Raw genomic sequence first — 71271 nt, 5'->3', positions numbered from 1 at the left:
CGGAGCCAGTGTCCCCGTTCATTTGGCAGAGGGACCCCATCACCAGCATCATTTGCAGGGGCTGGCTCCATGTGGATGCTGCACCCATGGGAGGTGTCCATGGCTCCCCATTGCCTCCAGGGTGGTTTTCCCTGCTTAGCAGGGGGTGGTGGCTGCGGCAGAGCTCTCCTCCTCCCGGCAGCTTTGTTCTCACCATTAAACAGCTTAATGCAATTCCCTTTCCAGCCTGGCTCTGCAACAGGTACCGGATCTAATGAGGAAAACCCAAGGGGCCGCATGGGGTGGTTTGTGAGCTCACTGAGCCCTTGTATTCATCCAGCTCCAGTGTGACAGCTTCCCCAGCGAGGTTTGTGCTGGGACTGGGTGTGCTGCTGGCAAGAGAAGAGATCTATGACCCACCTCATACACACGTAACTAGTGGACTTCCACCCTGTCCAACCACAGAGAGGAGCAGGATGAGGCCATTGCTGCTGTGTGGGTGTCCTGAGTGCCTGTCTGTGATCTGTGTGGCCAGCCACGTCCATATGTATATATATACACATCCTGTAACATGTGTGTTTGCCTTCTGAGGGCATGGAGTTGCAAGAGCCTCTCCTCTCTCAGGCTGTTGGATCCAGCAGGGTCTATTTTGCTCCAACAGTCAGGACTATGCCAAGTGCTCAAAAACATATAGTGAGTGCTAGAAATAGTGACAGTGATCTAAGAACTGGGATTCTACATCAACAATTATTTGCTGCTTCATTTCTTTTGCACTGTGGTCATTGAGGCTCTGGGTAGACCAGCTTTCCAGGGCTATTTGGAGGAGGAAGAGAGGATTCTATGCATGATGGTGACAGTCACACAGCTGCTGGAGATGGAGGTTTTGTACAAGTTGATTCATTAATTTCCCAATCAGCTAATGAGAAATAGTGTTGCTAGTGCCCTTTCAAAGCTAGCAGTGTTGGTAACAGCTAGAGCTGGTGGTCGCTCTGATCACAGCCAGGCCTGAGTGATCAGAAGGGCTCAGTCCACATAACTACATCTGGAGTTTCCCTCCTGCTTGAGCACAGGGATGATCTGACAGCATCCCAAAGCACCCAGCCTTTGGATGCTGTGCACCTCTCAAAACTGGCTAAGGCACCCATGGAATGCTCAGAAACCCATCCCTTCAACAGACTGGATTCAACTATACACCTCCAGGAGCACAATGAGCACTGAAGTAGCAAAGTGTGTTATTCTAGCACAGCCAAAACCATCAGGAGTGCCTCTGCTAAGGCTGGAGAGGCAGGTTTAATGCCTCTTTTGATACTCAGCAGAAGCATTAACAGAAAGCAAGGAACATTTATCAAACACCTGAAGTATATGTCTCTGTGGCTGATGTGAGCCAGCTGCAAATGTTTATACTCATGCCTTTGCTGAGGGAGCAGAGAGGGGTTTCCTCTGTGACAAGGAAGTGCTGTGTAAGCTGCAAGTAAGTGTGTTTGGACTGGGGCTGCTGGGCTCTGGCCTGTTACTGGGGCTGGGTGGTGTGATGGGGTCTTACAGCGAGTCAGTGCTGGGCTGTGAATAAATGGCTAAAGGAAGCTCAGAGCAGGCTGATTCCTGAGCCCTGACTGGCAGAGAGCATCTCTCTCCAGGCATTATACCAGGCCAATTCCATCCATCTGGATAGCAAGGGAAATCCCAAACCAAGGATAAATTTGCTGCTTGGGCACATTGCTGTACCTAGCATTCACATGACTTCATCACTCCTTTTCATTTTCCTGCGGGAAATAGCAGAGAAAGCCCCCCTCCTGTGCCATGTGTCACCAGGGAGCCTACAATCTCCCTGTGCAGCTGGGAGCATTGCTGAGCGGTGCCAGGCATCTCATTCCCACAGCATGGCCCTCAGGTACCTGTGCTGCAGTAGACAGGAGAAGCACAGCCCTTGGGAGATGCAGGACCCTTGGGAGCAGCCTCTGGCAGCTGTAGTGGTACCAGCCTGATCCGTGCTGTCAGCTGCATCATCTCCCCAGGCACCTTCACTGTAAGAGGGTGATGAGCAGGGGGATGAGTGCCACAGGGCCAGCAGCACCCATGAGAACTGGGCTGGTCACCACGTCTGTCTTCTTCCTGCTCAGCCAGGCATCAAGTTCCACAGCCGCTCTCTAGATGCAATTTAGAATCCTGTGCGCACATTATTGCCATTCACCAAAAGGTATTTTGACAGGGCTCTGTGATACACTAATTAGAAACAGTCACTTAAAATCCACATCTGAAACACATTGTGGAATTGAGGTTCAAGGAGTGCAGGTTTGCTGCAGACACTGGATTCCTAAAGAACAATTTCCCACACCTAAATAATGATGTTTTCCATCATGTTACATCCATTAGCTATAGCTTGGCAGTTGCATCCATCATAATATGGTATTTCAGGGAAATAAATGAGTGTATTTTTCTCTGTGAGAGCCAAGGCAAAAATATCTCGCTGCTGAAATATTGAGCAGGTTTATACAGCTAGACCAAGTGCAGATTATTGCTCTAATATGTTGATTCAACCATTAACACACAGCATAGACTAGTCTTTCTTAAAGGCTTGTAACTTCAGAACTAGCATTTTCATAGTTAGTACTTATTAAGTTTGCTTTTAAACTATGCAATTAGCCTGCCAGCAATGTTACTAAATGATATCATGACTCCACCAGAACCAGCCTGCCTGTATTTATAGCTGTTCCCAGTAGCTGAGGCACTTTTTAGTCTCCTTGTCTTAGGAGGGTGTCTGCTTTCCCTTTGCTTTTTAAAAGCGTTTCAATTGAATTTCCTAAGTTCTTCCCCACCATAAGGATGTGTCAGCAGGTCCCTGATTTTCTGTTTCCAGAATGGGGACTCAGGTAATGCACTTCAGAGAGAAGAATGTCACAGCTCCAGACACATATGCTTTCCCTGGTCTCTGTGTGCCACTGATGGGAAGAGCACTGACATTCCCGTCGTACTCCGTCAGCATCATTTCTGCTTTCTGTTGGAGCAGGATGAGCTGCTCCGGTGGGATGAGCCAAGGAGGAGGAGCGGAGGAGTGTTGTGCTGTGCTGTGAGTAGCATCCCTCATGTGAGCTCCCTGGGTATCCCTAGTTGCCTGTCCTCTCTCATTTTTCCATCTCTAAACTGAAAATGAATGCAGTTCATCATCCATCTCATGAGGGTTAACAAGTAGCTTGCAGTGCTTGCAGCATGCCAGGTAAAAGCTGCATTTTGCCAGTCTTACCCAGCTACTCTGAGGTTGGTGGCACTCAAAACAGATTTACCAGCCCCCTGGAAGGAGGAGATAGTCCATCTGGGGTTGATTTAAAGTGGGTCCAGGCTGCAGTTTAACTGCATCCATGAGGTTGCTGATGTGAAACTGCTCCTTGCCTGGGAGGAGGAAGAGAGAAGAACCAGTGGCTGCCAGATGTTCCCACATCCCCATGGGTGCTGCTCAGCCCCTCCAAGCCCCCAGCCCTTCAGGAAATGATGCCTCCTCTGTTCAGGTGCAACCGAATTGTGGGTTAGGTGAGCAATACTGAATGGGAATGAGCAATCAGATATACCACTTGTTCCACATTGTTGGCCACAGGGTTTGCCAGCTGGGAATCTTTTTTCCCTGATCTACAGTGGGAAAAAATACATTGTGGATTGTTCTTGTGTATCACTCTGCCTTACTCTTGACACCCAGGTGATGAAACGGAGGATGAAGAATCCTGGGCTGATTGATAAACATCACACAAACAGCAGAGAGTTTGGCAAATGTGCCAGTTAGAGATTTTCAGTGATACAATCGCAGGGTATTTGAAAAGCTTGATTCTCAACAAGCCTAATCAAAGGGAAGTTCCTGAACCTCAGCTACAAAGTGAGACCCCATGCTGTAACAACATGAGTGCTAATCTCAGAGGCTTTAATAGACTACAAGAGCAAAAAGTGCTCCTGGGACAGCAACAGTAGACACCACATGGAGTGAACGAGCAGCAGAGGGAAGCAGGCTCTGCAGTCAGCACCTTCCTTTTGCATGCTGGGAGCTGATACAGAAGGTGGGAAACAGCAGCGGATCTTCTGCTTCCAACAGTGCTGCTCCCATTGATTTCTAAAGCAATAAAACCGGTCTTTAGTCAACCACTGCAAAGTTGCATAAAGCAGATTTGATGGATTGCACCTATCAAAACTTTTAGCAAAGGGAACAGGTACAATTAACAGGCTGCGTACAGGATCTTCTCTGCAATTTTCCCCTGACATCATCAGTAATTACCTGCACTAAACATGCTGCTGCTGCGCGTGGGCTTGTCAATCAGGAGGCAGCTCAGACCCAGAACATCATAAATTCACTGTCATAAACTTTGCTGCCAGATTGAGGAGGAAGTGCTGTCAGAAGGGCTTGTAGCATCCGCAGAGCATCGCATCCCTCCCCGTGCCCTTGTGGCTGAGGACGGGGAAGGAAATTACCACGGAGCTGTGCCACACGCACCAGCTGAAAATGCCGGTACTTCCAGCTCTCCAAAGAGCCATCCCACAATTACCTTATGTGAGCCTGGCAGTTCCCTTCGCTGGAGAGATACAGGGTTATTAAGCAAATATGATTAATGAATAAAAGAACCTCTGGCAAGCTGGAACGAAGCTCCAAGGCCCGTCGGGCTCCGGGAGGATTCATCAGCTTGTGCTTTGGGAACTGTGTCAGGTTTCTGCAGTAATATGATTAACACGCTGTGTAATGGGCTAAATCCGTCCCAAGTGTCCCTCTGGTTAAGCCTCTGTGTGGACACCTGGGATGAATTTGGACCTTTTAAGTGTGGATTCACTTGACAGAGCTGTACTAAGCTGGAAGAAAGGAAGGTACCGAGTTACTGCTACAGCTGGGGAGGAATGGAAAGGATGGATGGGTCTGGGAGGGATCCAGACCAGCCCCTGTCCTTGCCACCCTCCCGAGCATGGGGTGGGCTGTGGGGTCAGAGCAGATGTGTGCTGAGCCTGTGTGCCGGCTCTGCCGTGCCTGCCATCCCCGTGGCTGCCTGCCACACCGCGGCACCTCCCAGCCAAAGCCGTGGGGCTTGGCCACACGCTCCTCTGCCACGCGGCGCTGCTGTCCCCAGCTCCAGAAAACACGGAGCTGCCAGACCTCCCCGGCTGGAGGAACGGGAAGGACGGGGAGCACTGCCTTCCTTATCTGCGGGGACAGATTGCGAGCAGCTGTGGGCAGATAAGGAGCGATGGAGATCGGCTGGAAGAAGGCGTTCGCTTCCCCTGCAGGGCAAACTCTCCCTTTTCCCAGCGCACTCAGGCAGCAGCCAGGCTGCCTTCTGGGCAGGGAATCTTCTCTGCTGCAGGGATAGAAACAAGAGGATGGATGATGTAAGAGCAGGAACTCGAGTGGCTGATTTCAGTTTATTTGCAGATTTCTGCTTTATCTCACCCTGCCGGGGCCACTGCTGCTTCCTACCTCCCCTTGCCTGGGATGGGCATCCCCCTGATGAAAGGCAGCGTGGCCTGGAGCAGCCCAGCACAAGCTGCACTGTGGTGGCCAGGCTCAGCCATGGGTTTTGCTCTGGCATTGCAATGCTCTTTCATAGGTAGGCTCCGTTCTGCTGTAGTGTCCTGTGCAGCATTAATTGCAATATGATATTTCTTACTCTTTCCAATATACTTTCCATTTTGGGTAAGTTCCATGTTTTTGTGCTGTTTTAATCATTCTCAGCAATAGCTTTGTTTTCCAGCCTTGGATAGTTTCATGCACATGTTCATTGCGGTGCCTTACAGTTTGCTTTAGTCTCATAAGTACTGAGTGGTCTGAAGGAATCAAGTCATTTAAAGGAGCTGCCTAAAAAGGAATTAATCGCAACCAGACCTCGTTAAAATCCCGTTGCCACACCAATTCCCCACACTTACAGAACCTGACCACAGGGTGAAAATTGATATTTACACTGAGGAGTGTCAATGCACTGCCTGTGCACCGTTCCCTGCTTTACTGTCCTCTGGGGCTGCTCTGAGATGTTCTGTTTCATTGCCAAGCCCCCAGAATGAAGTAACTGCCCACCTGGGCCCTTTAGCACCAAATGTGATCAGCACATTAATGCTGCCAGATTCTGTGGATGATCAGCCTCCAGCTTGAAGTTGCCTGATTTCTTGCAGTCCGATTCCTGCAAACTTGTTGAACCAGATGAAAACAGTAGCAGAACAACCAGATTTTGCGATAGGGATTAAAAGTCTGCTGCTGGGCTTGATTTAAATTCATTCTTCTTGGCCTGTGGTCTCCCTTCACCCTGCTGACTAATGGGGGACAGCTTCAGTGCGCTGGTGACAGGTTTCCAAGGAGGCCAAAACTGTTGGGGGAAGTATTTTCAGAGGTGAGGTAGCTCCTGGGGTTGTTGGGGACCCATCTCCTCCCTGGGCAGCATGTCCTGAACCTAGTTGAAGACAGCTCCCACCCCAAGGCCTGGGACGAGTTTCAGGGTTTGTTGGGAATGATAAAAATCTCTCTTAGCTACGAGTATTATGACACAACAAAATAGAAGTTTTTGTGATGTTCTCTCCAGTGGAAAAACTCTGTGAAAAAGTGTATGTTGGCTTTGAAAGTCGCTTGCTCCAATACTCTTAACAGATGGACGGCTGCTTGCAGCAATGTGGCTGGTCTGTGCTTGCAACCCTTTAGCTCCCTTGGAGACATAAATGTTGTGTTAGGAAAGAGCAAGTTCTGGCTGAGATCACTCTGGGACATGGGTGGGTGCAGACTGGAGAGAAGGAGCCTGATACCCCACAGCTGGTAGGGCACACCATGCCCAGCCCACATGGTACCCAAGACACCAGCGTCATACTCTGCAGCAATCCCATGGGATGCTGCTAAGGCCTGGCTGGAGCATCTTGCTGAGAGGGATGCTAAGGCACACTCGCCGGAGCAGGGGCAATGGGTACTAAGAGTTGTACTGATTCTGGTTTGACCAATAATGGATCTGTTAAAGTAGACTTTGCAACTAGGAAAGACAGGTTTATTTCTGTGCCTCCCAGAAGACAGGCTGAAGCTATTATAAAGTTACTAAGCTATTATTACACACAGGTATTAAGGCTGAACGAAGGAGTTGAGTGATATGAGGGTGTACAAAAGATAAACCTCAGAGGTGCACAGGAGAATCTAGGGAAAGCAATGGTGAGGCATTTGAAGTGGGAAGGAGCTGCTTTAGCTGTAGGACCAGCCAGAGCTAGAGAAGACAAACCATAAGTGACCTTGCAGCTCTTGACAAGGTGTGTAAACCATTTCCTTCTGCCATATGGCTGATGTGGGAGATTTCCACAGGGAGGTGAGCAAAAGATCCGGCCCCATGCTGAGGACACCTACTCACCAGATCTCTAAATGCTGTTGTGCTCTGCAACTTGAGCAGAGACCAGTCAAGCTTCAAAACTCAGGTAAGAGTCCACCTGAGACTGCACTTATTACGGGCCTCTGCAAAAACTGTGTTGTACTCTGCAAAGCTTCTGTATTTGGTGTGAGCCAGCGTGCAAAGCCTCTAAGGTTTTAATTCAAGTGGCTGGATGGAGAAGGGAAGCTTGGTAAGAAGGGAGGATGCCAAGTGGAGCTGGCATGTGGAGAGGATGCCTCAGTTCCCAGTGTGGGTAGCATCTTGGATCTGCTCAGAGCTTAGAAGCTCTAAACACAGTGGGATACAGCAGCTGGATCTTTTTCCAGTGATCTGAGTATCCACCACAGGGAGCAGAGCCAGGGCTGTGACACTTGAGCACGAAGTGTTAGTCAGAAAGGACAAATGGAATGTGAAAAACCACCAGAAACTCCCAAAGTGGGTCAAACTCCTTGAGAGATCGAACAATAGATGTAGGATGGGAAGGGCAGAATCAGTCTGGTTGCATGCCATCCTGAAATCTGTGGGCCTGACTCCATCGTGGTGCAATTCAAAGCAGGTGGCTGAAATAGTGGAAGCCAGAGGCTCCGGCTGTGCCTCCTCTACCAAGGCCTGCCTGGCATAATATTAGCTTCACGCCTGAGTGAGGAGGACTTAGCCTATTAAACTTGCAAACCTGCCTTGTGCTAGCCCATGGGTATTTAGGACTGCTGGGTCTCTGGGGCAGGATGCTCTAATGCTACTTTTACGCCACATCTACCACAATGAAGCCTCCTTAATTGGCTTGTGGTTCCCACCAGCACTGCAAGCAAAGAACAAGCGATGGAGAAAAATCTGTCCGCATCACAGCTACCGTTCGGTGTTGGTGCATCACTAGTTCACATCATCCCTGTCCCCAGAGACAAACAAGCTGAGTAGCCAAAAAGGTCTGTGGGGAGGATGCACAGCTAAATCCAAGCACAAGAAGTGGGGGGACAGAGGCAGTCCTTGTCCCCAGGGCATCCCCCTGCCCAGTCTGGTTTCTCCTCTCTGCCAAGTCCTGAGTTTTCAGTGTCATGGAGGAACTTGAAGAGAAATATTCTTTCTCTATTTAAAAGAAACAGCCTCCCCCCCCCCCTTCCCTGCTTTAATCACTTTAAAACAACCCTGGAGGAGTGAGAGGAGGGTAAATAAATGTGGGAACCTTGGGAGTTCTTGAACTGTTAAAGAAATCAATATAAATCACAGAGTAACCTTGCCCTGGTATCTTCCTTATCACCTCTGAAGCTCTACCTGCCTTTGTCTAACAACAATCTCAGTTAATTAGATAATTAATCTAATTATCTAATTAGGTGGAATTGCTAATAGCTATTCCACCTAATTAGGCCAGTGGCTGTATGTCAGCAGAGGTGGTTCGCTGTTTCTGGCTAACCCTCCACCTTCTGCCATGCCTGAAACCAGGCTCTGACACAATTCATGGCTCTTTGTTTGCTTTAACCAAAACCACCTGGAAATGGTTTTACAGTCTCACTTGGGCTTTCCTTGACTGAAAGCAAGGTGGCCAGTTGGAAAGTAGAAAAGGAAGCTCTTAGCAGCATGAATGCAGGAAACTTCAATTTTTTAATTCATTCTCCTTGTGTAAGATTAATTTTAGCTCTGAACACAGCAACTGGGTAGGAATGGATTCAAGGGAAGCATACTGCTCCAAGGCTGGGGAAACAATGTAAGTAGCTTCCCCCTGCCCCTTATTTGGACAAGCTTAGCTAAGTTGTGGCTGCCATCCCAAGCACGGTCTCTTCCCCTGCAGAAATGCAGGTTGTTCTCTTACTGCAGCTTTTGCAGTGTGTCCTGTGTGTGATGGCATGAGGGAGCTGGCTACAATTAAGACCAGCCTAAGGCTCGCTGGCAGCAGAGTCCCACTGACAGCAGAGTCCCACTGCTTGTCTCTTCAGGGATGCTGTAGCTGGCATCATGACACTAGTTTTGAACCAGGGATAGCAGCACCGCTGTCCCCTCAGGACCTGTAGATGCCTCTGGGGCTACAAAGCTACCATACGGTACTCAGGTTTTTTCCCCTTAATGCCTAAATTGGATTGAAGGGCTTTTTTGTACATTCCAAAACAAATTGGCAGCTGTCTGCAAAACAAGCAGCCAGACCTGGCCCTGAGGAAAGATTGATGTGCTCATGCATTGTACCCAGAGCTCTGCTTTCTCGGGAAAGCTGGTGCTTATGCACCAGCCTAAGCATAAGAAAAGGCATTCAACATATGAGCAGTCAAGAATTTAGACTCTTCCAGTTCTAGGAATGTTTAATGGCTCATGCCATCGCTGTTTGCTGCCTGAGAACCTTGTCAGGGCCCTTCTGATGCCTACAGCCATAGCAGGCAGCAGTTGGTGCAGTGCTGGGAATGGCGGCATTGGGATCAGAAATCACCACTGTATGTAACAGAGTTCATGGGAACCCTGTCTGGAGTCTGGACGAGGTCAAATGGCCAGGTAGGGTCTAGAAGAGCATTTCTGTGGTAGATCACTTCTCTCTCCTGGAAATGCTTCTTTCCCATAATACTCTCAGGTTAATCTGCTGCAATAGCATCCTGACCTATGATTCTGGCTCTGGGGAGAGAGTCCTCCTCCTGCTTACACACTCCTGTTCAACTGGGAATGATGGGCAACAGATGAAAATGTGGCTTTTCATTTTGCTTTCTCTGTTTTGTTTCAGTTTTTTATATATATGTATATATAACTGTAGCACCATAAAATGACTCCTTGGGGTAGTTTGATTTTTCTTTATAAAAAAACCCCAAAACCAAAAGAAGCTATATATTATATATATATTTGTGAACTGCTTGGAGCAAAGTTGTCTCAGCATTCTCATTTTGAAACCCCATATTGAGGTGTTTATTACAGCATCATGAAAATTCACGTTTAGTTGAAACTTGGCAAATGTCTTTTGGCTTGAAGCAAGTTTTCTTTTGAAGAAGTTTACTATTAAGTGTTTAAGGATATTCTTTCCCTTTCTATTTTTCTTTTCAAAAAGCAACACCTTCCAGAACTGGGCTGAGAAGCAGTAGGCCAGCTCGGCAGCAAGTGTGAAAGCTGCGAGTCAAGCACAGAGCTGCAGCCATTCATGCTTTTTTCTGACATCTGTTAAGGGAATGGGAGGAAGGGAATTCAGCTGTACTCTAGGAAGAAAAGAGGCTTTTTTGTTGTTGTTTTGGTGAGTCCTGAATAGCTGCACTCCCACCAGATGCCAGTGATGCTAATACCAGCTGCATAGAGCACAGCATCTCTGATTGCCTGGAGCTTGTCCCTTCACACAGCCCAGAGCAAGCCAGATTTGCTGTACCTGTAAGCAAATCGAGCGTGTGGCAGACTTGTTGCTGTTCTATGACATAGATGTGTACTGAACAGTGACATTCCTGGCAGGGACTGGGATCATCTTGTTACAGTTCCACTGGAATAAATGCAGTTACTGCCAATCTAGTTTGTGCTATGGCCTCTATAATCATGACACAGTCTATACATGGCTTTATACTGATACGCTTTTCTTCCTTTTCAGGTGTGCAGACCCGTCTTTTTCAGTGTGAGGATGTGTGGGTAGGTAACTAGGTTTATATAACCTGTACCAGCAAACTGCACATCCCACAAAGCCAGGAGCAGGAGTCAGCTATGTGGTCCTCCCTTTAGGCAGCAAGCCTTGCCCTGCCCTGTATGGAGCATTTGCTACAAGGCAGCAGGAGTGTGTGCACAGAGCTCTTGCTGGGATGCTCCTCTATGTCCTGTATTTCTGCATAACACAGTGGATGTGCAAGGAACAGCCCAGGAACTGGCATCTGGCACCAGTGGGAAGTGGCTGTTGCTGAGCAGGGGACCCCAGCAGCACTGCCAGCATCCTCTGCCCCTTTTCAGCCTGTGAGCTGTGAGATGGGTGAGGATGAGGATAGGCAGAGCAGTCAGATCTCAAGCAGCACATCCTCAGTAGGGGCAGCCCCAATGGTTTCCTGACAGGAGACAGTTCCTAACCCTGAACCCAAATGAGATGACTTCTGAGATTCTAAAATGTTGTGAACAGGATTGTTTGGGATTTTTTTGGTTGGTTGTGGGTTTTTTCTGCATCCAGTTTCTAGCAGCAGCCAGAAGTGGAAGTACCAAAGTCTCGAGAGTAAGCCTGCTCCTTCTGACTCTATCTTGAAAACTCAGGAAGTTTGAAGAGGTCTAATAATCATCCTTACCCTTCCTTATTTACTAGCTTAGGCTTCGCTCAAGGGTGTTCCCAGTGCCCTACCTGAGGTGGCTCTGCTCTCATGACCTGGCTGGCTGCCACAGAAGTGCACACTAGAATGGGAAAAAATAGTATCGGTACTTTAGGTCCATTCCTTCTGGTGCTTTTTCTATTTTTGCTCTCCTGTTGAAGTTGGCACAACAGAACTGTGATTGTGCTGTGAAGATACCAACCTATTACCACCATTTTGTATCACAGCCATAATGATTTTCACTGCAGTATTTAAGACACCTTGTTGGAATACCTGCAGTTGGACAAGCGTGGCTTTATCTGTACTGAGGCTTTTCAGCCCCTCCACAATGCATAATTTACTTGGGTGGTTGAATTGCAATGTTGACTTCCTCTTCTCCCCCCTTATGTTATCCTATTCTTTTTGAATTTATTTTATTAGATATTATTTTTTTAACACTGTACTCCCACGTATTATCACTATGCAGATGTTACACAGATCTGTTTATCGCTTTCCACTTGCTGTGTTTCATTACTCTGTTCGGCTACTTTGTGTCTTTCCTTGTTGCTTCAATGTTCTACAATCTGCCTGGAGCTGGAAGATCAAGATCCTGCTTTTTCTTGGTTGCCAGCATCTAGCACAAAAGGGGAGGCAGATTTGGAGATGTTGCTTGTTTCTATGGATAATAATCAATAAGACCCATTAGGGAGACAACTACATACATCACTAAACTTTGACCTCTGTTCTCCAGAGCAGTCCCAAGATGCCTATTCATATGCTGGTGACATCCAGATTGCGCTATTGCAAAAGCCTCTTTGCTTGGGAAGGGATTACAGATTTAAATTGCACAGCCTTTGCTATCTGTAGAATAGAGCATGCAGGATGCTTAGCTAGAGCCTCTAGTTTTTGTTGGCTTTCTTTGCTACTCATCTGAGTTTTATATTTCAGGCTGTTGCACACAGAGTTTTTTTATGCCTCTCTACCTTTTCAGGCTGTTTTCTCTTCCTGTCTGTCTGGCATTTTAAGGGTTTGCAGACCCTGGAGATTCTTGGCACTGGTTATTGCTTGCATACTGCTCCTCATCTTTCACATCCTTTTTCTACTGCGTTGTTCTTCAGCAGGCTGTTCCTGATAGAAAGTTTTTGGCTTGCTGTTTGAAGTTCCTGATAGTCGGCATTTGATCACCTGTTAATTCAGTTCTGAAACTATACTTTCCAAAGAACCCATGAAAGACTACCTATAAATAGATTATATTTAAAAAAAAAAGTTTTAAAAAATACCCTTATTTTGCTGAATAGAGGAAGTTTTAAGTTTTCTGGGAGGAAAAAAAAATCATATACCAAATTTAGAAGTAAATCAGAAACCCCTGGGTGTTTGAGAAACCCATTTCTAGGCACAAAACCTGGAAACAAGTCAGATGAGATTAGTTGGTGTGGGTGAGGAGGGAGAGCCAGGATTCTGATGACAGCAATGGGGTCTTCCCTCAGAAGGATCATAGGGCTGGGAGGGATCGTGTGAGCCACTCTGCTGTGTGATTCTGTCCATAAGTGATCAAGGTCTGTCTTTACATCGAGTGCCTTTGCTCCTCCCATTGCAAAGCTGTTTCTGCTCTTTGCTCCTCTGAAGGTCAGAAACAGATGTCTGGTTTCCAGCCTACATGTCCAGCATGGATCACTTGTGCCCTTCATTCTTGTCTACTAGCTCCTTTATTGCTGTAGTGTGCTGCTTCCTTTCCCCACTGTATTTTCCAGAGTGGTCACATCTCCTCCCAGTCTTTGTTTCCCTAGGCTTAACAAGTTGAGTTTGCAGAGACTTCTCTCATAAAATAGGCTTTCAATTCCCCTGACCATCTAGAATCTCTTCTCCATGCTTCTCCCAGCTTGAATGCAATTTTTGTTTTCAACTGGAGAATTGTCTGGAGAATGATAGCTCCAACAAGATCTCACCTGTACACTGTTCAGTGTCATCATATGCTTCCCTGTCTCTATTCGTTGGTACTTTTTCTGATACCCTTAACACTGACCTTTTCAGGAGCAAAGTCACAATAGCGGTACGCAAATACCTGAGACAGGTCTTCTCCCTCGTGTGTGCCATGCCAATGAGCTTCTGCTCTGAGTCAGAAAGCTTTATTACAGGCACCCAGCTGCCTAAATTGTATTTCATCCTATTTCCATTTTGCTCTCTTTCAAAGTTATTATCTTCTTCCAATGTGACATTCTGCTTCTCATCTTCAGGTTATGAGAACAATCCCTTCTTTTCCTAATGTGGTCACTAAGGAAAATACCAAGTAATGTTCATCCCAAGGCTATTTTTTGAGAAGCTCTACCAGTGATCTTCCAGCTTCACGGTTCTCCTTGCTTCATCCCTTGCCACCTTCACCATGTCTGTGCTCCCAGCACAGCTAAAAGTATCTCACATCTGAGTCTTTATTGATGTCTGGAAAATGGAACACTGTGTGGTAACTCTTCCTTATCTTTCTCTCCCATGGTTATCAGTAAAGTCTCTCAGTGCCCCTGTATTAATCTGAGAAGCTTGCTAATTCAGTACATTCTGCCGAAGCATGCATAAATCTCTGTGGAGCACCAGGGCCATCCATCAGCCAGTTGTGTTTACACAATCCCTAGCACAATGCTTGTCCCAAAAGCTTACAAACAAAGCCAGGGCTGCATTTTCAAAGATGCTATCAAGTGCTAAGTGAGACTTCCAGGAGTAGTTTCTCCCTGACTCCTCTCTGGCAGCAGCATCTGAAGCCCATGGCAGTTAATGCTGTGCTTTAAGAGCAAGAGATGATGCAGTTGGCCACCAGTGTCTCTGGCCAATGCATGTTTTCTGGTTTGGTGTTTTGTTCTGTGGTGAAGACTTTCAGGTTTCCGAGTATATAGGCTCCTGTTTCCATTGCCAAGGATGCGCTTATAGTGTGGCAAGCATTATACTACTTTGCATGAAGTCCACTGGCTTTCACACAGCTCCTTTTTCTTCCACTTCTTGATATTTCTCTTCCTCCTGGGAAGGCCAAACACATTTAATTCCCTTCAGGACACAGTGAAATGAATGCTGGCTTTTAGGTGCTTTAGTGTAGTTGGTTCACCATTTCTATCCTCAATTGCTAATTTCCCTTGCCACCCACTTCAACTAAAAGGTGCTAATTGTGTGGTGATACACAACTTCCCTGCCCCAGAGAGCAGCAGCATCATTTCTGATCCTTTTAGCTCTGGCTAAACTAATAGAGAGACCTGTGTCCTGAGCCCAATTCCAACTCCTATGTAAGAAACTCCTTATTAAATCCACAGAAAAGTCATTTACTAGCGGTTACACTCTGGGCTGTTCAGGGCAGCAGTCACTTCTGAGAAGTTACGCACATCTGATGCAGAATTACAAAAATGCATATTTTACCACAGTGACCAAAGGGGCTGAGGAACTCAAGTTAATATTTATACTTGGCATTGAATTTTATGCACAAATACTGACTTTGGCTGCATTTGTAGCATCCCAGTTTGCTTTTCAATTCATTTATACCGATGGTCTGGGCACAGGGAATTACCTCTGTGCTCTTGGCATGCCAGGTTTCAGAGGTCTCACTGTGCTGAAGAGGCTACTAACAGGGTGCTTTGCTTGGAGTGTGCCTCTGAGCACCCTTGAGCAGCAGCTCTGTGGAGGGTACGGAATGTCAGTTTGGACTGTCTCCTGTTTTCAGGGATGAAGCAAGGAAGCAGGAGCAGCTGTGATGCTTCAAGGGCAAGGGATGGTTTGGGCGAGAGAGATGAGATTCTGAGATGGTACAGAAGGGTAACAGCGCTCCATCCATTTCATCCCACCTTCTCCATACTTGGCATGAAGGACGTACTCATGTACAGCCAAAGCCAAAAAAGCCGTTTGCGCATAAGCTCCCAGCATAGGTTGTGGCAGCTAGGCTGGCCTGAGAGGTTTGTGCCCTGTTCTCCCTGCTGTTGTGAGCATGCCTGTCCCATCACCATGTCTCTTGTCACAGTCTGGAAGCATCTGCAAACAGTGTCTCTTTAGAAGCCTTTTGTCATTTAAAATACACGTGGTGGGGGAAGGAGAGAGGTGTTAACAGGATCCTCTTGCAGTTGAGAGTGCTCTCAAGCAAGGAGTTGCACACAGTTGGCACGGATGAGAAAGTGGCATCTTCTGGAGGCAAGGGTGGGAATTTCTTCAGGGGGATTTACCACCAGCTGAACAGCATTGTGGAGTCCAAAATATTTAGTTGGAATGAGTCTGGTTTGAAAACGTGTGCCACAGATGCAGGTGTGAGCCTAGAAATTGGCTCACTTTTCAAATCCAGACATGTGGAGTTAATGAAAAGAAGTACTAAATGACTTGTCCAAGGCTACCTCCACCTAAAAATCCCTAAATTCTCAGTGGGGTATACTGCCCATGCCACCTCGGTGAATTTTGAGGCCAGCAGAACAGCTCACCGTGCTAACACCACAGTGTGAAAGAAATACCACACCGAGGCATTTGTCATTCAGTTTGACTGTATTTACAGCCCTGATTTCTGCTCATGGTTACTGTCTTGGTGAGTCGGTGGCTGGAGGGCTCAGCAGGGAAGTGCTGCATGCAGAACACAGCATCCCAAAAGCTCCACCTGGATCAATGTGTGAGCCCACCACTGCAGTCCTCCAGGAGCCGTCCATGAAGGCAAAGACACCCAGCTGCAGTTTTGAAGTGTGTTTAACAAACTGGGAATGATCACCTTCCATTGCATGTACGTGATCACATTAAGTCCCACCATACTTAGGTTGCCAAGTGACTTTGAAGGCTTTATTTGCTGAGGAAGGAAGGTCTCCAGGGGAATTGATAATAAAGGATGTAGTAAGATTTTGGAAAGAAAACAATAACTCTGAAACTTTTTTGAGGAGAAAAATCTCTTTCTAAAACGAGCTGTAGCTCCCTAATGTTTCTACAATAACTTACTCTGTGCCTGTGGTGGCTGTTCTGCTGAATGCAGCAACGGGGAGCTGAGAAGGAGATGTGGCAGAAAATAGGAGTCAGACTGTGCCTGGATCTCCCCCCAAGCCAAAATTTCAGCACTTTCTGCCTTTCTGTGCTTCTTCTCAGTTTCTCCGCTGACCTTGTTCCCAAAAACAGCGTTCTTGCTGTACCCATAAGCATCATTGCCATGAAGTTCTGGTAGTGATTGCACAACAGGACTCTGTGCTTACCAGACCCCATGAGCACTTCTGAGCCACGGTTCCCACACAGATTCCTGAAGCAAACGTTACTGCTATAATCTAAAAGAGCAAAAATGTTTGGAAAACAGCAGATGCAATGGGAAAATGACACTTCCTACATGTGATAACTGCACAACCTTAACTCTGTCCTTGGAGTATGGCTGTTTCTCGCTGTATTGTTCGGGAACTTGTGTGGTGTAGCAAAAAGTCATCGAAAGTCTTCGTCTGTGCAAATTGCAGTTAAAGTTGTTGGCGGAGGTGCCAGCAAGGGTTAAATTACCTGTATGGGGATGAGGGGGCTGGATAGAGTGAGTGGATTACATGCAGCTATCAAGTACTGGGAGGTGACTCTGTCAGCATGATTTTACTGTTATGGGCATTGGCAGAAGGGAAAAAACCTCTGTGGGTTGTGAGTGCAGATCACTGAAGATTTAAAGCGCAAGACATGGTTATGCTTGCCTCCTGCTACAGTAGGACTGTATCCTGCCATAAGCCACTTAAATAGGTTTGATGTTTAGGTATTTTTGCCTTATATTCAGCCACTGGTTAACTTGGTTCAGGCTGTCTTCACCCTCACTCTGCAGCCCACTCTCAGGCACAGCCCTTGTGCAGCCCACAGACATCCCTCCTGCCTGTGCTGTTTCTTGCCTTGTGTTGAAGTTTGCTCTTCACTGGTGGGAGCTGTTAGCTTGGCTTAGTTACCAGTGAGAAACTGGGAAAGCATGGTGCAAAAACGTCTGCCCTGCAAGGCTTGTGTTCGTGCAGCTAGGAGTGGTGGAACCGATTTCTTCTGTCTTTACTCATCACTCACTACCCGTCCTTCCTCGGCTGTTCAGTGCTCCCATCTCCTCCTGCAGCTGCTGCTGTGGAACCAGCCCTGCTTGGAAAGAGGCTCAGCAAAGATAGCAGGGGCTCGTCCTTGGCACACTGACACCCAGCCCACCATGCCAGTGTTTCCACAGACCTCAAGAGCCAGGGGGGAAACTTGGGGCAGGACTGTCGTTTTCTGGGAAACACCACTTTTTGCAACCTCGGGAGTTTTGCAGAACCACGGCTTGTGCTTTCGGTGGAATTGAAAGATCATGGAGGGATTGACCTGGAAGACCTCGGCCGCTCTATATAAACGCCCTCGGCTCTGCTCGGGTTGGTGACCTGACCCAGAGCGTTAAGGCGATTCACAAAGGTGGCAGCCGAGGTTTCCGTGGCGGCACAGCGGCCCCGTGCCCGAGGAAAGGGCCCGGAGCAGGAGCTCGCTCCTGCGCGCCCAGCCCTGCCGGGTGACTGCGACCGCAGCGGCCCAGCGGGGCGAGGCAGGGGTTTGGCCGCCCAGCCCCGCACGGAGCGGGCCCGCGCGTCCCCCACCGGTACCTGCCGCCCCACCCGCGGGCAGGACGGGACCGCACGGCCGCGCGCTCCCCTGACGGGCTCCCACCCGCAGCAGGCCCCGGCGGCACCACCGGCTTCGGCCCCGCTGCCCCGGGGACGGGCAGGCGACTAGCCCTCTGAGAGGGAAGGGAGGGGAAAGGAAGGGGCCACCCGCCACCGCCGGCTGAGAGGAGCCAGCCCTCCCGCTGCGACAGGGTCCCCCTGCGGGGGGGCAGCCCCTGCGGCGCTGAGGAGAACGAGGGCGGGAGGCGGCCCGAAGGGGCTCCTGGCCGGGGGCGGCGCGGCGCGGGGGGCGCTCCCCGCTCTCCTCCCCGCCGGGGCTGGCGGCGGGGCCGCCCCCATTGGCCGCGGCGCGGCGGTGAGCTCCGCCCGCCGGAGCGGCGCGGCGCGGGGAGGGAGAGAAGGGAGGAGGAGGAGGGAGGGCGCCGGGCTGCGCTGTGCTGCTAGTCTGGAGCGGAGCCTGGCAGCGGCAGGAGCGGCGGCGCGGGGGTGAGGAGCAGCCGGAGCCTGCTGGACGGAGGCAGCCCCGTCCCCCTCCCCTCCCCCTCGCCTCTTTCTTTGTGCGCAGGGCAGGGGCGGCCCCGATCCATGGTCATGGGCGACAAGAAGAGCCCGACCAGGTGAGCGGGGGCGCGGGGGGCGCGGGGAGAGGCACCTAAGATGGAGGGAGCGCGGAGGGGCCGCCCCTGCCTGCTCCGCACCCTGCCCCAGCGGCGACGGCGGGCCCGGCCCGGCTCGGCGCTGGCGCGGCGGGAGGGGATGGCGGTGGGTAGGCCCCTGCCTGGCAGTTCCGTGCGTGTGCTCCGCCGCGGGGGGGGGACAAGGGGGGGCGGCGAGGGGCTCCTAAGATGGAGGGAACGCTGGGAGGGGGGCGGCGAAGCCCGCGCCAGCCGGGCAGGTACGCGGGGGGTCGGGGCGGAGGGGGGGCTGCAGGCGGGGAGGGAGCGAAGGAGGCTCCTAAGATGGAGGGAGCGTGGAAGGGCAGCGGGAGGAGCAGTGCCGGTGTTTCCCTGCCTGCCGCCGGTGCCAGGGCTGGTCTGGTGCGAGAGCAGCCATGGCGGCTCCGCTCGCTCGCACTCCCGCTCCGCGCACTCGCTGCTCCCAGACAAAGGGAGGTTTAACAAGGTGGAGGAGGGAACGCGCCTCCCAGCCTTCAAACTCTCCCACCCTCTCTTCGAGGGGAGGGGGGCGGCCCCCGCCGTTGTGTGGGGGGCGCAGGGGGACGCGCCCGGCCCGGCTGGGTTCGGCCCGGCCCGGCTGGGCCCTCCCGCGGCGCGGGGCCGGGGGCGGAGCGCGGGGCCGCACCGCACCTCTCCGGGCGCCGGCTCCGGTAGGTGTTTGTCGGCAGTTCCCGGGCGCGGGGCGGGGGAGCGGCGGTGAGAGCAGGCGCTGGGTTTCGGGGCTCTGTAACATGGTTTCTCATGTGTGTGTTTTCTTTCTCTCCTCCTCCTCTCCCTCCTCCCTCCGCCGCCTCTCTCCTCCTCCCCAAACACACACGTACTCACACGCTTCCCCTCTCCCTCCCCCTCCTCAAGGCCGAAAAGGCAAGCCAAACCTGCAGCCGACGAAGGCTTTTGGGATTGTAGCGTGTGCACCTTCAGGAACAGCGCCGAAGCCTTCAAGTGCAGTATCTGCGATGTCAGGAAAGGCACCTCCACAAGGTACGTCCGCACCTTCCGACGCGGCTTTTGCTCCATGCTGGGCTGCGCCGACTTGTTGATTTTTTTTCCCCGTGTTCCCTGGATAGCGGCTGATTGCATCCCCCCTTTCCCCGCTACAGCCCCTTCTGTCCCCGTTCAAAAGCTTGTGGATCTTAAAAATTCTCTTTCAAGCATTTAATTGGAGCTTGAAGACATGTTCTGTGGATGTGTCAGCGACCTGAATCGTTTTGTTGTTCTGTGCGTTTTTTGTTGCTTATGTACTGAGGATGTTGTGGAGATCCTCAGCCAGCCAAAAACATTCTGACCGTGGTTTGGGGCACATGGTCTTCTATGGTCTGGGTGGAGATTTACCTGTGTTTTCTACAGGAGTAGAAACGATTGAGGATTAGGGGATGAGAAAGGAAACGGCTGATGCCATGAGAACAACAACTCCCTTCCCGAGATGTTGATCTCTCAGTGTCTTTTGTCATCTGAAAGGGATCGGCTTTATGCTTGGTGTGGGAATGGTGCGGATTTCTGAAAGCTTTAGCTGCTGGGTCTCTCTGATTGCCTTGCACTGGGTAACCGTGGAAGTCTTTGTGAGATGGTGAAGCTGGTGTACAGTAATTTAATTAATTTAATCTAAATACCCCCCCCCCCCGCCCAAACTTGCACTCTCCCAGTTAATGGGTTCAGAAAGTTAGCCCTGGAAATACCAGTTGGCGCTAAAATAGGCATGTGGTGCTCTGCTTATTCTTTCTTTTTCTGTTTTGTTCTACTTTTATTGACTTCTGATTTTGCTCTTGTTGTACCTTGTATATTTGAATTCCGTTGCTCTGCCAAGGAAGTAGTCTTTTCCATTGTGAAAGGCATCATTTTCCTCCTTTGAGTGCAGTGGCATATTGAGATGCTCTCATCAGCAGGCTGTTTGCATGACTTAGCTGTCTTGATTCGACTGACAAAGGAGGTGAAAGCGTGTTTGGTTGGTTATTGTTCACACTGTGCTTTAGACAATGTGAAGTGCCTGCATTGTTAATGGAGAGCATGCTTTTGGGCCACTGAAACTCTCGAGTTACAGCAACAGAGAGCACTGTAGCCCTTTACTGTATGTTTTTAGGATGCATGTTGGTTACAAGTATCTCTACTTTTTACAAAATAAACAGAGATCTTGAACTTAAGCATTTTAAATACCATAGTTGTAGCATCGAATAAGGTAGAGCTTTTGGGACAGTAGTGTTCTGTATGCACCTAGAGCTGATTCTCACTTGTTTTGTTCAGTATTGTTGTCATGCAACTAAGCCTTCACAGCACGCTTGATTTCTGTGGGTTTCTGTTTCTTTGGCTTCCCTGTGTGCTCAGGTGAAACACATTGATCCTGCAGTTGCCTGGTCTTTAACTGTGTGTGCTACTACAGCACGTAGCCTTGCAGTCACGGGGAGCTCTCGCAGCGTGGCATCAAGCATGTGCATGGGTGTTTGTAGGAGAGCCTTAATGAGATGTAGGAGCCCATATGGGTTGTATCTTGTAGCAGATTCAGTCATTTTCATTTGGCCACCATGCTGATGTTCATTTTGAGAGCTTTTTTGAGCAGCTTTCTCTCCTGTGCCATTACTTTTTTTTTAATAGTAATTTTCAAACTGTTTGTTGAGGTAGTAGGATGTTTTATCTGCAAAGGGCTATTAAGAGGGATAGCAGTTGATGATTTCAGGTTAAGAGCCTTACTTGCAGATGTGATCCTTGGGTCTAGAACATTGTACTTCTCTTTAGCTTTTAATGGACCCTTATGAATAGCTTCTAATTTTAATTCATTTAATTCATCAGCTTTCTATTCATATTTGCCGCTTTTTAAATTGCTGTTGTTTGGAGAATTCGAGAAAGTATTTAAAATATTCAATGGACCATCATGTTGTCGTGCATATTTGTATGACTTATGAATAAATATAACTGAAAGCAGGAGTGATTGAGCATTGTGAGGGAGTGTCGTGTATTGAGAAGACCTGGAAGGTCAGAGTTCTTTGTGGTATCTATTGCTCTTAGTGGTACAGTATGTGACGTACAAGTCGGTGTTGGGGAAATTCGTCAGAATTTTTTAGCTAAATGACTGATGTAAAGACACTTAACGAGTTATGATTGATAATTTATTACTTGAAATACAAGGTGTCTGATGAGCTTGACTTTTAAGTTGCAGTTTGACAAATTGATGACACTTTTCCACATTTAAAAGCTGTGCTTCATTAAGGCTTACTTGAGTAACACTTATCAGAAATCTATCAAACTTCCTCTTTAGAAAGCTCAGCAAAGTAGTGAAAGACACAGACATGGTGGGGCAACCGGTTTTCATCAAATTACTGTGTGCAATTACAGTATGCCCAGTTTTTTATTAAGATCTGGTATGACCTACTCCCCCCACCCCTCCACTGTGAAGCCATTTATTTGCTGTAGAATTTCCTTTGGCTGATAAATATTCTCCGATTTGAGAACTAGTTAGGATGTTGGCTAATTCACACTGTGTATATTTTTTCAGACTTGATTTAATCTGTTGGTGTGTAGGAGGGTTGGCTGGCAGCAGTTAGAAGTTTTACTTTGTCAGATCCAACTATCCTCTTTCCCTAGGATCTCATAAAGAAGCTTCAAACACATGAGCTTTAGAGTTGACCTGCCAAGTCAAAATCACTATAGATGTTAAACAGTTAAATTGCACCTGAATACTTTTTCAAAGGGCTGTTTATAAATACTTCAGTTTGCTTTTAAATAAAAATTAGGTCAATTCTATCTCAAGAGAATTGGGAGTTGTGGTGCAAAGATTACATTAAACCTGTAGTACTTGTTGAATACTGGGTTTGTTACAATATGTCACTTAACTCCCTTTCCTCAACTTTATTCTTGCAATTCTATGGTTAAACTTTATCACACTCTCTTTAGGGAAGTATGTTGAACTTTTCTGTGGTTTTCCTTTAGTGGGGATTATGGCAAAGATACAAGCTGTGTTCAACACAACATTCAGTTGGGCAAGAAAGGTGATGTAACTGGCTAGCCTGGGAGTGAGCAATGGTGATGTGCTTGCTAGACTGTACAGTACTCTTATTCTTTCCCGAAGTTTTTTGTGTTGGTGTAACAGTGCAGGGAACTGATGCTGGCCACCACTTCCACTTGAGTCCTGCAGCTCTTCTGGTGGTTTGCTCTCATGTGGCCCTACCAGCTCCTGCACACAGGAGAAGGCTTTAATTAAAACTTTTACCAGGAAGTTTGCTTCAGACGCGTGTTCCTTCCAATATCCATTACGTCTTCAAACACGGAAGGAAAGTTTACTTTGGATTTCCTAGGAATGTGAGGGCAGAATTTGGCCTCGTATTTCTGGTTACCGGGAGCTGCATATTCATATCTGAGTGCAGGAGATGGCTCCCTGTTTTCATTTGTTTTCTTTTTCAGTGGTATTCTTGCTTCTCTTTCCCTTTGGTTCTCCAGTGGTTTGCATACGTTGTGTTCCTGTACACCTTGTAGCTTCCTCTCTTCTCCCAGGCACAGCCATGCAGAGTGTTTCTGCATGGGGTTGCTTTCAGACATCATTGTGAAGAAGAATATTTTCCCCTCCCTCTTGATTTCACAGGCAGTTTCTATTACCTGACGCTTTCCTTCTGGATAGATGGCAAGCAGTGTGATGTGGTGGAGCTTCTGTGATGTTAATTTTTCTCTGACTTTAGGATAAGTTTTTCTTGTCTGAACTTCACATCCTCTATCATGAATGTGCCTTGATTACAGAGAAATGCACTAAAAAAATGTCAGTGGGAGATGTGAGAGGAACAACTGGACATCTGATGTGCAAATTAACAAAACAGTGGGATGCTGCAGCCCAAAATTAACAAGGTGTAGCATGTATATCCTCTGCAAGGCATGCACTTAATAAGCACTTTTGTTGTATTTGTTGCTAATACCTGTATGCTTAAAGTGCGTGGTTTGGAGTTTGGATCAAGTGATTTTGAGCGTAGGTTTCATTGTGGAGTGCTCATGGAGCATATGTCAGTAGTGCTTCACTCTTTTGCTGCCCTTATTTTTGAAGGTAGGCAGAGCTGAAACTATTCATCATAATTAAAAAATGTATTTTTCTCTTGTGTGGAATAGGTGTCTCAGGTGTTGTTCTCCTTCAGTTCTCCAGAAAGTTTCTTTGCATGTTTGAAGGACACAAGCTAGCACCTTGAAGGATGTAAACTACTCTCCATTGAAAAAGTATCCTCTTGTTCTGCATCCAGGCTGGGCTGACCAGAATAGACACCAGATAGTCCTGCTCTTCCTAGAATGACAAATCAGGCTCCTGATCTCTGTACAACTAATATATGCGCTGCTGATTTGCCGTGTATTTGCAGGACTGTTCTAAAAACGTGTAGCTGTGGTGTAGGTTGAAAGCAAAGTGGTTTCATTCAGTTCTTTCAAGTTGGATAGCTTTCACCTGCATTCAGCAGGGGGATTGTTATTCAGCATCGTAGCTGGCCTTTAAGTGGGTTATTTTCTATAAAAATGGAGTATGTGACTCATCTGGAGAAAGCTGTTGTGGAGGGGACATTGGTGACTTTACTCTGGGATATGTTTTACTAATTGGCCATTCATACCTGTGTTTAAATCATCCTTATTTTTCCCATTGATCGCTGAAGTTAAATAGCTCTTGGATCAGGTGGAGTAAAATGTTGTCTGTCCCAGCCTGGAGCTGTGCCAGTGCTCCATGGAGCCATCCACATCCTGAGGATGTGTTCCCTTCGGTGATGGATGGGAACAGCATATTTCTGCCTAGATAGTTCAGAGTGCTAGAATACATGATACCTGTATGCAAAATGTTTGCCCACATACAAGTAGTTCTTGAGACCTCTTTTGTCTCATACCAGCACTCCCTAAAAGTAAATTACCTGTTGCAGTCTGAATCTGTAGATGAAGGAGTACTTTTGTTGGGCAAACCTGGCAGGGCAAGAGGAACGTCTTGCAAATCCAACATTTTACAAGCAGACAACGCTGATGGTTCACAGCAAGCCCCGAATTCCATGACTGTGGTTTGACAATATACTAAATTTGACTTCATAACTTGTGTTGCTGGCACCCAGGTGTCTTGGCCATGTGGCTTAGAGTATTGATCCATTGACTAGATCAATATAAACTGACTGCTGGTAGAGATTCATGCTGTGCTTGCCTTTTAACTAGCATAGTCTGTGAGACTCCATCTGAGGAGATGAAGCTCTTCAGCTTCAGATCAGCTGTTACATGTCATCCTGATGCAAGCATTAGCCTGGCATAGGATCTGTGTCTTGTACTTTGGCTGTTTGAAAGAGAGTTGTGTCCTGATTTGCTCTTTGCTGGTGTTTGGCTCTGGTATTAATGATCTCATTACCATCACCCCAGGATTTCTCTTGGGTCTCAGCACCTCTGGGAAACCATTCTCAGCAGGGAGGATCCTCAGCATTAACATGCAGCACCAAGGCAATACTGCTTTGCTATGGTTGTCAGATTCGGGTACTTGAAATGCAGTAGGTGACACAGTAGGTATTGCGGTGGGTACTGTCACTCGCTTTGCTTCTAGCACATTGTGTTCCTGAAGGTCCTATAAAGAATAATGCCTCTACCTGTTAGGGTGCTTTATTATTAGGTTAAAAAGATCCTGGGGTAATGGTTGGACTTGATGATCTTAAAAGGTTTTTCCAACCTAGTTGATTCTATGTTTCTGTGATTTTTTTTTTTTTGTCAAATGGTAAAATCTTTAGCGTGGGTAAGGTGTGTTGTTATTTTTATGTAGATTACCCATTTGAGTTAAGTAATTGTGGGTGGTAGGGTTTAATATTAATCTTTGATTTCTCTTGGAGACTGTATAAAAATCTAACAGATAAGCTGTGACATGGAGCATGTTTATCACTGGTAATATGCAGTGTGGATATTATTCATATTTCTCTTCCTCCGTAGACTGCTTTTTTGGGAGATGGGAATCTAAACCAAAGTATGTATGTGCATGTAGGAGGAGAGGGCATGCAGCTTTCTATTATTGCTGTGACCAGACGTTATGGCCACTGGGATACTGACCCCTTGCTCTTGGCAGGTCCTTGTGGGGAACTGGTAGGCAGAGGAATGCAGAGTGACTTTTCTCTGAATGCCTTTCTTAATTGCCCTGATTGTTTCATGTTCCCATCAGCTGGCTGTGGAGGGGCTGCTGCCTTTGCAACGTGTTGTGGCTTTGTCTAGCAAGTAGAACCTTGCATGAAATGAAAATAAAGCATGCAGTGTTGCTTGGAGTAGTAGAGAGGAGGGAAGTGGTGGATGCAAAGCGTAGTTCTCTGGGGCCACCCATGGCTCCTGCCAAAATGCATGGGACCAAAGACTCATGAGGGATGGGGAGTCAAGAAATATGCTGTGGGCTAGATGGATTGTTTTGGCTGGCTACATCCAGCTTTTGTGCTGCAGCTTGGCCAGCCTGGCCATAACTCCAGGCTACTGATCATGAATCAGGTGTTCCTTGTACTCTGGCTGCTGCAAGGCCTGCTTTGCATTGGCAATGTGAATGAATGGCTTTGTTGTTGGTAGGCTCGCTGTGGTGCTGCTCCTTCCTGCTCCATTGGGCTTGAACACATCCTTTTCTGAGCAGACATGTCCTTCCAGGGTCCCTTGGTGAGAAACACCAGAGTTCATGGCACTTCTGGGGAGTCCTGTCGGCGTGCAGAGACACAGCAGCAGGGCAAGAGTGCTTGCAGAGTACTTGCTCCTGCGCTATAATTGTCCTTTATTATGTGCTTTTCTCCTTGTCTGTGCTTTTCTCCTTGTCTGTGTAATTCTTACAAGGAAACACACTGACCTATTTTGTGGGATTTTGGGTGGTTCTGTAGGTCAGTGGGTTCCAGTCCTGCAATGTAGGTCACTTGCGAGGTGTGCTGGAGTTTCGTAATGCAGAGTTCTGACCTGAAATAAGATTCATACAACCTCACTGTGACTGTGTCTGGCAGCTGTACTTGGTATCTCTTTTTGCAGTAGCCTCCTTCACAAGGTAAAAGGAAAACTCTGGACATTCACAGAGGGAAGGCGTCTTACAGGAGGGTTTGTATTTATTTAGAGTGTGCATGTTTCAGACTGGTAAGGGCAAATTATCGTTATTGCTACTTCAGTTTATTAAGGACATGGCAAAAAAAGCAGACCACAAATACTGAGTAACCTGTGCATGTTACCGTAAGCAGATGTCCAGCATTACACAATACTGTAGAAATAATATGGAAATACTTCCATTACATTTATGAAGTTCCTTTTATAGCTGACACATGCTAAATACGTACCTTTTTGTGCAGACAGATTTTCTTTACATCAACCAGAGCTCCTTTCACTTTTTCAGTACATCTGGAGGTCCAGCCAAATCTTTAACACTACTCTTCCCATAAGCCAGCTATTAATTAGGAACATGTTCTTTGTAGCAGATGCTAATTTGGTACATCAACAAATCACTGCCTGTTTAACATGGGAAAGATTGTAATTCTGAGTGGCTCAAATATAAACGAGAGGGCAAAGCATCACTTCTTTCTGCTGGCTTGATGAAGTTCTGTTTGAATGTTCAGTAACTCTGTATCTTCAGTTGGGTGAATCTGATTTCTAAAACCTGACAAAATAATAACAAACCCAAACCAAATTGGCTAAAGCTGGGCGTTGTTTTGGTGGTATTTTATTATTGAAATGCTGCCTGTGTTTCTGGCAGTTGAAAGTAACCCACAGCCAATATTCTGTTAAATACCACTGGAAATACATGCTAAGAGGGGGTTGCATGGATCTCAAGTAGGAATTGTGAAAACAGGAGACTTGATTTTGAGCCGTATGTGGCCTTATTTGAGATGCTGGTCTCCTGTAGTAACCCCCTATGGTACAAAGATCAAAGTACTAAAAATTTGTAATGATATTCTTCACTGCAGAAGCAACAGTCAAATTGATTTTCAACTTTGACTGATAAACATTTTGAAACATACATTTTATGGCAATTTGCTGAGAGCTGAAAGGTTCCATAGTTGGGTAAGTGTAGTTTTATATCATATGTTTTATGTCAGTTACTATATGGTGGTGCAAGCTTCCCTATTTACAATTTAGATAGGAATACGGACATGGCAACATGGATAGTGGGATTGAGTATACCCTTAGCAAGTTTGTTGAGGTGCCAAGCTTTGTGGTGTGGTTGACATGCTGGAGGGATGGGATGGGATCCAGAGAGACCTTGACAGGCTGGAGAGGTGGGCCAGCGCAGACCTCATGAAGGTCAGAAAGGCCAAGTGCAAAGTGTCCTGCACACGGTCAGGGCAGTATGAAGCACAAATAGAGGCTGAGCAGAGAACGGATTAAGAGCAGCCCTGAGGAAGAAGGACTTGGTTGATGAGAAGCTCAGCGTGACCCAGCAGTGTACACTTGCAGCCCAGAAACCATCTGTGTTAGGCTGCAACCAAAGGAGCGTGACCAGAAGACTGAGGGAGGAGATTCTCTCTGCTTCACTCTCCTGAGACCCCACTTGCAGTCTCGTGTCCAGCTCTGGGCCCCTGAAAATAAGGAGGATGTGGAGCTGTTAGAGCAAGTCCAAAGGAGGCTACAGAGGTGACAGACTGAAGGAGCTGGGGTTGTTCAGCCTGGAGAACAGTCTCCAGGGTGACCTTAGAGCAGCCTCAAGGTACCTGGAGGGCCTTCAAGAAATGTGGAGAGGGACTTTTTACAAGGTCCTGTAGTAACAGGACAAAGGGGAATGGCTTTAAACTGAAAGAGGGTTGATTTAGATCAGGTAATGAGAATAAATTAATTACTGTTTAGATGGTGAGTCACTGGGACAGGCTGCCCAGAGAAGTTGTGGCTGCCCCATCCCTGGCAGTGTTCAAGGACAGGTCGGACAGGGCTTGGTGCAACCTGCTCTAGTGGAAGGTGTCCCTGCCCATGGCAGGGGATTGGAACTGGATGAGCTTTAAGGTCCCTTCCAACCCAAAATGCTCTGTGATTCTATGTTCAGGAGTTCTAGAAACTTTAGTTTGGGGATCTTACCTTATTGGTTGTCTTTAAATAAAACGAAAGCAAAACAAGTTGGTTTTGAATTCTGTTTAGGGCTAAACAAAGAATAAAAGTTTAGAATGTTTTCTGAACCAGATTGTTCTTCAGGATTTTAAAGTTATGATGGATTGCTTGTAACATGCAGAGGTGCTAAGTGAGACAGAATATCTTTCCTGAGATAAAGCTGCCTCCTTCAGATCTATATTGTTGAGTACAGACATGAGACTGATCATAATCTGAAGTATTTTTCCTGAACTAAATGATTTTTATGCACATGGAACTACGTCCAGCTAATTCATGTGAAACTTCACATGGCTGAATTGGAGAGGTGGACAGAGGATGCAGAAGTACTAGGATTTGGTGACTTCAGTGATGTGAAGTTGCTCAGAACCTGGTGAGCATTGAGCGTGGGTTACCCCCTGTTACCAGTCCCAAATATGCAGCATTTTTTTAATGTTAAGGGGTACTTTTTTATTGAATAGGATTACTGCCTTTTTATTTTTTTAATCTACGTACTAAGTAAGTACATGGAACGATTTATATTTTCTTTTGCTTCTATTTCAGGTGTCAGTAGGGATAGTGTGATGTTGGTGTGGTTTGAGCCTGTGTAAAAGAGGCTGGAATTCAGCCTTTCGCAACTCAGCTAGCTAAATATTCTTGAGTTTACATTTTTTAATCTCTATGGTTGTATTTACTGTCCATGTTTTAACTTGATAAACACTTGCCATATACATAGATTTAATTCCCTTGTTTAATAAAAAAATTACAAAAACCATTTAGATTAGCAGAAGGACGTAGGTCTTACTTGTCCTGGTTGCACAAAGCATGCCATGTATGTTCAAGTTGTTGGAAATGTGTGCTTCTGCTGAAACATTTGGCTCCAATTATGTATGTTGGAGCTCTTATTCTGAAAGTGCTTTACTGTTTTTTCAGAAGTGGTACTGAGCACTTTCTCTTCCCGAGATGAGATTTCAGTAAGAGAAGGAAATACATTGATGGATGATGGCCCTGTGATGGAGTCAATCAGCCAGTGCAGTCATTTGTCTCCTGGGGATACAGGGTAGAGCACATCATTAGCAGAAGGGGAGGCTTTCCTCTGTAATGCTAATAGGGCGAGGGAGCTCTGGTTTGTGCCTGTTTGCTGCTGTTGCTCAGTTATTACAGGTGTCTTATGGAGAAACAAACCAGTTTTCGTTTGTTATCTGTAACAGTTGTGGGTGTGGATCAATTTAACAAAAATATTTAAGGAGCTCTAGGAAATGCTTCCAATATAGCCTAGTACACCAGTTTGTAAACGTGTATCCCATAAAATTGCTTGTCATAAAAACAGTGAATTACTTTGGGGGAATTGTGTGTTTTATTGTTTTTACACACAAGTAGCTTGACTTGTGTAGGAAAGACTGGCAGCTGCCCAGTGCCAGTGTGGGATTCAAAGGATGGTGTGTCTTAATCAGAGGAGTGTGGAAAGTGAAGCCAGTGTGTTGCAGAAGTTACTCTTAATAGCATCTAATGGCGCTGGGTTTCTGTCAAAGCAAAAGGGAAAGCACATGGCAGTGATGGTGGGTGGCTTGTCTGAGGCATGGCTGGGTGATGTGCTCTGACATGGCAGCAGTTAAAGGTAGCTTGGTGTGCTCATCCAAGGTGGCGGTGGGCATCATCCAGCTTTGCTCAGGGAGAATGAGTTAACCTGCAAGTGGCTGTTCCCTCGATGGCTGCTTTCCTCCTCCCTGGGCTCTTGCCTCTCTGTGGAGATGGTGTTGCAGTGGTCCCATTGGGAATGAGCATGGGCCTGGTGGTGGGCAAGAGCACTCCTGTTACAGGATACAGGACTGCAAACTTTGTGTAAGCAGTATCTCAGTGTCCAGAGATGGTTAATTCCCATGTGACACACAATGAAACTATAAATATTGGCAGAGAAGTGTTACTCTGCGTGGCTGGTGGGTATTTCTGTATAGTCACCAGTGCTGTGAGCTGGGGCTGCGTCACTGCTGGGTGTGGGGACTTTCCCTCCCTCCACCCTTTTAACTTGCTGTAACTCAAGGACTGCGTGTGGTGAGGTTACTCGCATGCATAGGTTTACCTGTCTGTAAAGCAAATGTAGCAACAAGTCTCTACCACATATGGCTTATAGGAACAAATCATTGGAAAACACTTTGAAGTTCTGAAATGTCTTCTCAAAAACTGGACATGAAGTCAGATTTAAAACAGTGTTCATCTTCTTTTCTCTGAACTGTATATAAAATCACTTAAGAGCAAGAGCAGCAAGAAAGCAAATGATAATAACTGCTGGTAAAGTGTGGGGAGTAGACTTTGTGCATGTCATTTCACTGTCATGTACAGCGATGTGTTTGCTCCTAAAGCGCCAGAGGAATTCAGAGCTGTGTGCTGTATGGGTACTAAAGGCATGGGATTGCTAAGAGTTGCACAATTTTATGTGGGCTAGCAGAGTAGGGAACATGTTTAACCATGGGTGTGGGAATACAGTACTCTGGCAGCAATTAAAAGTCATTAATTAGAAGTACTTATTACCGGAAGTGACTCAAGTTAGTTGTAAGTTACTTAACTTCTGAGGTCAAGAAGATGTAATGCATCTGAGACAGACATTGTTAGTGTCCATAGGACTGCGGGGCTGTCCACAGGGATGGTCTGTAATACCAGAGCTCTAACTGAAATTTGGGGTTCATTAAATGACTTATTGACAGTGACAGTTTCACAGCACCTCTGCATGCTGGGATCACACATTTGTGTTCAGAAGTTTAGACCCATGAAGGGTTTGTTGAGGCTCCTTGGGAGCATTGGCTGGGAACGTACAGTTGTGTGCTGAAATTTACACTGTTCTGTTCAGAGTTACTATTATTCAACCAGCAAAGATGTGATAGTGAAAGATGTATCGTAAACAAAAGCTTTCCTGTCATATGAGGATGATGACATTTTTTTTCCAATCACAAATTAACCAGTTGATAGAAAAATCAACAATGGACAGAGTGGTTGGAACATCATGCCTTTGAGGTGCATACCTCCTCTGTAAGTGCTTGGGAGATCACACCTTCATGTTCAGACTGTGCATTTATAAAGATGTGAGGACAGTCTCACCACTTGTGCCTGGAGAGGCATTACTTTTTTCCAGCAACCAGGCACATTGAGTAAGTAATGGAAAAAGCTCTGTAATACGGTACCTGTTACAGTTCTGTGCCAGTTCTCAGGGTTTTCCAAATGTGCAGGAAGAGTGAGGGGTGACACCTGGCAGTAGTTGGGTTTTATTTACAGCTCTTGAGTTTTTCCCCCTCTTGCCATTTTGTTTTTGCGTTGTAAGCCAGACTGACTTTCCCACTGGCACTCTGAATTCAAAGCTATGGAATTGCATAGTTATGTACTACACTTACTTGTTTTTAAAAGCTTGTCACAAGCATGAATGGTGTGTTGTTTTTTTTCTTCCCATGAAGGCATATAATGTAAGGAACAGGTTTACTTAGTCATGGGTGTGGGAATATAGATGCCGTGCTAAGAAATCAGTTTAATAACAGTTGGTTGCTTTATTTCAGTGTGCTAGCATTTGCAAATCTGTCTTGGTTCGACACATAGCTGATACTTGTGGAGAGTGTGACCTTTTTGTTACTTGCATTGATTTTTCCCAATGGTGTCCAGAGTTCTCAGAAGTCAGTGCAGCACTTTGTTGTCAGCTGAAAGGGCTGGATCAGGCCTCCAAGACTGATGCATTGAGAAGAAAGGGAGTAAGTTGACATGAAACTGAACACAGTCATCTGTGATCTTGTGTTGTTCCAAGACTGCTTTTTTCCTAACGAGATGTTTTTAATAGATAAGAAAGAATTGAGAAATAAGTTGTATTGTATGAAGTCCTAAATGAGACTCAGGGGAAGAACTTGCTGTATGTCTGTGGAAGCAAAGGACTCCTCAGACAGCTTGTTGCTCTTGATTGTCCTGGAGCCTCTGAGGTTTGAACAGGGGCTGAGGCTGGTAAAACTTTGGATCCGGAGTTGGATCACTGATGGTGACCTTAAGTATCATTTAAGCAGAAACAAAGAAAACACCCAGAAAGCCCAACATATTTGCCAAATTTTTTAGGGCTGTTTTTTAGGGCTGTAGTTCTCAATAAGTCTCATCTGTTCTAAAGTTTAGCCTTTGTACTGACAACTGTATAAAGTTCTTGGGTTTGATGTTGGTGTACAAATACGCTAGTCCTCATATACTGATGTGCTCAAAAAGATTATATTCCTTGTCTGAGAAGCTGTGTCCATGCCTTTGTTTATATAGCCAGCAGATTAGTAGCAGGTAACAGGGGTTGATTATCAGCACCTTGCTGCTTTTCCTCCATGCTCTAGTTCAGGGTGTTATCATTAGCAGCTTTTAAAGCAAAGTTCCTCCTGGAATAATTTCTGGCTCCAGGCAGAAAAAGTTTTCTTACCAGTTTTGAACCACTGGGTCTATTGTGTTTTTTGAAATTCTATTCATCACTTCACAAAAATGTTTCATGTAGCAAGTACGTCTTGCTTCATGCATAGCCTGAAGAATACCCTGGGGATAGGGAGACATAAATGTTTAATTGGGCTGCTCTGTGTGTAGCTTGTATCATGTTGAGTATACGGAAAGAGCTGATTTTATTTAGTGTCTTACTGTAACAATTCTGTGATTCTTAAGCTGTGCATTTAGTAAAATTTGATGTGGTGGTAAGCAAGACATGCAAATGTGTTTTGACTTAAGCTTTTAATTTGTAAGCAAAGATGTTGTAGATCTCTCACCTTTCAAATGTTTGGTAATCATGCTAACTGAAGTCTTAGAACGAAAACAACATCCAATTGGGAAGAAAAAACTATGTGATTAACACTTACAAATAGTTAATAACTATTTTTATATTTCATTAGATTTGTGAAAAAACATGTCTCAGTGGTTGTTAACAGAAATGGCAAATATCTGAGTAATGTATCAACGTTGTTTTAGTTAAGAATACATTGATATTTTCATAAAAATTCACTTTTGACATCCAGCTCTTAAGCTAAAAACAAATGTCAAACGTAGCTTTTGTACTCCAGGAAAACATACTTTTCTGCTCAAAAGATGCACCAAAAGCAATCTCATGAAAATCAATTAGAATAATAAGAGTACAGCCATTGCAAAATATTACAATAGTTAAGTAATTAACCCACTGCATGACTTAGCAAGAGGGATAAATAATGCATGTAGAATTGTGTTGGAGCTTGCAAGGAAGATGCATGCTAGCAGAGTTGGATGGGAAGGGCAAAGGCAGAGCCCTGTCTGAGGAAGGGGTCTGCTGGGTCTGGTGTGTGATGACTGAAACCTTTTGGTATTTGTGATAATGAAGATGCGAGAGGGACCCAATTTTCTGTTTTCTTACAATCTCAAGACGGCTTTTGGGAAAAAAATCTTCCTTTGCTGTGTTAGCACGATGTGATTCCATTGGCTTCTTGGAGCCACCCAGCCTGTCCTAGGTGGGTGGATGTTGGGCTTTGGGGTGTGAGCACAGCCAGCCATTGAGGGGGTCACCTTTTGGAGTAGTGGAGCAAGCACACAGCTGGGGTCCAGCTGTGCTGCTGGAAGGGTGGGAGAGCCCTGAGATAGTGCTGCATTGGGGTGCTGATCCGAGCAGCTTGCTGCCTTGCTGGCACACCACTCTTAATTTCACTGTATTTTAACCATTCTGTTTCACCATTCTGTATGCCTGGGCTGCTCCTTACCAGCTGTTCATGGGTCTGAGAGAGCTGCTTAGTGCATTAACATGAGGCTTGGAATCCCATCGGCAGTGTGTCCCAGCCCTTGATTGAGCTGAGGCTCTGGTCAGCAGGACTGTTGCCTGTTTTTAAAGTGGACATACAAGGGGTTTGATTTTTTTTTTTTTTTTAATTTTCTTTTTTCCTTTCAGCTGTATCTGAATACTCCAAATCTGTCAGTTGCTGTCAAGAGGATTGTACTTTGGATTAGTGAGCTACTGGAAGCAGTTCGAATCATTGCAGTTAAAAGTGTGCTGAACAGCGGTGTGATTAATACTTATATAATATCACCAATGAGCTTAGGAAACTAGAATGTAACTTGGAAGGAAGCACAGCCCCATGCTGTCCTCTGTCACCTAAGGACCACCATGCATTTAAAGAATGATGCTTTCCTTCCTGGGACCATTATGGTCAGGGCAGGTTTATGGATGTCGTGTTGGTTCCATCACAAGGTGTGGAAGCACCTTTCAGCCCCTTTCCCCCTTCCACCTTTGTTTATCTCTTGTCTTTCTCACCAGGATCCAAGCACCTTCTCACCTTAGGCTTGTTGGAGCTATTATTTGCTTCTGCAATTGCAGAAGTCTTTAATTGCTGCATAATTATTGATGCTACATGAAATAACTCTACCTCATGAAGAAAATCCATGTTGTTGCATTTTTTAACAGAAATTTAAGGGAAATCACACAAGACCTTTCTGTTGTACGGTACTAGTAGAACTCTGTCAGCCCCACTTGTGTGTTTAGGGAAGCTGAAATGCTTACTGAGATTTCCAGAGTAGTTTCTGTTTTGTGACAAGCTCAAACCTGTCTAGAAAAACTGTCTCATTCAGCAAAGAAGCAGATGAGGCTGTGCACCTGAGACCTTCTGTCTTGTAGGTATTGAGCTGGAGGTGTAATGCTTTCAAGTTGTTTATATTAACTTCTGTGAATACCTTAAGCACACAGTAATCAAAATTCTGGGTGAGTTTGATTAAAAAAACTAATGTAACTATTATTCCCTTGGCTTCAGTTGTCTTAAATGCTTACACTCCAACATTAAAACCAATTCTAGGTGATGTGTAGATGTGGTGCTTATAGTGGTGACTTGGCAGTGTTAGGTTTATGATTGGACTTGATGATCTTAAAGGTCTTTTCCAACCTAAGTAATTCTATGAAAATGGGAGAATTACGCTGGTCCAGAACTTGGTATTTCAGTTTCTAAAAAGGTACCTTATCAAATGTATTGATTGGGGATTAATTAAAAAGTAATGCCTAAAAAGAGAAACTTTACATTAAAATGTGATACTACTGTTAAGCAAATGTAAGGCTGCCTCCCCTCCAGCTTTGTATCTACATTGCTTCCTGGAGTGTCAGTTTGCTCAGTGTTCACTGCCATTGACCTTGGATAATTAAGAGAAAAGTCTGCTGTTCTGAGGAGATAAATGCAGCTTATGTTTGGAACGTGGCAGATTAGCTCAGTTGTGAAAGTAATTGTATGTCTAGTTTCTGGCAAAATGCACGCTGCCTTTGAAAAACTTGATCTCTCTGGTTTGCTCCCTGATACCCAGTTGAGGCTGTTGGTGAAAATATCCCAGGACTCAGATAACTGAAACTTGCAGTGGACCTCTTCCATTGCCAATGAAAAATAATATAACTTAATACAGTTGTCTTACTGAATCACTTTTTCACTTTCTGCCTGTTTCCTGTGCAAATACAAGGCTGCAGTTGTGCAGTGAGTGGGGGTTTGAGATTCCTGGCTGGTGTGGTGACTGGAGCAGGGGTTGGTGCATGTGGACTTCCCTCTTTGAGAGAAGAGTTTGTGTCGGTGTTGGCTGACGAGAGCTGGAGCACACTGGGGCCACCAGCACTATGTGCTGGGGTCTGAGTGGAGAGGAGAGAAACCAGTGGAGGGGAAAGGCCAAATCACAGAAGCAACAAAAAATTGAAGAGAAGCAAAATTTTTTACAGGCCTGGCAAAGTTATTTGTCAGAATTGGAAGGTAGGGGCTGGTGGGCACTGGGGTCTGTTGCCAAATGCCCTTTTGTTTTCCTCAGTGCTGCCAGCTGGCCTTCATTTATTCTGGGTTTTCTCTCCATGGGTTACTTGGACCATTTGTGACTTTCATGCTTGTTTTAGTGTGGGGGCTGTTTTTTAAACATCTTTGTGGTGATCGCCTAGTTGCATGGTATTTTGATGGGCTTTTTTCCTAGGTTTTCCACATGAGATGTTCCACGACTGTTTTTGGGCTGGCAAAGTACCTCGGGCTGAAGATGGTTCATAAACGTGCATTTGGGTTTTTTTGGGGGGTGGGGTTGGGGTTTGGGTTTATTTACTGATCTAATAAAACCATCTTATGGCTAGATGCTACCCAAACCAAAGCACAGCTTTGTAAGTGTGACTGCATCCATGCTGTTTTGTGTTGTGTTGTATTTGTTTTTTTTTCTAGCTGGTGTGTCAACCTCTTTACCTTCTTTAGAGACAGTATTGTAGGAATATTTTGCATGTTTGCCACGTTGTCTTTTGTTGATATGCAGTAGGGCACTATTCCTGATAGGATCTTCAGGTGTTGATGCGATGTCAGTACTTAGCAGGAAGGTTTGGGATGGCATGTGGTTTTTACAGACTCTTCGCTTTAGAAGCCAAACCTGCAGCCTTGAAAATCTTTGGGATTTTGTGATCTTCCCCCCTACAAGGGTATTATTCAGTTGGGGAATTGCATAATACTTGTTATGCAAGTGGTCTCTCAGCCTCTGTGTCAGTGCATTATAGAATGGATTCATTTTCTTTTTAAATTCAGGCAGCAAGTGGCACAAAATAAATCCCACAACTGAGATGTTTTAATGAAGAGAGGTTTTAATGAAGGTTATATTCTGCAACAGAGGTTAAGGCAGAACTGAGCACAGCTCCAAGGAATGTTCACACCTGTTTCTACACAAAAATTCAATTCCCACCATACTTTTGATTGTGAGAAGTGGTGATTGAGTGGACAGATTGTGTTGTTGATAAAATCAACATAGGTCTATTAAATCAAAGTACATTTTTCCTGGAATATTTCTAGTAAACAGCATCTTGGGTGAAATCTATGCATACCTTGCTTTACAACATCTCATTTAAGGATTTACTGCTTACACTAGGTTCTAGGTCTTTGCGCACATGTCTGTACATGTCCTGAAATAGCTCATTTTGTAGACAGCTCTCCTTTTCCTCTGCAGGCCAGTGCATCATCTTGGTTTTGACTTTCCCTGAGAATCTTGTTTTTAAAAAAGCAGGAGTTGATTCAGTGGAGTATTGCTGGGGTTGGAGGACACTGAAGCCCTCATCCCCTCTGCACCTTGGCAGGCAGGATTGGTGAGGCTCAGACCCCACCGCCTTAAAATGCGCTGTGGCTGCTTCCCAGCATCAGGTACCTTACAGGTTTTGCATTCAGTTTTTAGCTGTGTGTCTTGAATATATGTGTTCAGATAGGGTTGTTTCATGTGGAATGTCTGAGTGGAAGAGTTACTCACTTGAACAAAAGAGGCTTAAAATGAAGCTGTTAATTGTCACAGCAGGTGACTTTTTCTCTGTGTGTTGTTGCCAACCCAAGAGTGCTTTAAACTCACATCCAAGTCATGAGAAGACCCATACCTCTTATCTCCACTTCCCTGAGTAAGGAAAGGAATCATTCAGTTATTCTCTGTAAGTAGTGTATTTCAGTGGGTAGGCAGGTGTTAGTCTTTTTCCACTGTCTTTAACTTTAGCAGGAGTGTTTGCCTACCAGTATTCTGCCATCACCTCTGTCCCCAGCCATCAGGAAGAATCCTTACCTGCTGAGACCTGTGTAGTGGGTGGGCTGCTCCTAACACTTGTGAAAGGGGGAGAGGTTCAGATAAGTAAAAAATCAGTCCAACTGATGTAAAGATGTCTTGTCCAGGTTGAAGGTATTTCAGAGATGAAGTGACTTCAATAACCTGTGGAGTGTTTAGTTGGTCCAGTTTGGTCCAGTTTTGCGTGGCTGCCCTGAAAGCAGGCTTGCAGGTCTGAGGGTCTGTTTCGTTAACTACATGGCTTACATTTTCTAGCAGAAACTGTTGAACTGAAAATTGCAGACCTTCATGACTCTAGTACTGTTGTTGCTGCTTTCTGTGAAATGAGATTACAGGTATTGCAGCATCAAAAGGTTTACTCATCACCAAGCACTTGTAACCCAGGCAAGTTTGTGCACCTGTGTATGGTGTGGAGGGTGTGTGCATATAGGATTAAAATAGTTTAACTGCACAGAGAACTTTGCTGGTCTGTAAAATTCTGACAAAAACTGTTACGAGAATGATTTTTTTTTTTTTTTCTCCTGCGAATGAACCAAAGGGGGGGGAGTAAATGACATAAAGTTCTTGCTGATACAAAAAAAAATCCCAAAACTATGAAAGAGGATTTTGTTGTTGGAGCCTGTCTTACGAAAGTGCCCCATAAGCGTGCCTGTGAAGCTGCTGTAGTGGTTGTATTGTTTTGAACTAGTGAAGAAATACTTTGTGAAAGGCCTGGGTATGGGTTTTGCAGTGGACACTGTGTGGGCATGATTTGTCTGCTGCTCGTTAATGGGCCAGCTTCATTAGACTTGATGATTCAAGTTTCTTTTTATAAGCTTATCAGGCATTTCATGCCACTACATGTCAGTCATTGAAATGGCAGTCTTCAGGAGAGAACATCTGTTTGAATTAAAAATCTGCTTTTCTGAGAAACACCTTCTCTTAGTGATTTCTTTTATCAGATACTTCGATGGGAGTCTCTTCCTTGTGATGCAGAAGGCAGAGGAGCACAGGATGCATATGCCCTCCTGCCAGTATGGTTCTTATTTCAGTCAATGCTGCATCCCTGACCATCAAGTCCTTGCAGCTTGTTTTGCCCTATGTGACAATAACGGTGTTGTTTTGCTGCATAAAACACAACCGTGAACTACAGCCTGCTGAGTGTTGGATGTACCCAGCCAGCTGCTGTGACTGCTCACCTGTACTCTGGCTACAGCCACCACAACTAGCGTCATTGGGAACAAACGCTTGCATAGTCTCTGCAGTGGTCACTGTAGGGCTTTGAAGGCCTGTCCCGATGTCAGATGTTGTATGCCAGCACTCAACTCTTAGCCACATAACAGTATCACAAGTTCTGCAGTGCTTTATGCACACTGCAGTCACGTACTTTTTTTTTTTGCTGGCAAGGTGTAGCTGAGATTAGGAGAACAATAAGACCTGATTTCACACCTTAATGCAAGCACAGTGTTCCTAAAGAAAGTAGAGCATGACTTGTGCTCTGTCGAAATGCCATCTGTCCCTGGAAATCCCTGTAGAGGAGCTCTACTGTTGATGTCAAAATTAGCATACTTTGTTTGCAAAGGATGTTCGGTATCCAAATTTCCTACTACAAATGTGTGTATAAAAGGTTCGTGTTTTACTCTTCCTTCAGCCCTCAGTAAGTCCTTTGCCTGCCTCAGGCAAAAGTAGTTCACTTGAAGTTGGTAGAACTGGTATCACTGAGGTTAAACTTCAGTGTACGGTGGATTGTCTGAAACACCACTGAAGTGCATTTGTCTGTAACCAGAGAAGTCTGATGTTTCCCAAGCATTTGGTCACCATACGAGCATCTCTGGGGAATGTCTGCAGCCTTTGCAGAAGGAGCAGACTTCCTTTCCAACCCGTGCTGGTTAACAGTTGTGTAAGTAGCATTTAAGCTACATGGAGCTTAGACTGTGTAACTTCATTGGCTTTTCCCTTTTTACCTTCATTACCTTCTTTCACCTTAATGTGACACTTGGGGAAATAGGATTTTTTTTTCAAGCAAGCTCTGAGGTGATTTGCTGCATTTTCCTGTAGAAAAGACTTTAAGCTTTGTCCAAGCTCAGAAGGACCATGCATGCGTACCTGAGTTTTGAAGAGCATCACAGAGCGCCAGTTGGGGTCCAGGACTGCTTGTTGGTTTTGGATGAAGCCACTTGCCCTGTGCTGCCCTGACTGCCACTGAGAGAGGAAAGAAGCTGAATAAACAGGGAAATGGTGAAATAAACAGAAACAAAACCTAACCTAGCCCCTGCCTCGGGGCGTGGGCTCATGGCAGTGAAGCAGCTGTTTCAAGAGTTAGACTTTCTTTTGTTAAAAAGAGGCACACAAAAGCTTTTCTGCTGTTGTTTGTATGCCATGATGGTAATTTCTATGTGTTTTTCTGTTATTCGACTTCTTTCAGTTTCATCTGAGGGAACTTACTTGAAAAGTGAGCAGTTACTGCAGCATTAAGGTGGTTGCTTCAGTCTTTCCTACCTTGTGTACAGAGAAGTTTTCTAGCCAAAGTGACCATTTTCAGGTAGTGAACTTGAGCCTACGTGTTTTTCTAAGTTACCACTCAGTCTTTAAAGATGTTAAAAAGATTTTTGGGGTTGCAAGTCAGGCTGCAAATAGTTGTTCTGGGGCATCAGTGCTCACAACCTTCGTTGCTGCTGTTCGCCATGACCACTGGAGCTGCCGCTGCACTGGTGTCAAACTGGCTGGCTTTGTGGTTCCACTGGGAGCTGGTGAGGGAAATAGGTGGAATTGAAAAGCCAGTGGCAGGAGCAGGCAGGGGTGTCTCATGTGGAAAGCTTTTGCTATTTGTACTCCTGGTTTTGGTGCAGAGCAAGGGTGTGATCTCCTTAGGAAGTGGTTGCTCAGTTTGGTCCACGCTGTTTTCCACAATGGGGTTTGAGTTCTGTTTTTTGTCTAAGAACAAGGTTCTGTTTTTAGCTTGCTATAACTTGGAAATGCTGTTGATAAGCAATTAGCTGCACAAATGCAGGAAGAAATTAGAGGAAGCAACATAACATAGTAATCTCACAAAGTCATTTTTGTAAATCTCCAAAAGCAAGTAATTTCTGTAATGTGGTAGATGTGTATTGCCACTGTGGTGTAGTCCTGAGGCTCAGAAAAACTTCATTTGTTTTCTTATGCTGTAGTCATCCTCAAGCAACTCACTGTTTGTCAGCACATGTTTGTAGCTAAATGGAAATAAACTGAAGTAAGATGTCTTGATAAATACACCTGGGACTGAGGTGCCTGGATATTGTGATGCTGAGATCTGGGGGATATGTTCTCAAAACCAAACCCAGCGCAGCTGGACTGCTTAGTAGTGATTTTTAAGACTTTCCTTTACTATTTCCCTTAACTGTGTTTGCTGTTATAAAATAATTGGTGTATGTTTGTTAACAGATAAATAGGTCTACAATATGTTGTCTAAAAATCCCTGTATTGAGTTACATAATTGGTAATCTTTATCTTCTCAGATAATTCACAAAAAATCTGTAATCTGACATCAGATATAAAGTAGAAAATCTTTGATGTGCTGTCTGAGGAGACTGTAGAGGATATGCCATGTTCTGTGCTTGAGCTCTGTGTTGTATTTTGTTGTATAGAGGAAGTGAAACTTTGGCTGTATTTTGCGTGGCTTTTTCTTCCATTTCCAAGTAACATCTCTGCTGGCTTCTGTATTTCATTCATCTACAAAGAAGTTTCACTTTCATTACACTTTTTAGTTAGGCATGCTGTTAAGTTTGCGTTTATTTGCTATTTACGCATTGTGTGGTATTTCCTTTTGTATATTCATCCGGTAAGACTTTACAGCGGGATTTTCAGAGCTGATGTGTTGCCACACACCTGAAAAATCTCTTTACATAGAAAAATGCCCAAGCCGCAGTTCTTTCTGCCCTGCCTAAATGCCAGGCATAGATACAATTTAATAGCAACCTCTTATACTGAAGAGTGACAACTGACTTGGTGATAACTCATTTTTGAGCCCATATCACTAAATCTTCACTGCCATTATTTAGTTAACAGGAGATGGGTTAAAAAAAAAAAAAGCTACTCAAATCCAGAATCTTTACGTGCAGGTTTAGAGTCATTGCAGGACTACAAGCAAGTGAGGATGGATGCTTTGAATGGAAAAACCCTGTGTTGACTCCCAGTGTTTGCTTAGAGTTTCGTGCTGAATGCTTTTTGTTCTTACCTCGTATATTTGCCTCTCGTGAGGCAAGCAGTGGCAAACACCCAGACTCACTTCTGTACTTTTTCCACCAGTGAAGTGTAGTAGCTGGAAGTTTTGGGATCCATCGGCCGTTGCTATGCGGACGCTGTTGGGTCCCGCTTCGTCCTGAGATTCTCCAGACAACACAGTGCATTAGGCTGACAAACCCACACGTGTTGCGGGTCAGGCAGGCTGCCAAGCACTCAGCGCTCAGCCAGCGGGGAGAAAAGGCATTAGGAATCCCAATAATCCGCACATCAGTCTCCATGTGCTGCTTGGTCAGTGGAGACCGAGCGAGTGAGCTGTGGAGAGATTGTGGGTATTAAGTGGGATGGGTAATGAAGGGCTATGCTGGCGCTGATGTGGGGCTCTTTAAATGGAAAATGACTGTAAATGATGCTGCCAGGGCAGTTGGGGTGATTTGCAGCTGGCAGAGGTTCAGTGTAACTGGTAGTTTTCAGCGAGACCTAACCACTCCTTTAGGATGGAGCACTAGAACTGTTTTGAGGAATTCAGGAAAATAAAATTAACTTTTAACTCAATTTGCTTGTTTTCCCTCCTTGGGGCTTGTAGCAGAATGGTGGCAATTCAGGATATATTGGTTGTATATGTTTGTGTGTGTCTGTATGTGTACGAATATGCCATGTGAGAGTATGCAAAGCTGCGGACTAGTAGTCGTCTGGATGATAACTGGTAGGACACTCAAGAAGACAATAAAATGAACTTTCCTGAAAAATGATAGTTTTGTCTGGACAAGTAATCATCATTGTTATCTGCAGATCAGGATTTGATTTGCAGAGGACTCAGAAATGTTTCTGTTGTTTTAATTAAGTATTCCTGGCTTTCTGTCATGTAGGATAGTGCTCTCTGCTAGTTTTACTTATAAAGGTAAGTTAGTTTCCCTATCCTGCAGTGTGCTAGGCACACATGGGTAACTTGCACTGCACTCCAAGTAGGGAACTAACAGTTTACTAAATAGGTTTCTTCTAAGGCTTTCTAGTTAGGGGAAGAAAGAGCTTCCGAATTGAGTATTGTAATATTGTTTCCTGGCAAATTTTGAAACCATCTGGGTCAGTTCCTCACCCCCAGGAGTAATGCTGAAAGCAAAAGTTTCTGTGCTGTTGGGCTCTCTTGTTCCCACAGTGCTTGAAGAGCAGCTGTTGGTAACAGCCCAGTGCTTAACTCTGGTTTGCCTGGATTGCTGTGTGTTGTGTCAGATGGAGCCGGACACCCCGAATTGTGCATCTGTGTTCCTTTACCAGATTGTGTTCAGAGGACACAATGGAGGGAAAAGTTGGTCCTCTGAGCACATGGTGGCCTCTTGAAAAGGCATGTCTGCCTTGCCTCATCATCCTTCAGAGTGTCTCTTATTTCTTGCTGTGTTTAGAAAAGCAGACTGGTTTACTGAGCAGTTAGATTTCCTCTTAAAGCACTGACAGTGAGTATTTCACACTAGGTTGCGCTGGGAACACCAGGTGAAGGAGTAGGTAGGGTACTTCTTCCCAGTACCAGTGGGTGCCAGTTCCTTGTGCTGCTGCTTTAGTAGTGTCCCCTCCACATTGCAGCACCCCTGATGAAACTCCTTAAGTTGCATAGCTGCTGCAGGCTAGAGCTTTGCTGGCAAAGCTACACTCCTGGTTGTTCAAGGACTCTTGAAATGTTGTTTCATATGAAAGGAAATCCTATCATTGATGTCCCCTTTTTTTTTTAATAAAAAGGAGGTTTTGCTTGCTGAGAAAACTCAGTGTGTCTCATTTAGGTAAAGCCTGCAGTGTCTGATGTAGCTGAATGAAAATTACTGCCTTGCTCAATTTGCCGCCTTATTATTTTTTTAATTACTTTTATTATTAATGGCATCCCTAGAGATTTAGAGCCTATTGAGTCTATTCAGCATCTGTTGTAGAAACGGTAGCTTCTCATTTTGCTTCTATGTGAATTTAGCCTGGTTGTTACGTGATAGAGGAGTGTACAGTGTTCCAGTGCCGTGCGAGCTCAGTGAAATTTTACTCTGATAAACCAGCCCACCACTGTATTACCAGGGGACTCTGCAAGAGTTCGTCAGTAGAAGCTTTCTAGGTTACTTTTTTAAGCAAAGCTGTTAAGCCTCTCTGCATGTCAGGTGTTGAGGTTATCTGCCCCTCTCAAAGCTAAGTTGTATGTAAGTTTAAGCATTAATGCTGTAGTGATTGGAAACTCTGTGATGTAGCTCTCGTAATGACCATCGCTTGAAGTTTTGTAGGCTGTTTCAGTCCTGTGAGTCTGAGTTCAGAACAGTATTTGACAGGGCGACAGTGATGGCAAAACAGTGACTCTTGATCTGTCTGCATCAGAGCTGACTTAAAAATTGGAGCCTAAGCATGCAAGTTTATAGAAGTTCATCTTGCTTCAGAGTTAAAGTTAACCTTCCATTTGCTAGCAAGTTATGGATGTTGGAAATGTGTTGTCAAAACACAAATTCTGAACTTCAAAATCTTAAAATCCCATTCAGCTGTAGCTGTACAATGGGGGGGGGTTTAGACTGAATTAAATTTTGGTGGATTTTTTGCAGACATTAGACCATATTAAATTCTCTCTTAACACTAGTAATTGATAGGCTTATTTAGCAATGGTGCTTTATATGCCATGCCACATTATTAGGCATTAAATGTTGATACATACTCAGATTTGAAGATGCTTGTTCATGTTAACAAATGCTTTTATAAGTCATATTGCTATAAGAGAAGAGTACAGATTTTCTTCGTGCTTATCTAAGAACACGCTTTTAAGAAGGATGCTTTTGGAAATGTATTTGACCTTTGTTTTAGTACAATCTTTCAGGGAGGTGATCAGTTTCAGTATTTAACTGACTTTCAGTAGGCAGCTAGCTCCTTTTCTCAGCATCTCTTCTTTTTATTGCTTATTTTCCAAATTCTCTCCTGTGATTTTTAAAGTGTGAAACTTCAGTATCCTAAAACCTGGAAGCAGATGCTCAAGTCACGTATACATCATCCTTTAATCCATTTTGACAATTTCTGTTACTACTCAAGAATGGAAAGATGCGTATTAGCAGCAGCGATAAAGCACTTCTTTAACATCAAGTCTGATGTCCCTAGTTTTTAGCTTTAGTTACAGCTGCTAAAAGTTTTCTTCAGATGTTTGTTATTTTAGGTTATAAGACCATAACCATGAGCAGTTGCTTTTGGGAATCTACGTGTTAAATTTCCATCAGACTCATTTATACCCTCATGCTGCCAACTGCACCTTCTTACTCAACAGGAAGTTTTGAGCCTCTTTGCTTTCCTCAGGATTATACATAGCTTAATAAACAGTCTAATAGGAAGAAGTAAAGTAATCGATTTTGTTTTAAATCTGTTATATTATGCACATCTTGGATGCTGCCAGCTTTATGAGCTGCTTTGGAATTTTTGCTAGTGAGAGCAGCTTATTTTTGACAAGCAAGTTAAAATGGCCTTAGTTTTATCATCATTCCGGTGGTAGTAGGCAAGTAAATTTAGTGCTGAGATCAGTGAATTTTCCATAACAATTTTGCAAGTCCTTGTAAATCACGAAACATTTGGTATTTCACAGTAAGGTGTGTCTGTAGATGAGAACACCAGAAGCAGCTGCACAGCACGTTTACAGCCTCCTGAAGCAGTGGTTTGAATTTTCAGTGATGGATTAAACTGAAGCTCTGAGTGGATCAGTGAATGGGTCAATAGCATGATGAGGGCGGTTGCAATAAGTTTGGAGAAATGAAGCTTGTGCAGCACTTGCAACATGGGACTAACATTATTTAGACTGGAAAAATTTGCACACCTAAGAAAACCTGGTAATCTCAAGGCCATCTTTTTTTCTTTTCTTTTCTTTTTTTTTTATTTATGGTTGCATCCCCATTTCATAAGCACTTGGTTGTGGATTTTGTATAGATCTGTAGAACTTCTTCCCAACAAACCCAATAAATGAGTAGGAAGCAGTGCTTTTTGCTGAATGCTTCACTGGGGGCCTAACTGCTACCTGTGGTAAGCAAATGGCAGAGAGCAAGGAGAGGAGTTGTAAAATTGTTTTAGTTCAGCTGGAATTTAGGGTGATGTTGCAGTTGGGAGTTGATGCTGTTTTAATCTGTTACGTATTACAAATTTTGTTTTAAACGTGGGAGATGTGCCCTTTTTTCTTAATTTCTGTTTATTAAATGGGCCATTTAAAAACTTAATAGAAAATTATTTTTTGTGGGAAATACTGGAACAAGAAGGCATCTGAAAAACTGTCATTCTGCTATGTACTTTTGTCTTAGATTTTGTACATGCTCATGAATCAGAAGTAGTTTTACAATCTTTACGAACTTTATGAAATTGATATTTGGGCAGTCCTGCATCCCCATCAAACAAGACAAAATGTGCTTAACATATGGTAAATACTGTGTTTCGCCAATTCTTCACTAATTTTACCTTTATTTAGATATTATGTACATACCCACAAGTTCCTGCAGTGCTGCTGATGGGTCGCTCTGCAGGTCAGCATCACACAGCAGGCACAGACAGGCACAGTGATCTCCTGCAGCTCCAGGGATGGAGCAGAGACTGTTAGGTAGCAGTTGCCATCATTGGAGCAGGCCTCTTCCAGTAATTCAGACTAGGCAGAGAAAGCAGCTGCAGGGTGAGCATCTGCTGGACACCCTTGGAGCTTTCGTTGGCGCTCGTTAGCTGCTGCAGATGAGATATGAAATTATCTCCTGTTGCAGCTTAGGTAGGTGCTACAGATGAGAAGAGGAGCAAGACTGCCAGTGCTGTGAGAGCTTCCAGGCAGGCTCTTACTCTAAAAAGGGAGACAGAGCAGTATGTTTTCCAAAACTTCAGCATGACTTTTGTTTTGCTTCATGCAGACATAGTAAGTTAAATTTCATGGTATTAGTGGTTAAGTAAACATCAAGCTCTCTTCCAATAGCTGATACTCAGCATTGTTATTTGCCATCACTGCTGTTTTCCATTCACACTCTTATCAGAGGTGGCCTTGTGCTTAACTCTTCTTTTTCCCATCTTGTGATTTCAAATTAAATAGCTGCAAAAGGGAAGGGCTGTTGCTCTTGAGAAGTGCTGTTTTGCATGACTCCTTGTAGCTATGGCTCTTCCTTCTCCAGAGTGTGCAGGAGCTTGTGTTTGCTGCAAAGTCTTACGCTACTTGATATCTTGAACCCACCACAGAATAAACCTGTAGTCCAAAATGTGCACCATACAATGTTGGACTTACCTTTTTGAATTATTTCCATTGGGTTGTGCTGTAGGGAAGGACAAAGACCTAGGGCAGTATGGTAAGCAGAGCCTGTGAGACCAGATGGAAAATGCCCAGGTTTGCAGTCAGTCAGTGGTACTTGATAATCAGAAAGCCCAGACTGGTTTATCAACTTCCCTTTAAACAACAAGACAAACCAGCCCCAACCCCAAAAAACAAAATAAACCAAAGTTTTGTGCCAGTTCTGTGTACTTGCAGAACTGCAATCAGTGGTGCTTCTCCGCGGAGAATTTTCCAACAAATTCCCAACTAGCCCTGTTCTCTGGAAGATGTTTTGTGCTTAATTTGACAGGAGGTGAATGATCCCGATTTGCTTTCACGTTTGGATTTGTGGTAGCATCTGCAAATGGTATTTGCAGTTTCCAGTTCTGTACTATGTTGGAATGGGTGTTTTGAGGAATTATGTGACTGCTCAGCTTTAGGATGGCAAAATTCTGGTCAAACTGCTTCCAGAAATGTCCTGTGACTCTGACTTCAGACTGTTTGTAATGGGATTATACGAAACAATGTATGTTAAAAAAGAACTGTGGAAGTATGGAAATACCTATTACACTGTGCTGTTGAGCAGTTGTATTGAAATAGTTTCATAGATCAGTTGTAGGGCTCTCTTAGTACTGGCTTTGTGTTTTTTAGCATATTTTCACTAAGGTAGAAAACCAACCCAAAAACCAGAAACATGAGCTGCAAAATCTGTGCAGTGGCAACTCTGGGAATAAAACCCTGATTTATAGGCTTTGATTTGTAAATATGCCCAAATAATTAAAAATAAGCAATGCTGAGGCTGCTGTCACAAGTAAAAATTTCATATTCTTTCTACAGGCACCATTCAAAGAGCTTCAGCTACCCTGTAGGGACACAGAGGCAGTGACTAGCCACTTCCCAGCAAAACGTGTGGTGTACATAGAGGTGACAGCTTGCATTTCATTTAACCAAATTAAGAATGGGAAAGTTATTCACCCTAAAAAGCAGGGAGCTGGCAGCTTTGTGAGACCACTAAATGTTAAGTACTGCAGATAATTCTGAGTACTGTGGAGGGTATTCAAACTGAGCCGTGACCTGAAGTCTAAAAACTTCAGGTGGACAAACATAAAGTTGAAAATAACTCTTCTTCTGAAATCTGAACAGCTCAAGGTTTGTTGTTGTGGCCAGCAATAGATATCGCGAAGCTGAGGCTGCTTTATCTCTGCTTTGCTTGTTCTTGACTCTTTCAGTGAGGTAGGAGACAGTGGCTGGATGGTCAAGGAGGATGCTGAACAGTTTGCTAGAGGCTTTCTGGAGGTGGCCATACATTCTTAAATGTACTTAGTTTATTTTGTGGTGGGTGATTGTTTTGTTTGTGTGAAGCTGTTACTTTCACCTTTTCTTCCAAAATGCTCAGACTTAACACTCAAGAGCCTTTAAAACACATTGCTGTGCCAGCCCAGAAGTAGATGCTCCTTAGATTAACTTCTGTATTTTTAAACATCTGTATTTTGAGTTAAAAACACAGTATTAACACAAAATTTTTTCAACAAGATACTGCTCAGTCACATTTATTGCTGTTTGTATCTTCCTAGTTGTCTTTTACTGTTTTAGCATTGCTTTGTGGTCTTCTGTTGCTGAGAGAACTTCTTGGATAAATGCAAACAGCTTCCATACTGCTCTGTAGTTGTACACCAAGTACAGTTTGTTCATTCATTCTTGTTGCTAAAAAGGACTGTGTGGCCATCACAAATGATCTGGAAAATAAGCATGCAAGAATGAGTGCTCACCTGGTCATGGTTGGGTTTTAATTACTCTAAAGCTTTGGTTCTTCTAAATGTAAAATTCTTTTAAGGAGATGTTAATGTTCATGGGTGAGTCTCTAACCTTGCTTTACAATATCACTCAGAAGTATGCTGATTGTATTACTGATGTGGCACTATTTCATAAACATGCATGAAAATGCCTTTAGTCTTGTTTTCTTGTTCTTTGAGCAAAGATATATTGCTCTGTTACTGGGATTATTAAAGTAACCATGCACTTCACACTGCACGGTGTATAAAACACTTCTCAAAGAAATGGCGAGCCATGCAGAGGGCTGCTGGTATATCGCCTCTTGCATCAAAGCCAGAACAGCATGAAATTATCCAAATCCTCAGTACTTCACGTTACATGAGGCTTTTGACTCTGAAATCCCACTCAATGCCACTTTCATTCTTCTGATAACATAGTTGTAAGGAAGCAGCAGCATTTGTAATTAGATCCACATTTCTGGGGATTGCCGGGGTTCCTCAGGGTCCCTGTGTTGCTGTGGGTATAAAGCCAATTGCTGTCTCTGCTCCACTGTGTCCACAGGAGGTGGGTTGTTTGCCTTTTCTCAAGGCAGCAGGACCAGGGAAATCCCAAACGTATACAGAAATTAGTGTCATATAAAAATATGGTGCAACTTATCCTCCTATATCCCTGTTGAAATCCAGGTCTGAGTAACTGCCGTGTGTTGGTTGTGCGGTGATTTGTGCTGCTCTGCTCCTAAGCCCACTTGCAGGGGTTACGACTGGAGCAGCAGAATTCCTGGGCAGCAGTGCTCTGGAATTGGTCCCGAAAGCGGCTTTGAAGAAAGCTTTGAGATAGAAAGAAATGCAAGTAGTAAAACACTGTGGGATGCTTGCCAGAACCTTTAAACTACAGTTGTGTTTTTGTTGTTGCTTTTTGGGGTTTTGGTTTTTAATTATCATTTTTTTCATTTCAAGAGCACAGTAACATGGGCAGTGAGCCCTTCGGGAAAAGGCTTGCATTTGTTTCACTTCCTATGAGCCAAACGTCCCAGTGTTGCTTCATATTACTATCTGAGGGTATGGTATTTTCAGGCATTATATTTCTGTGCAGGTCTGTTACTGAAAGATAGTAAAGAATATTTGTGTGCATCATTTATGATAGTTGATGGTAAATACCAGTGTGCCACAGCTATGCTCAGAATAGACAATGTATTTCAGCTCTTTGTGCCTTAGTATGTCCTTGCTGCAGAGGTTGTGAATCGTTGTGCAAGTATCTGCTTCTGTGATGTAAACTATGTTTAACTAGTGTGAAACAGTTTATCTGGCTGAAGGTAACTTCGAAAGCACAGTTTAAATCAGTTTAATTGCTCTTAGTTTTAAAGGGGTTGGAAAAAATAAAGAAGATAATGTTCATGTATTTGTCACGTTAGTGTTGGGTCATAATGGTTGAGTCTTTACTCGAACTGTTGCTTAAATCAGGGGAAGATTGTCCGATCAAAACACAACTTCATCTTCTACCTGAAGGAACATTACTTACCTCAGATACTTGCTCAAGCATTTGGGATCTGCTTAGGAATACAAGAACCAAATGTAGTACTAAGTATTGCAACTCTTCAGGTATTTTTTTGGAAGTTGAGACTTGTTAGCTGAGGTTTTTGTGTAATGTTGATACTTCAAACCTTCTACTAAATGACAGTATACTTCTTCAGTGCAAATACTGGTTTAGAAAGTTTGGAACAGGCTGAGTTGGGGTTTGATTTTTCTCATTTAGATGTATTCTTTGCATGAGCCATTTAATGTCACGGAAGGCAAGCTGATGAGCCGATCTAGGGATGAAACATGGTTAATACTTGTTTCTGCAGCTGTTTATTCTTACAGTAAAAATACAGAAATGCTTTAAACTTTCTGTTCAGTTTTTGACTCTGAATTCTGCAGTAGAAGCCAGAGCATGTTGAATTGTAGCCCAACTGAGAATGAGTCTTGTTTATTTCCACTGATACTTCTTTCTTGTTCCATGTTCAGATTCTGCAGGGAAAAATGACTAGTATCCACTGCAAAGTATCAGTGATTTTACTTTTTTCTTTATTGCTAAAAGGCAATACAGGCTACCTGCTGCCACGGCTGGAGCAGAGCTCACAACACACAGGAGGAGGGTGGCTGCTTTGACAAACAGAGTCACTAGGATATGGTACAGATTGCTGTAGAGGCAGGAATGGTGTCTGGAAGAATGATCTGCAAGAGCACATAATGATAGGAAAAAGAGGGGAATGGCTTTAACCTGAGAGAGGGGAGATTTAAGTTAGGTATTAGGGAGCTCTTTCTTCCCTGTGAGGGTGCTGAGGCAGTGGCACAAGGTGCCCAGAGAAGCTGTGGCTGCCCCATCCGTGGCAGTGTGCAAGGCCAGGTTGGATGGGGCTTGGAGCAACTTGGTCTATCGAAGGGTGTCTGCCTGTGGCAGGGGGTTGGAGCTGGATGATCTGTAAGGTCCCTTCCAACCCAAACCGTACTGTAATTCTGTGGTCTTTGATAGGGGTATTGGGTTAGATCAGTGTTTGCCCTTGTTTTTTTTCGGTAGGCACGGAAACTGGGAGCAAGTTTTGTGATATTGCTGCTACATCACTTGATTATGGTTACTATGGTTATAGTTTGCTTTGGTTAAAAATGTACTGCTCTACTTGCTTTGCTTGGCTTTTTTGTAAAGGGTTTGTAACCAGTGTATTTTGGCTGTAGTGTCAGTGTGTGCCTTATTTGAAGGATTTTGTTGCTCCTATAATTATTACTATTAGTATGCCAGTTGCTTAACCTACCTGTTTTTTAACCTTCATAGCCTTGCTGCTAGTGTGTGAAATGGCCAAATTAGGAATTGGAAAGTGAATGGGTTATTTGCATTACTTAAAATAAATAAATAAAACTGTTCTAGTAGATGTTCAAACATGCTTGGTGTTGACAGGAGTCTCAGCACCTTTCTGCTTCCTTCCTTGGTGTGGCAGGAGAAACCTCATCAGCAGGCCTGGTGCCCCTTCCTGCAGGTCCCTTCTCTGTGCATGCTACTGCATGCTCTCTTCCCTTTCAGTTTGGGGTTTGCCCTTACCAGGGAGCCATCCTGGCATGTAAGCAGGAATATGTAAATAATGGGGTTTGGAGAAGTTGTGCTAGTTATGTCAGTGGCTGGCCAGAATGTGATAAAACTTAATAAATGTACTGTGCTGTCACAAATAAGGAGCGGAAGAGCATGGGGCAGAGTGTCTCTGCAGGAGCACTTCAGGGCTGGTCTTTTTTGGATTCCAGCCTTCTCTGGGGAAATGCAGTGTGATTTATTTATGTATTTTTTATTATTTGTTTATCTTAGTTGAAGTTTCCATTTTAAAATTTGTATCTTCACTCAAGCAGTGCAGCACTCCTTCAGCAGGAGCAGCGGCTCTGTCACTGCGGAGGTTGGATGTAAGCCTTAGGAATAACATCGCAAGCAGGCACATCAGTTGTGCAAAGCAGAAAAACTTTGAAGGTGCTCTCAAATTCTTGAAGTGGGATTTCCCATGAATGGCTCGAGTTTCTGGCTTAGCTGGCTGTGTAAACAGCAAATAACTAACTCTGAGCAGAAGTGGCAGCTTCAAGCAGTGAGGTTAATCATGTATAATCATGCAGGGAGATGGTATCTGCCCTCTCTTTGAAGATTTCTTGATACTTTATCTCTTCTTTTTCCCTTTTTTTTTTTCCCTTCTTTTTTGAGTAGTTGGTTAGCAGGTTGCTTGACACAAGCTACTGTTGTCAGCTTTTGGTGTGGTTGCATCAATCTGAAAGTCTTTAACATGTAACCAAAACACTTCTTTTGACGTGTTTATTCTCAGTCTTACAGACAGAAATTGCTATATATGGGACTTCAAATGCAAGGATGCTGAATATCCTCTCTGTTCTGTGGAACAGGTAACTGCTTGATAAGATCTGCAAAACGTTTCAGCATCATAGTTACTTAAGGCTGAAGATCAGATAATCTTTGCTCAGAAATGAATGCAGCGTGTAGCATAAAATGAGTTATAGTTTGTGTCGGGTGAAAAATCCAAGTGCCAGTGGTATTGAGACAGGTCACAGGCCTGACTACAACCTGTTGTATAGTTTATAATAAGCTGTGGTTCTGAAATGAAATTAAATATTTGGGTATATCTGGCTTCAGTAAAAACATCTTGCTACCATTATACAGAAAACCAGTGTCAAGAGGTTTACTGGATACTTGGATTTTCCTGTGACAGGGAGTAGAACTTCTCTGGGTGTTCCATTGTCTGTATCATCTCTGAATGCAGATATGAGCAAATAATATTTTGCACTTTTTTTTCTTTAGCATATGAATTCACTAAGTAGCTTATTAAAGTGTCTCTAGATGTTTCTAGTAAAAAGTGGATGCATGTACAGAGCTCTGGGTTTCTGTGTGCCAGCTGTGACTTAATGATACTTGTGTACTGTTTTCCTTGGCAATCTGTTGTAGGCTGATATGAAATACTTGAATCGTATTTATGACCAAGATAAAGGCTATGGATGTGCTTAAACAACTATTGCAATTAGTATTCAGCTCATAATGGGCGACTAATGGAGTCAGTAACCTATTCCCCCCCACCCCCGCAAGCTGTGTGGACATAGGGAGCATAGATCTTTCTGTCATGTTAAAGAGATTGGATCGATCACAAGTAGTCTGAGTGTTCAAAGTATAAACGGCTTTGTGATATGCCAGGCCAGGAGAGAGAGGTCTTAAGCTGTTACACTGAGAGGATGTTAGAGTTTGGATGAGGAATGCAGGAGGGATGAAGGTACCAATTTCGACAAGACATGTGAAGACCAATAACCAAGCTATTGGTTGCTTGCAAGGCTACTTTTTTGTGTAAATCATAATTTGAAATGGAAATAGTCTTTGAAAAACAGTTTGCGTGTGTATTTTGTCCGAACACCATTGGGGACTGCAGACAATAGTGTAAAGATGGTATGTCGGAGCCTGGCACGGCTGTTGCCCCATGGAACTATGAATGCCGACTTGTCTTCTGTCCTCCTGTCAGGGAGCTTCTGTCATGGTCCTTGGGACAAAGTCCTCTCAGTTACCTTCTTTTGCTCTGTTATTTGTGCAAGGTTGGCTGCGTTGGGTAACCAGAAGCTCATTTGGAAAATTAAATTGAAAATATGAAGGAGACTGATGTTTATTGGGAAGCTTACTTTTATCACTCTCTGTTCTCCTCTTGAAGTGTACCCACAGCATGCAGCTGTCAAACTTCTTGAAAGCTACCTTTTCAGTGTTGTCCCCCCACAGTTGGCTGTGATTTCGTGACAGACGGAAGAATGGACACTTAAGAATGTTTAAGGAGGCCAAAAACGGATGTGAAACAGCAGTTTGGAGTGTTTCTTAATATTAAAATTTGTATCATGTTTGGTAGCAGCAGTAGTGTTTCACATTAAATAAGAGCATCCATTTGGTTCTTTAAGTCAAGTGTTCTTCCCTGGTTGCCTAAATAAATCTTCATACTGCTCTTGGTGAAGTGATTTTTATTGTGTAAAACTGACTATAGATCTCTTCTTATTGTCATTATAGAAAACCTAGAATAAACTCTCAGTTGGTGGCACAACAAGTTGCCCAGCAATATGCAACCCCACCACCACCTAAGAAGGAGAAGAAGGAGAAAGTGGAAAAACAAGACAAAGAAAAACCTGACAAAGAGAAGGAAATTAGTCCAAGTGTTACAAAGAAGAACGCTAACAAGAAGACTAAGTAAGTTTGAAGGGTACCCTATTAAACATGGTGTGGTTTCAGTAGCATTGTGCATTGATTAATCATGTAGTACAACTAACATCATACTCTCCGTCTTCCTTCCAATTTTACAGACCAAAGTCAGACATTGTGAAAGATCCTCCTAGCGAAGCAAACAGCATACAGTCTGGGAATACTACAACAAAGACCAGCGACTCAAATCACACTTCAAGGTAACTTTATACTATAGTTAAGCTCTTGGTATTTGACAGCTGTGTTAAATAGCAAACACTGTGGTTTTGTTTGTTTTTTTTCATGAGCAGAGTACCATCTAACCCACAAGGCATTGGTTTAGTATGGCAGGACCATCAGTGGCTATGAGCCTTCTCAGTGTACAAGCACTCAGACACTCTGGTGAGGACAGATTCAGGCACTGGAAATATTTACTCTGTCGTCCACTCAGTTTTCATTTCTCTGCTATAGTAATCATATTCTCAATTGGGTGGTAATGCTTTTGGTGTAAAACACAGTGACTGGAAAAACATTAACCGGCATTTGTAGTGGTCTGTAACAAATTCTTATCATCACTTGACAGCAGTAACGAAGGTCACTTTTTAACTTCTTTATCTGTAATTCAGTCACTGTAATTGTTAATTTTCCAAGTAATATTGGATTAAAAACCTGCATAAACAGCTTTGCTCGAATCTTGGTACCAACAAAAAGCGTGAATGGTTGGTTTTGTATTTACCTAGGTTGAAAATGAGTAGCTGTCTGTGGAGAAAGGTTTCTTCATAGTCTTTCCTGTACCAGTACTCCATGCTTGTTTTCTTTAAGTGGCGCCTTGTGCTTTATTTCTTAAATCAAAAATTCAGCATCAAAGAGCAGTTTTTATATTATTGAACTTGGAGAGCTATAAGAGGCAGAATTCAACAGGGCACATTGCCTATGTGGGCTATAGAAGAATTGCATCTCTTTTTAAAACATGCTGTAATAAGTATTTTACAGTGAAGCCACATGAACTGAAGCAGTATTAGCTGCAGACAGTTGTAAAGCACATGGGAAATACGGTTCATGCTGCTGTTAGCATTAAGGTTGGCAAGACATGACTGCAGAAAACTGTTGTCCTGGAAGTTTTTAAATAATAGCATGAAAATCTTTAATAAGAGTGAATATCCTTTACACAGTAACTGACTTGAATGTAGTGAGGGCATGTGAGATTTGCTCTGCTAGAAGACTGAGCTGTTTGCAGGGACTGCTGTTAACTCTTCCTCAGCCCCCAAAGATCAAAGTGTCCATTCCTCATTTGATTAGAGAAATACGGCTTTATTGCAGGGATTTATTTTTCCCGTTCTTTTTGGAATGGTACTTATTTTCAGTCTTAAGATGTAGGAGACTTGATGTACTTGACTGGTGACATAATATCAGATTGATAGATTACAACAAATAATTGTTTTTACTCCTTGAAGGAGTCACTCTGTCTACTGCAGAGTCTTATAGTCCATGCTTTGTAGCAAGCTTCTGTCATTCCTAATTAATCCTTAATAATATCACGTCTAGCTGGATGTTTTTAAGGGATACATCATCTCCTTTTGTTGTTAAACAGTCTTTTTAAGCATTCAGTTTAGTGGAACCTTTCTTGCAGTTCACTGCCCTCAGAAGTGCTGTCTTTTTAAAGGATCTGGTTTTTATACAACTTATATGTTCAGATTTTTTTCATGTCCAGATTTCTTAACTGTTTTTTTTAAATGGGCTTTTAAGGATCCCTGGATTTTTAAGAAATCCTTTTTGAACTTTTGGGATTGTTTCTGACAAAAATCTTGGTCTGTTCCATGACTTCTTGTGCACTTTCACATTCGTGATTTTGAAACACCTTTCTTATTTGGCCATAAACCCTTTTAGCTATAAATGTAAAGCATCAGGGTGTTTAATATTGCAGAATAATGTGAATGGGGCCATCTCTTTGCCTTCTATAGGAAACTAAAATTGTATGCATGTGCTGAAGAGACTGTAGGTTTCCATCTGTGCTTCATCAGCTCTTTGCACAGGGGAGACCCCTAAAACTGGCTGCAGCAATGGTTCGAGAGCTCAGTTCTAAAACTGACATTGAAAATATGTTCGTGAGCAGGACTGCACCTCAGCCCTGCTTCCACAGAGTCCTTTCATGTTACTTTGTCTTAGCCTTTAAAGATGCATGGGCAGTTTCATTCAGGTGCTTGGTGCATGGCTTATCTCAAAGGCTGCTGGTAGCAGGAGCTTTTCTGTGCAGAATGCAGCTTAGGCCATATGAACTCCTTTTATTCCTCCTTTTTTTGTTCCCTGAATACCACTATTGGCACTGGGTTTTGACAAGCAGTAGCAGTCCATGTGCCTGTTCATCCCTGTAGAAAGGTGGAGGAAGAAAGGTCTGTTCCAGTATCTGGGCCAGCATTTTGTTTTACTGTTTCTGAGTTTAAGAGAAAACAAGTGACCCAGGCAAATTACAGGAAGAACTGGGTTTCCTAGAGGAACTTGGGGCTTAGGGAGGAAAATACGTATGCGTACTACGCTTCCGGGAACACTTGCTGCTGTATTTGCTACCGACGCTTTGGGGGCAGCCTGCGTCTGCAGAGACGCTATCTGAAAGCTGACGGAAACCCCAAAACATGCTGATCTATCTGGCCTTTCTTGTTACCCACAAACAAGGTGACATCATTTCATCTAGCCTGTGGTTATGTGTAGAGTTTGCCAGCACCTGCAAGTGCATATGCACAATGCATACATGTGGGCGTGTGTGTCTCACTGCTGCGGGAATTCACTAAGCTCAGCTGTGGGTTTGAAAAGGCACTCAACCAAGGGGCTTTTTCAAGTAGGAGGTTTTACTGACAGATACCCCAGTGCAGTGATTATTTGAATTGTATTTTCTATCTATTCGAAAGGCTTTTCCTGTAGTACTTGTTGAAAATTGAGCCAGCCTCCTAACCTAGGTATGCAAATACTGTTTGTGGTGCAGTAACGTCATTTTTGGTAAGGAAGTTTGCAGAAATGCAGTTGTTCTATTTTTGAAGCCGTACATCCAGTCTTAATACTTTATTCTGTCTAGTTCTAGAGTACCACTTGGATAGTGACTACTTAAGGACTTCCCGCTTGTTAGCTTACCCCTGCAGGCTGTTGGGTGTGCATGGCGAATACCAAGTTTGCCAAATTTCCTCTTCTTTTTTTGCTTTGACCGCACTAGCCTAATGTGCTGCAGACAAGGAGGAGGAAAGGCAGAGTGGTTTAAAAGCTGGAGCTTGATCCCAAAGTAAACTAACCTTCCCTCCATCCCTTGGAATAAGGCAGTTCTCAGCAAGCTACTTCTCAGTGATGTATAAAGACTCTCCATTTTAATTTCCCTTTTGGGAATATTCCACTGCTTCAGCCTGACCTTTAATTAGGAGCAAAAGCTGTAAATTGCAGCAGTTGCTGCAGCTGACTTGGAATTCTGTGGTAGCTGGAGGAGTGTCCAAGATCTGTTGTGTTAAAGCTTTGGACCAGCCTCTGAAATGTGCGTGACTGTCAGCTTCCTAGAGTCTAGGCCCTTATTAGCTGCATTACTAATTGAATGATAGCACAGCATGCAAATTACAGAGATAATCTTGAGTAATAAATACCAGTGTGGTGTGTTCTGGTGGCTTTGATCCCCCCATCCTTTCTCCTAACCAAAAATGCTAGCTGCAAGAAACACTGTTGCACATTCCGCATTTTATTTACAATAGCCTCAGTTCCAGAGGGAACATTTAGAGCAATTTTATACATAGGCTGATTGGGCATCTGATTTGTATAAGCTCAGAGCAGTTGAAAGAGAAGCCAAGTTGTCCTAGTGCCTGTGTTGTTTGCAGCTGCAGAGTTCCAATATGGGAATGAAAGAACCGTGGTCAAATGCTTTCATGTGGTTTTGTATTGCACAGTCACAGCCTTGTCTCATAACATCAGGGCACATGATGAGATGGTGAATTTAGATAAGAGAATGCTTTCATCTGCCCCTTGGGGAGAAGATCTTTCGGTCTGTCTGGCTCCTGGCCGCTTGGCTCTGCTGTAGTGTCCTCCTTTCTGGCAGACTTGGATTAGGAATAAGTCCACAGCAGACACCCTTTGCAAGACAGGTCTTTCCTCTGAGGCTGAGCATGCTGCTGCAGCCCTCGTGGCCCATGCTATCACAGGGAAGCAGGTCAAACCTTCATCTTCTGCTGTGCAGCATTCACTGCTGCCTGGGCTCTCCCTGTTACTGCCATCTGTGCAGGCAAGCGTAGGGAAAGTCACATGGAGTTTGTTGTCAAATCCTTTTCCTAATAAACTTTTCCCTTCTCGCTTATTTTTACCCGTTTTATAAATGTTTTCTCATTTCTTTTAGACCCAGACTGAAAAACGTGGACAGAAGTACCGCACAGCAGCTGGCAGTCACAGTGGGGAATGTCACAGTAATTATCACAGACTTTAAAGAAAAGACTCGCTCTTCTTCCACGTCGTCTTCTACAGTGACCTCCAGTGCAGGATCAGAACAACAGAATCAGAGCAGCTCGGGCTCTGAGAGCACAGACAAGGGCTCGTCCCGTTCCTCCACGCCAAAGGGGGACATGTCAGCAGTCAACGACGAATCTTTCTGAAAATTGCACATGCAGTTGTGGAAACTATGAATTCAGGGTATGAAATTCAAACACTCCACCTGCCCATGCTGTTCAGATCCTGGAGAGCCTCTTCTGTGCTTGAACACACACTCTTGGACATCGACCTCTTACTGATGCAACCAGGATAACTTCTGCTTGCCGTGGGCATCTGGCCACCACGGAATTTCTCACCCTGACGATTACTCTTGACACTTTTATGTATTCCATTGTTTTATATGATTTTCCTAACAATCATTTATAATTGGATGTGCTCCTGAATCTACTTTTTTATAATATCTGCTGTGCACAATTTTCCATGAACATTACAACTTTTTGTTTTGGGGTAGGGAGCGGGTGGGGAGGGAAGGGGGCTTTATTTATTGCATTCACAAACTCCATCCTCTTTCAACATATCCTTTTTAAGTTCAGTTCTTCTTCCAGTTATACTGTGTACTATCAGTTTTGATATAAATTATATATAAATATATATATAAATAAATATATATAAAGGGTTATTTGAAACCAATACATGGAAACGCTGGTGCTTGAAACACTGTGAAGTGAAAAAAAATCATTTTTGAACAGTTCAAGATCTGGGACAGTCCCCTTCTGTGAAAGTACTGAAACTGAAACAGAACTGGTCTTAGGTGAAAAGCATTCCTGAAGGTTTGAATCTGGATGGGACCTATTCTCTATTGTTCCTTCCCCGTTTCTCCCGTAAGCAATGTCTAAAACGTACTGGACACGCGGTTTTGATTTTTATAGCTTGGGATCTGAAATGAGAAACAGTTACTCCAGGTAGCTTGTATTTCCCTGAGGGTAATTCAGATTTGGTGATGTGCAAGTTCATGTCCGGCTGGAGTGTAAGCGTTCACAACCAGACTGGTGTTGGCATGGCACAGAGTCATTGTTTTAGTAACGTGAGTATCACTCTTGTGCATAGCCAATCCCACAGATGTTTGGTGTTCTTAGATTTAATAATTTAGTCCATCTGCATCAGTGACCAAGATAACTTTAGAACTGGAGTGGTTTGCTTTGGGTTAGAAGGCAGCAGGGAGCTGTAGGGCTGGGAGTGATTGCAGGTTGAGGGAGCAAGCTGGTGCTCATTCCAGCCCGCAGCATGTGGGTCAGTCCTTGTCTGTCCCATCTGTGCTGTTGGGGTGGCTCTTCTTGAAATCCATCTCTATTCCAAGAGTGGTTTCTGAACAGAACCTCCTCCAGTGATGATGCTGGGCTTGTCAGCATTTGGACACTTCTCAGTCTCCTGTGATGGGAGCAAAAGTAGGGAAAAACCTTCATGCTGGCAAATGAGTGACACGTGTGGCTTGTGCTCATTACCAGCATCTCCTTCATTCTTGCTCTAAAGCTATTCAGACTGTAATTTCTTTTCTTGGGCTGTTAATGTTGCTTTACAGTTTACCTTCCATGCATTATCCTGCTAAAACACTAGGCTGAAGAGGTGAAACAAAACAACAAATCCCAAACCTTTTCGGCTTTTCATCTTTCTTTAGTGGCCCCAGGGTGCTTTGCAGTAATTTCAGGTGCAGAGGCTATGGCTTCATTTAACATCAAATGCATAACTTTTGGGCATGGTGAAAGAGGGCCACATTTCGACAACTTTGTGCCAGCTTGTTATATTGTGAATTATTTGCTTGATGAGTAATTTCTCTTTGTGGAGGCAGCTGATTTGAGTAGCAGACATAGGTTCCTTTCACACTGGCGACAGAAATGTGTGAGTAGGGATCTGTTACAACCCCAGCTCCAAGGTATGTGCAGTGGCAGTGCCTTTGCAGCAGTGGTTTTACTCTGAAACTTTAACATGGGCACTCCAACTTAATTTTGCTTATATTCACAGTATAGGCTGTCTTTACCTTTTTAAGCATTTTTAAAGTATTAAAAGAACCAAAGGAAACCAGATGCTTCCTATGAGCATCAAGACAATTTATTATACATAGTTTTAAATACTATGACTTTTCTCAATCCACAATTTAACATTAGTGGGATATTGCAAAGACATTCCTTTTCCAGTTTTTACTATTCCTTTAAGGGTCTCAGGGAGGGTAAACTGGTCAGCCATATTTATTTATTTTACTGAAATGTATTGGAATAATTTTTTAAGAGAGATTTTTTGAAGATGCCCCTGAACTTGTATATTTTGCACTGCTTTATAAATGATCCATTATCAATTAGGCTTGCGTGCATCTCGCCCGTGATCCAGCGAAGAGTGTGAGCCAGTGGTGAGTCCCTCTGGCTTCAGGCGGGGCTAATTCTGGTGCTTAAGTCAAACCATGAGCTCGCCTTCTTCACTGAATCTGGGATTTCGTGCAAAAACAAAATAAAGCGTTGTGTGTACCAGGAAATGGCTTCTTTTTCAAGTGAAAATGGACCTGTAGATCAGTTGAGAAAGCTTTAACGCCGTAACCAGCTACTCATGGCTATTGGTAAAGTCGGTAACATCTGTCTGTTTGGGTGTGCCTCCTTGATAAAGTAGCTTATTATAAATAAGTGGGAAAATTTCTTCGGAACAAGTGACCTGTAATTCTGCATTCAGTAGAAATTGCTAGCTAAGCATTGAACCTCCCCAGCCTCATCCGTAGCTCTTGTGTTGTGGATTTGACAGGTAGTGTTTGCTTTTACGCTTCATTCCTGAAATTACCATCCTGACGGCACGTGTCCATAGGTAGGATTCCCTCTGGGTCATCCCACTGTTGGTGGGGGATGTGCTTGAGAACCAAACCAACCAAAACACTAGCATAGGGGAAGGACCAGATTCGTGGTGTTCAGTGGCACAGAAAGCAGGTAAGTAAAGCACAGTGTTACGTTTGCAAAGTTTCAACTCTTACACAGACACACACACACACACACACAGAGACACCAACACAGCTTGCCTGACTTGCTCAGTTTGATGTAGTTCTGCAAAGGGAAAATGGACAGCGTTTTACACCACCAGGCTATTTATTTTGATTGGAACACTTTGCTTGTTTCAAATTGGACAGATCAAAACAATTGGCAGCAGGTTCTGTGAGTTTATTTCCACTGAGATGTTTTCACCTGCCTTACCAAGATCATTCTCAGTCTACTTTTTTAAGCTCTACCGTACACTTAAATTATTGAAAATTTATTAATTGCTGACTATATGATAACCTTTGCTTGTATGTAACCGAACGGTTTTAAGAGCCAACATTTAGAGTATGACAATGGAGCTGAACAGTTTTTAATGCGCAAGCAGTTCTGTTCTTGTGTATGACTTGTAACCTTAATTTACTGTGTAAAGATGGTTACATTATTTCCTTAGCTTTGTTTGTTGGAGACAAATATAGAATGCTTGTTTAAGTATGTCAAAACATAATCTTATCTTGTGGATTTTTATGTTAATGTATTATACGAGCTATATTTTTCATTTGCCCAGAAAGACAGCTTGTATAACGCTCTTGAAAGTTTTTCCGCTCTGTAAAGTCTTTAGAGCTGACAGTCCTGTTAGGTTTGTTTTAATCTTCATGCTAAAGTGTCAATGGTGGTTTTGTGAACTGGTCAGAAATTCACAGGTCTTAAATGTTTTTGGGAAATTTATATTGGACACTGCTCTTTGTCTAGCAAATAAAAGATGTTAATATATTCCTGTTACTGGCATGTGCACGACTGTTATTAGAAGCCACTTTATCATTTTCCTGCTTTAAATAGAAATGTCTATTTATGAATTCTGCTTGTAGTTTTTTCACAAATAAAATAGCAAAATTTAATTAAATCTGAAAGCTCTCTTTTTTGGGAGATGCCAGGATCCAGTAAAGCAGAGTCCCATGCTTGGAGCCATTTGTACATCTTGTTCGTGAGCCGCTGCTCGAGCACCTCACTTCTGCAAACAGGGTTGTGCATGTAGGAAACTTCAGTGAGTAAATCCATGTTGTTCCTTGGGACTAAGGATGAATGGAAACTTTGTGGTGCATGTGTCTGCAGAATTTGGGCTCTGGTGCTTTGAAATACGCGTTTCCCCCTTTTCTGTAGCTGCAGAAACGACGAGGCTTAGTGCAGAGGATTTTAGTGAGAGCCCTTGGGAGTTCCTTCGGCTTGTGCTAACAAACTCCCATGGGTAAAATTAATAAAGTTTAATCGAGAGCCTAATTTTATATCATAAAAATACGTTTTGCAAGCAGTATTTTGATGCTCTGCCTTGGAAATGAGGTGGTGCGTATTACTGTGCTGTGTCTAGTTCTTAGTTTCTCCCCCACCCAAGACAGGGCATGTGTGCCATAACTTCAAATACGAAGTTGAAGTTTGAAAACCAAGCAATAGGTAAAATTCAAAGGAGAGAAAAACTTACTCTAGAGGTTTTTCTTAGGAATCTGAGGGCAGTTCTAAGCTACGAGCCATCTGGGTATTTTTGTGTATGCTGGGGGAAGTGTGTGTTATAACTAGAGGTCACTTGAAAAAAAGGCACTGTGCAAACAGACTCTTAAATGCTTTTAACCTCAGTTGGAAGTGATTCAAAATCCTTTGTGCCAAGAATAAGAAGAAACAGGAAAGGTAGTGGTTGTTCTACAGAACTGAAAAGCACTTGCTTGGCACGCTGGGCAAGAGAGTAGAGAAACAGCCCTTGCCTTGGAGAGTACAGTCCCTGTCTACCTGCAAGAGGTGGGCAAAGGTAGTGAGAGCTGTGGGAAGCGGAGGAGATGGCTTCATCTTCATCAGCATCCACCTCCTCCATTGCAAGGAGGAGCATTGAATGGAGCCAGCAAATGGCATTCCATGGCAGTGCTGGTACTTGCCAAGCCTTCCCAGTCACCACTTCCCTGAGACTTTGGTTGGCTTATCTCCTGGAATTGCCTTGCCTTGGAGCCACACGAGCTGAGTGCTGGACCTGCAGAATTGACCCTGCTGTGGTAGAAGGAGGTTGGAGGCTGCAGGGATAAGGGTACCCAGGGCTGCTTCAAGGTATGTATTGGACTTAGGTGTTGTTGAAAGGTTTAGGTTTACTTACAGGTAGCGCAGAAGGAGCTGGGGATGGGGAAATCAAGCTCATGGCTCCTTAGGGCTTTGTAAACTTATTTTCTGGCCCAAACAGTTACATGTTTTAAGAGTTGGAGATGTTATAAAAATCAGCACCCACTCGCCTGAGAGAGAAGAAAACCCCCTCCTCCATGAGGCTCCTGTTGCTAATTCTTTAAACTACATCTGTTTAAATCTGAACATGCCTCCTTCACACAGCAATTTGGGGGCAATTAAAATGAGCAGACGCTCCCACCCTGCAGTCTGGCAGGAGCTGTAGGAACCCACAGCAGGGTTGTGCCTGTTCCTTACCCACGCAGCCCTCTCATGCTTAGCCATGTATGTCCAGCAGCGTTTTATTGCATCTAACGGGAGTTTGCAGGGGCCAAAGCAAAAAGTTGCCTGCAAAGGGCATGTCAGATGTTCCCACGGGAACGGGACTGTTGAGTGCCATGCTGAGTCAGCAAAGTGCCCTGAGACAGGGTTTGTGGATCCCAACTGTGAGCAAACTCCTTCCCATCTCATGGAGGGGCAGCTACATGAAGAAGACCCTGCATTGGTGGCTGCAGAGCTGTTGCCTGTCTTTCCTTGTTTACATGAACAAAAACCCCAAACAATCCCCCAAAACCTGCCTGGGAAACTGGGCGCCCCTTACTGCAGAAGGGGAGGTGTGAAGATGAAGTGCTGCTGTGGGGGCAGGTTTGAGTGTGGCTTCCTCCAGGGTACATATGTTTGGCTTCAGACAAGTTTCTTGCCTTAGCTGCGTGTTGGATGGACTGCTGCAGCCCCATTCATTTGGTTGTTTAACTGTAAACCTGAGGAGAGCATGTTTTAAAGAGAGCAGAGCTGTGAAACTTCACAAACTGAAAACCTAACAAAATAACCCCAAACAAAACCCCTAAACTCCTGGTATATGAGTCTCCCCGTGTGAATTAGTTCTTCTTCTTTTCCCTGTGCTGCTTTCCCTTTGCGCCACCAGAAAAAGAAATGAACACCACAAGCATGATAGAGATTGCATTTAATGTATTTGCTGTTTTCTTGAATCCTCTCCCAGTGCTCCCTGGCCATCTGGGTTTCATGGGGTGGATGCCGTGCCTGTGCAGACTTGAGCACAGAGCCTGAGGGCAGCTTGAAACCTTTCATAGGGAGTACTGGGAGCCATAGCAGAGCCAATGTGTCCTGATCATGGAAAGCCAGCAGGATCTGGAAGGAGGAGGAACGGCTTTTGTAGTTGTAATAGGGACAGGGAAATGTCAGCTCTTTCTGCTCTTCTCTTGGCTCTTTCTTTCTAGGGTATTTAGATGTGTAAGTCTTGCTTGTCATTTGCTGGCTGATTGCTTGGTATTTGTACAGAGCCCTTTTCCAGACAGGGTTGAGGCCGATGCTGATCCCAGCTGAACCTGTCTAATGGGAAGGATGTCAGCAGCTTCTGCAGTGTTTCCTCATTGCTTATTTAGGTGTCTCAGCAGAGATGAAGCTGCATGCAGAAATCACCCATAACATCAGAAGGCTGCCTCAGAAATTCCTAATCGAACCATTTCAAGCCAGGCCTGTGCAATTGTCCCGCTTGCAAAACCTCCATAGCATTGAAGCCTGTAACAGTGAAGGGCACTCCATACCTAACTCTGGTCTTCACCTCATATTCATACTGAAGCTGGAAAACAGTGTTTTACTGCAGCCAGGTCGTCTTGTACTGCAAATCTCGCAGTGCTTGCCTCAAGTCCCCTCTTGCTCCTCAAACAGGGATTGCTCCTCGCAGAGCAGTGAATGATCTGGCAGCCTTGACTGCACAGGAAACACAGAAGGCACGAGCCAGTTATGCTTCCTAGATGAGGAATCATGAAACAAACAGTTCTTTGTTCTCCTCTGTCTCTATAGGAAAGGAAAAAAGAGGAGAGAGAAATCACTCTCCACCAGGGTTATTTATTATTTCCAGGATCCTGAAGATTTCAGGACTTTCTAATGGTTCTAATTTTTTCCAGCTTCTTGTTTTTCAGCATTAGGAGCTATCAAGACTCTTCCAACATACCTGAGGGGCTGTTCCAGCACCCGCATCGCTTCTTCCCCAAAACCATTCTGAGAACCACTTATAAGTGCATGGTAACTACTCGGAAGTTAGTGTGAGAATCCCCGTTGCTCTGCCTCCCTGCTTTGGCAACCCTCCCTTCCTCCTGCCAGCAGGTGAGGCAGAGGCATTCAAAGCCTGTAACACTGATAGCGTTTACTCAAATACCGTGACATTCCCAGTGTAATACCCACTTGATAACAGCACATCAACAGCTTAAAAGCTGGAAGTATTAATTGGCCACAGCTACTGGGGTTGGCTGGAGTTGGAGTTTGGAGATCTGAAGTGTTTAAGCTGCTCAAAATTGCTCTCAAGTGTTGGAAAAAAAGCAGGTTTGGGAGCTGACTTTGGGTATATAACCCCGTGAGCAGGAGGGAGCTGGCATGCTGCAGAAACACATGGCTACCCAGGTAAGGAGAATGGGAATGAATAAAGCTGGTTTTTGCTCCATCTCAAGCTATGCTGTTGGGGCTGTATAATTCATGATACCTGGGAAGTTTGGGGTGGCACTGGCAGTAGAAGTTTTCCATGTTTGTATGTGTATTTTAGAGGGGGGGATTAAAGCTCGGAGTAGTGTAGTGAAGCAGGAGAGCAGCTGAGATTTTAATTCTATCTCCATCCAGAAATTAATACCTATCTAACGTATATAGTCTATGTAATATATATATAATCTATATATAAATATATATAAATCTATAAATCTATCTAACATATAATACATGATCTGAAATAAATGTATGTTAGATTTTACATAGGTTGTAGAGATAAACTATGTGACAGGCTAAAGACAAGATAAAAGTTAAGTACATGACTTGTTGAAAGCTCTCTTATAGGGGTTTAGTCACTTGTTGACTTTCGAGGAATTGCTGGCATGAGCCAAGTATAAATAGGGCCAACAATCCCTCCCACCCCTTTTAGGTGCCTTATTATTGTTTTACTTTGTAACCTGGCTTCAGCAGCAAGTAGGCTGTCTCCCTCTGTTCATATGCTTTACTTACCAATGGGGTTTATAAAAGTAATAAGAGGGCAACAAAAATGTAGCCTTCCATTAAACTCCTTTCTTTCTGATCCAAGAGAGACAAAACTAGGGAGCAGCAGGAGGGACCTGGTTAGGGCTCAAGGCTGATGCTACTCTCTGGGAGGTCAAATTTATGCATCCATATTTTTCCCAAGATTTAAAGAAATGTCCATCAGCCTGCAGCCTCCCAATGGCTGTTGGAAGAGGCTCATAGAATCTGGATGGGGAAGCCTAGTGGGTGCCTCTGCCCAGGAGCAAACTAATTGCATCTTTCAGCATTTCCCACATGCTCATGTGCCTGTCATTCCCAACAAAGAGAAACCTCTGCAATCTCCAAATCTCTCCGATCAGCCTTTGTAAGAGGTTGAGCCTTTGGCCAAGGGCGAGGGCTGAATCCAGACATTAACAAACCCGATAGCAGAGAGCCAGCGAAAAGCCTGGCAGCATCCCTACAAGCCCAGGATTTGTGCTTGCTACTAGGAGACAGAGAGGATGGAAATGTATTTAGCTGCTTCTATTGTTCTCCTTATTCAACCGAAGTTTTGTTGGTGTGAAGTTAAGGAAGGAAAATGTGGCCTGGAGTTGCGGAAACACTCCCTGGAAAAGGAATATGGTGATTCCTGGGGGGTTGAATTGTTGCTGCAGCGCAGGGCGTGATGGGTTTGTGACAGCCTCTGACAGCGATCTAATTGGGAGTCACTGCAGTACAATGGCACAGGGAAAACTGAGTGATGGGAAATTCCCCTGACTGCAAATGCTCCCGAATTGTGATGACACTGAGAGGGGGAGAAAGCCAGGGGGAGGCAGGAGAGGCGGGGTGCACGGCGGGGCTGGGGGGTGCCAGGTTTTGGGAATTGTGTGCAGGCGTGTGGCTCTGATTCAGCCCCTGCTGCTGTCTGTATCGGCTGCTTCCAGCTTCCCACCGCTCCCAGGAGGGTCTGGCACTCCCTGGGCCCTTGCAGCATGAGCAAGCTGCCTTCTGAAGCAGTGGGAGAGGAGCCTGAGCTCAGTGGCTCCATGCTGCTGTGTTGCTGCAGGAGCAGCAGGAGCAGGCTGGGGTGGATGGTCCCACCGGCCACCCCTCACCAACAGCCTCGTCAACCTTTGCTCTTGTTTCCTGCATCAGTTTATCTTACCTAGCAGGACCAGCTCTGCTTTTAGACCCCCATGGGCCCATCTGTCCTCTTGCAAGTCAGTCCTATTAGAGATGCCAGTCATCATTTTCTTTCTGTGTGAAGTTACAGATCCTGCAGATTTATATATCCAAAGCCTTCATCAGTCAAAAGATTGAGTTAGAACTACGTGGAGGTGGCTCTGCTATTTCTTTACCCATAGAGTGGAGGGGGGGACAAGCAGGCTGTGGTACCTGATGTGCCCCATGCAAGGCAGGGGTTCAGGACTGGCTGGATAGGGTGCATGGATGCAGAGAAGGCAGTGATGAGCCCATATACACTCTTACAGTGATGTGATTTTCCTGATCTGGGTGTAATGGGTTCACTGTGCTCTGCCTGTCACCCAGGAAGCTGTAACCAGTGGAGAGAAGGTTCTGATTTTGAAGAACTGCAGGTGAGTGGCCCCTTTGCTCCCCGGATCCATACATCAGCTAAGGAAAGGGAGCTGGAAGGAGCAGAACATGATGCCCTGGTCTCACTCAGTCTTGGGAGAGCCATAATGAGCCGCTGGAGTTGTGCTTTCTGATGTGTTGACTATTGTATTTTATCCTGGGTTAGGAGTTACACCTCTGTGCAAGAAAGGGATCTGCTCCTTGCCCTGCTGGACAACAGGAGATGTTTTCGCAACAGCACATCTTGTTTGTAGTGAGTTAACGACTCCTTTGGTGCTTAAGAGGTTCTCCTGAAAGCTGGGTTTGTTACAAGGGTGTTGGCTTTCCTGAAAACTGGAATGATGGAGCAGATCTCAGATATATCTGGATTTAAGTGAGGTGTTGTTTTCCTTGCTGGGGGGAGGTGGGGGGTGGGAGGAGGTTTTGGTGTGGTTTGTTTTTTCTCCCCCTCCACCTTTATCGGGTGCTACCAATACTTTTAACACCTGGACTAGGATAAATGATGGGGACTTTTGAACTTAACCTTTGTATTTGGATGATTTCCAAGTCACTGGCAGAGGCAGAGCTCATCTGTTCCTGCAGGGATGGAGGCTGGAGCCGGCGACACCACTCTGAATGCCCCCCCTGAAGCAGAAGATAAGCAGGGGAGGCTGCCTGTCTGCTCCAGCCATCCCTGGCTTGTCATGAGTGTTTGGACCTTGAGATGCTCCTGCTGAGGCTTTCACAAGCCGTGCCTTGTGTTTTGGGCCAGTGTAAGTAATGCCACTTAGGAGTCTTAAAACTGTGTGAGGAGGAGGGGGAGGCAGAGCTCAGGCTGCCAGCTCTGTGTGCGTGTAACCATGCCATTCAATGAACTTAAGAAAAATAATAAACAGTGGTGCTCTTACCTCAGGCTATCCATTAGGAGTGTGATTTAGTGCAGGGAGAGCTATAAAGGCAGTTGGTAAATCTTTCGTGCAGTACAAATAAAATCTCTTATGGGAGGAGAAAGGGCCCTGGGTAATGGGGGGAAGGAGGGAACAGCCCTTGCCCCCTGGTCTAATTAGGCTGTCCAGGAGAAGTTGATATAAAATAATAGATCTGGGAAGCCCAAATCTTCACAACCTTAGGAAGGACTTCATCCCCTTAAATTATAAGGCTAAGACCTCATTCAACAATACTTTGAAGGAGATCAACTGCACTGCTCATGGCAGCTGAGGGCCTGGGCTCCGGCTCTGTGTGATTATGGTACTTTCTGAAGAGCTCATTTCTATTCCCATTGAATGCTACTATTTTTATCCGCCTTAAATTCTAGAAGGTATTTCCAAGTGGGAAGCAGAGCAGAGAAAAGCAGATCTTAACTCTGCTCTGTGCAGCGATTTCTGCGAAAAGGAGAAAGAAATGTTTGAAATCGCTTATACCTATTTCTGATACTGCCAGTGTGGTAGCAAAGCACCCAGAGGCCCCTGGAGCCCCTGGCACCCTGTGGGTGATGTGAAATGGTAGGAGGTCACTGATGGCCCTTTCTCTTGTGGGATTCTTGGGCTCCTGTCTCTGCTTGGAGCCACAAGTACCCAGAGAGGGACTACAGGGGAAGGGTGATGCTGGCAGAGAGGAGATGGAAGATCTCTGGTTGATGCTCACCCCCAGCATCCTCTTCTGTCACCCTTCCCAGGGCCCCGCTCGCCTTTGCAGTGTGGAGGGGAGCGCTTTGATCCTTTTCCATGTGGGAGACAGAAGTGCAGAGGCACCTCAATGGCTGCAGCCAGCTGCTGGGGTAGTTGGCATAGGGTCA

At 44.5% G+C, this 71271-nt stretch overlaps 1 protein-coding gene across 1 annotated transcript; it reads left to right on the top strand.

Annotated features, from left to right (window-relative positions):
* Positions 1–18519: 18519 nt before the first annotated feature.
* On the top strand, positions 18520–61553 carry RYBP (RING1 and YY1 binding protein). The gene is made up of 5 exons (XM_061362113.1): positions 18520–18737; positions 19653–19778; positions 55090–55266; positions 55380–55478; positions 59615–61553. Exons 1-5 carry the CDS (start codon positions 18706–18708, stop codon positions 59865–59867), a joined length of 687 nt encoding a protein of 228 aa, XP_061218097.1. The 5' UTR covers positions 18520–18705; the 3' UTR covers positions 59868–61553.
* The last annotated feature ends 9718 nt before the right edge of the window (positions 61554–71271 follow it).

The sequence above is a fragment of the Neopsephotus bourkii genome, unplaced genomic scaffold (genome assembly GCF_033783945.1).
Source record: "Neopsephotus bourkii isolate Nb327-2 ecotype Australia unplaced genomic scaffold, CSIRO-AGI_Nbou_v1 NB_1080, whole genome shotgun sequence".
In the NCBI taxonomy this organism is placed as follows: domain Eukaryota; kingdom Metazoa; phylum Chordata; class Aves; order Psittaciformes; family Psittacidae; genus Neopsephotus; species Neopsephotus bourkii.
The sequence above is the reverse complement of the archived record's forward strand: the minus strand, read 5'-3'. Positions and strand labels throughout refer to the sequence as shown.

What these genes read in the sequence shown, in the direction of transcription:
- RYBP (XM_061362113.1), top strand. Translation starts at nt 18,706, where the DNA reads ATGGTCATGGGCGACAAGAAGAGCCCGACCAG. An exon ending in GACAAGAAGAGCCCGACCAG is followed by an intron (nt 18,738 to 19,652) that starts GTGAGCGGGGGC and finishes CCCCTCCTCAAG; the next exon opens with GCCGAAAAGGCAAGCCAAAC. An exon ending in AACGCTAACAAGAAGACTAA is followed by an intron (nt 55,267 to 55,379) that starts GTAAGTTTGAAG and finishes CCAATTTTACAG; the next exon opens with ACCAAAGTCAGACATTGTGA.